The sequence below is a fragment of the Nothobranchius furzeri genome, chromosome 7, assembly GCF_043380555.1.
Source record: "Nothobranchius furzeri strain GRZ-AD chromosome 7, NfurGRZ-RIMD1, whole genome shotgun sequence".
NCBI classification, from domain to species: domain Eukaryota; kingdom Metazoa; phylum Chordata; class Actinopteri; order Cyprinodontiformes; family Nothobranchiidae; genus Nothobranchius; species Nothobranchius furzeri.
The window spans coordinates 40,204,307-40,276,395 of record NC_091747.1 but is presented as its reverse complement, the minus strand read 5'-3'; the positions used below and the strand labels follow the sequence as shown (position 1 = coordinate 40,276,395).

The window sequence follows — 72,089 nt, the reverse complement described above, 5'->3', positions numbered from 1 at the left end:
GCATCCAATATGGCGTTGCCCAGAGACTTAGACCAACTCCCATGCATCTTACACCAGATTTTTATGGTTATATGTTAAGAAGCCGGCAATATTGTTCAACAACTGAGAATCATTTAATTCATTTTCAACATCATTTAGATGGATATTTACAGAGATTAACCAAAAAACACTACACGTTGTCCCTTTAACACTCCCACTGTCCTAATGGGTTAGACCCCGCAGGGAAAGTTGACCACTGAGCAGGGCTGATGGATTATCCATTGGGTCCATGTGGCAGGGGTAAGGAGTGAGCACCACCTCACCCCGACCTCGTGGACCGCTTTCCTCGCGAGGTCACCCATAAAGAAAGTGGGAGTGTTAAGTTTTTATTCTCCTTGGTATAATTTTGCAAATATGAATATTCAAGTACAAAGTTACGTGGATAATTGTCTCTCATCCCTACTCAGTATACTGCCAGCACCAAGCTGTTTTACCCAAATAGACGTTCATCTGAATTTGTTTCCTAAAACTGTACTAGAGCCACTCAGACAGAAAAGGGTGAGGAAATGTTGTTATTGAAGCTAAGGATATTTTTTAGCTTAAAGCGGAAATTAAAAATTGAACAGGCACTGGAGTGATAAGCTACGATACCCATGCTCCATTAGTCCTTGTGTCATTGAGCAAGACACTTCACCCTGCTTGCCTGCTGGTGGAGGTCAGAGGGACTGATGGTGCCAGTGCTGTGCAGCCCCGCCTCGGTCAGTGCCCCAGAGCAGCTGTGGCTACACTGCAACTTATCACCAGTGTGTTTAACTGGGTGAATGACTGCAGTGTGAAGCACTTTGGAGTCCACTGAATAGTGCTATACAAATACAGGTGAAGTCAAGGTGACTTCATTCATGCAATTAGGTTTAATAAAGAGAAAGCTGTCTAAAAACTCGGTTAGAACATTAATAAAATCAGACATTTAATCTTTTTCCTCAATGCAAAGGCGTCAGTTTGTTTTCAGAATTGCTGGGGACAATAACCATACACTTGAGTGGGGTTTAAAAATTGCTGGGGACAATAAAGGCAGGCTTTTTTGAAAGTGGGGGGACACAGCTGCCAATCACAAATTTTGCCGGGGACATGTCCCCGGCGTCCCCGGTTAAAATGACGCCTATGCCTCAACGTTAAAATCTGAATCAGTGTTTTAACTTTCTCCTTATGTATTGTTTTAATTATGTTACAGTTTTTCTCAAATGCTAAAACACAAAAGCCAATCATCGAAACCAAATGAACAGTTGTCTAAACACATTTACTAAATCTAGCCATCATTTTCCAACATCATAAGCACATTTCACATGAAGACACAATTCACAAAACACAATCCTCCGTTCTCATAAATCTATTTTTTCCTTGCTAAAACACAAGTTACAAAAGAACTCTGCTCATATTCTCAAATGAAAGCTCATGTGATGCCAAAAGCTTACCACAGTCAGCACTAATTGAACACAATGAACACATCTGTTGTCATTCATTACACACAACCACTCAAAATTGAAGACACTTGTTGCTAATGCTGTGACCACATGTATAAAAGCAAGTTCAGAGTGCACAGTTTGCTGAAGATTCCAAACAAACACAATAGATGAAGGCAGAATCAGGGGAAGAGGAATTCGAGTCAGAGGAGGGAGAAGAGCTGGCCATGGAAGAAGAGGAGCTGGCCATGGAAGAAGAGGAGCTGGCCATGGAAGAAGAGGAGCTGGCCATGGAAGAAGAGGAGCTGGCCATGGAAGAAGAGGAGCTGGCCAATGAGGAAGAGGAGCAGGCCAATGAGGAAGAGGAGCAGGCCAACGAGGAAGAGGAGTTCAAATCAGAGGAGGAAGAGGAGGAGGCCAACAAGGGAGAGGACAAGGTCCAGGAGGGAGAGCAAGACAACCTCGCACCATAATTACGGAAGAGATGCAAGCAACAGCCATTGACCATGTCATTGTCCATGGCATGACATTGGCTGAAGCAGGACTTAGAGTCCATCCAAACCTGAGTGGGTTCACCGTGGCCACCATTCAGACAACACAACAGGTATTGCACTCTATTGCTTTCTTTGTCACAATACAGTTTTACAAGCCTGTAAAAGTAGTATATTGGTTTCAAATCAGTTGTTGTTGTAAAACATGTCAATTGACAACACGTTTCTTTCTTTGTGTGGCCATGGGTTCGGAGGGGCTTGTCCACCGGCATGCTGTCCTTGGGTCTTACAACACCCAACATCTCCTCGCCTTCCTAGAGGAGCTAAAAGACATCCTCCTGGACCGCCAACAACACCATCCTGGGCCCGCACATCCCATTTATGTGATCATTTGGGACAATGTCCGCTTCCACGGAACTAACCAAATCAGAGAGTGGTTCACCACCAACACTAACCACTTTTTAAACGTCTGTCTGCTACCCTACTCCCCTTTCCTAAAGCCTATAGAGGAGTTCTTCTCGACGTGAAGATGGAAGGTTTATGATAGACAACCATACAGTAGAGAGAACCTCCTAAGGGCAATGGAGCTCGCCTGTGGTGACATCCCAGTGCAGACCTTACAAGGATGGATTCGCCATTCCAGGGTGTTTTTCCCGCGGTGCCTGGCAAGAGATAATATAGCCTTCGATGAGGTGATGTGGCCCGATGCAGCTCAGCGACATGATGCCGCGCAGTGATTGTGGGGTGTGTTGTGAATAAAGTAAATTAAAAAATTTCACACCCTGCTCATGTTTTCAAGAGTACTGTTGTGTGCAATAGATTCAGTTTTTGCATTGAGTTGTGTTACAGTAGTGTACATGCAGAATTTTCTATAGATTTATACTCTTCATATGAAACTCACAAATCTAAATGCCTAATCCTCTGCAGAGATCTAAGAAGATCCGTAACTGTAAAGTTTCTAAAAATGGGCAAATTGGCAGTTATGAAACAAAGAACCTTCTCACAAACTGAGCATTGTTTTCAATTGTTTTGCTGTATTATGTAATGTGTATAGTGTTTACATTTTTGAAAGCTTCGAGCTGCTCTTTTGGTGTGAAAGTTTGAGTTTTGAAATGAGAAGGTGTGGTGTTTCTGTAGTTTTAGAAAAGGGTGTTGTGTTTAGACATTGAGGAACATGGAGGAAAAGTTTGTGAAATGTGTTTTAGCATTTGAGAAAAACTGTAATATTCTTGGAGGCTCCATTGTACCACTGTCGTAAGTACTCTGCTACTGATGCCATGTGCTACTTCAGTTCTCATATAGATTTCACTCAGCTGGAGCCTTACCTGTTATCCAACCAACATCTTATGTGATGCACTCAACTGCACAGATAGTCTTGTTATTTGGTTGGTGTTTCAGACCTCTGGGTTATCTGACCTCCCTTTAACACCTCAAAAGGCAAAAAAGTGAGAAAAAATCCCTTTACAGCTCTCAGGACAAGGTGATCAGATCCAGATAATAAAAAGACCTTTTATTCTGTCATGCCCTCTCCCTGGGCTGCCACGTTACCGTGGTGGAGGGGTTTGAGTGTCTCAATGATCCTAGGAACTAACTTGTCTGAGGCTTTCTGCCACTGGCAGTGTCACCCATGGCAAACAGGTCCTAGGTGAGGGATCACACAAAGAGCTGCCCGAAGACCTCTTATGAGTTATATAAATGGAAACCGTGTTCCCTCGCCCGAACGTGGGTCACCGGGGCCCCCCTCTGGAGCCAGGCCTAGAGGTGGGGCATGTTGGTGAGCACCTGGTGGCCGGGCTTTCACACATGGAGCCCAGCTGGGCACAGCCCGAAGAGGAAACATGGGTCCCCCTTCCCATGGGCTCACCACTCGTGGGAGGGGCCAAAGGGGTCGGGTGCAGTGTCTGATCCTCGGCTACAGAAGCTGGCTCTTGGCACATGGAATGTCACCTCTCTGGTGGGGAAGGAGTCCGAGTTGGTGTGTGAGGTTGAGAGGTTCCGACTAGATATAGTTGGACTCTCCTCAACGCATGGCTCTGGCTCTGGAACCAGTTTCCTTGAGAGGGGTTGGACTTTCTATCACTCTGGAGTTGCTCCCACTGAGAGGCGCCAAGCAGGAGTGGGCATACTAGTTGCTCCCATCTTGGTGCCTGTACGTTGAGGTTTACCCCAGTGAATGCGAGGGTAGTCCCCCTCCGCCTACGTGTGGGGGGATGGGTTCTGACTGTGGTCTGTGCTACCCACCCTTTTCGGAGACCTTGGAGGGGGTGCTGGAAAGCGCTCCTTCCAGTGACTAACTCGTTCTGCTGGGGGACTTGAACGCTCACGTGGGCAACGACAGTGAGACCTGGAGAGGTGCAGCTGGGAGGAACGGCCCCCCGATCTGAATTCGAGTGGTGTTTTTTTATTGGACTTCTGTGCCAGTCATGGATTGTTCATAATGAACACCATGTTCAGACATAAAGTGCCCATATATGCTCTTGGCACCAGGATACCTTAGGCCACAGCTCGATGATTGACTTTGTTGTTGTTTCATCTGACCTGCGGCTGCAAGTCTTGGACACTCGAGTGAAGAGAGGGGCAGAGCTGTCAACTGACCACCACCTGGTGGTGAGTTGGCTCAGATGGTTGGGGAGGATGCCAGTCAGACCAGGCAGGCCCAAACGTATTGCGAGGGTCTGCTGGGAATGTCTGGCAGAGTCTCCTGTCAGAAGGAGCTTCAATTCCCACCTTTGACAGAACTTCCAAAATGTTCCGGGGGAGGCGGAGGACATTGAGTCTGAATGGACCCTGTTCCGTGCTTCCATTGTTGAGGCGACCAACTGGAGCTGTGGTCGCAGGATCGTCTGTGCCTGTCATTGGTGGCAACCCCTGAACCTGCTGGTGGACCCCGGAGGTGAGGGATGCTATCAAGCTGAAGAAAGAGTCCTATCAGGTCTTTTTGGCCTGTGGGACTCCAGAGGCACCTGACGGGTACCGGCAGTCCAAGCAGAACGCAGCTCGGGTGGTCGCCAAGGCAAACACATGGAGGAGTTCGGTGAGACCATGGAGCAAGACTTCAGTATGGCTTTGAGGAGATTCTGGTCCACCATCCGGCGCCTCAGGGGGGAAAAGCAGTGCGCTACCAACACTATCTATAGTGGGGATGGTGTGCTGCTGACCTCTTCTCAGGATGTTGTGGCTCGGTGGGCAGAATACTTCGAAGACCTCCTAAATCCCATTGACACGTCTTCCAGTGAGGAAGCAGAGTCTGGGGACTTTGGGTTGGCCTCTCAAATCTGTGGTGCTGAGGTCACTGAGGTGGTTAAAAGGCTCCTCTGTGGCAAGGCTCCGGGGGTGGATGATATCCGCCCAGGGTTCCTTAAGGCTCTGGATATTTGTGGGGCTGGGTTGGCTGTCACGGCTCTGCAATATCGCGTGGACATTGGGGGCAGTCTCACTGGACTGGCAGACCGGGGTGGTGGTCCCCTTATGTAAAAAGGGGGACCGCCGGGTGTGTTCCAACTACAGGGGGATCACACTCCTGAGCTTTCCTGGTAAGATCTATTCAGGGGTTCTGGAGAGGAGGGTCCATTGGATTGTTGAAACTCAGATTCAGGAGAAGCAATGTGGTTTTTGTTCTGGCCGTGTAACACTGGACCAGCTCTATACCCTTAGGGGGATCCTGGAGGGTGCGTGGGAATTTGCCCAACCAGTCTACATGTGCTTTGTGGATTTGGAGAAGGCGTTTGACCGCGTCTCTCGGGGGGACCCTGTGGGGGGGACTCCGGGAGTATGGGGTACCAGGCCCTCTGATACGGGCAGTTAAGTCCCTGTACGACCAGTGTCAGAGCTTGGTCCGCATTACCGGCAGTAAGTCAGGCTCGTTCTCATTGAGAGTTGGGCTCCGCCAAGGCTGCCCTTTGTCACCGATTCTGTTCATAACCTTTATGGACAGGATTTCTAGGCGCAGCCAAGGTGTGGAGGGCATCTGTTTTGGTGGCCTGAGGATTAGGTCTCTGCTTTTTGCAGATGATGTGGTCCTGTTGGCTTCATCAGAATGTGATCTTCAGCTTTCGCTGGAGCAGTTCACAGCCGAGTGTGAAGCAGCTGGGATGAGAATCAGCTCCTCTAAATCTGAGACCATGGTCTTAATTCGAAAAAGGGTAGAATGCCTTCTCCAGGTCAGGGATGAGGTCCTGCCCCAAGTGGAGGAGTTTAAGTATCTCTTGGTCTTGTTCACGTGTGAGGGAAAACTGGAGTGTGAGATCGATAGGCAGATTGGTGTTGCATCTGCAGTGATGCGGGTGTTGTACCAGTCTGTCGTGGTGAAGAGAGAGCTGAGTCAGAAGGCGAGGCTCTCAATTTACCAGTCGATCTACGTTCCTGCCCTCACCTATGGTCATGAGCTTTGGGTAGTGACCAAAAGAACAAGATTGCGGATACAAGCAGCCGAAATGAATTTTCTCCGAAGAGTGGCTATAGGCTCTCCCTTAGAGATAGGGTGAGAAGCTCGGTCATTCGGTAGGGGCTCGGAGTAGACCCGCTGCTCCTCCACATCGAGAGGAGCCAGTTGAGGTGGCTCGGGCATCTGGTCAGGATGCATCCTGGACGCCTCCCTGGTGAGGTTTTCCGGGCACGTCCAACCGAGAGGAGACCTAAAGGTAAACCCAGGACATGGTGGCGGGACTATGTCTCTCACCTGGCCAGGGAATGCCTTGGGATTCCCCCGGAGGAGCTGGCCCTAGTGGCTGGGGAGAGGGAAGTCTGGGCCTCTCGCCTTAGTCTACTGCCCCGCGATCTGACTCTGGATAAGCAGATGAAAATGGATGGATGGATTAGAAGCTATAGGAAACATTTAGAGGCTGTTTTTCCTGCAAAAGGAGGATCTATTAAATATTAAGTTCATATCCTTTTGCGGTGCCCAAATTTATGCACCGGCCTAATTTTGTTTAAATAATTATTGCACACTTTCTGTAAATCCTATAAACTTTGCATCACTTCTCAAATATAACTCTGTTATATTGTCACAACCAATGATTTATACAGGAAAAAACCCAAACAGTCGCACCCCACAGTCCAACATTCTGACATTCTGAAAATAATTTTAAAACTTAAACTACTGTTTAACTCAAAGCTGGATTTCTACATGAAATCAAATACATTCACGAACCCAAAAAGAGAGCAGACTGTGAAACAGTAAAAGATCACTGAGGCATACACATCAGCAATTACATGATCATAATTTAAATAATAAAGACGAGGAGGGTAAAATTAGACTTTTGATGGAATCCTGATCAGCAAAACAAGATGAGAACATGCCACCATGTGCTGCCCTGCAGGAAACCAAATAATCAAGACCTCAGCTGACTACGACTCTTTGCACTGCACATCACGGCCTTTGGATTATATTTTTCAAACAGGCTGCATTGTCACAGTAGCCTACACCAGCATCTCATCTCCCCACTGCTGTTCCACTGATGAATAGTTTCATGAATATCTCAGACATGAGATATTCATGAAACTATATAAATGTAACCACAGAGCAGCAGAGAAACCAACTGTGTAACTAAAGAATCCTCAGCTGTCATAAACAAGCAGGAAGCAATTCCTCGACTGTCATATAAGGGAACATATTGTATGTCTTATTTATTGTGTTTTGTTGTGGCTGATCCACTTTAGATTGTGATTTAGTTCACGTCTATTGTAATTACACAGTAACACATTAAAACATTTTCTTTTTATTTTATTTTATTTCTGTGTAAAATTTATAAATAGCATACATATATTTTACATGTTCTGAGCTGACAGATCCACACGCCAAATGTCCACAGTGGTTCATTCACTATTATTTTACAAATCTTTGCTCAACCCTCCATCTCATTACATCAATATATGTGGTTGAATATAATTATAAATGTCACCACAAGCTAAATGCAGCCCACCAGCTGCATCCAAAGGATTAAGTCCACCAGGAATGTCTTAATATTTCTACCAAAGTATTACTGTAATGTAATACCAAAAACACAAATTCACACTCAGGACTATTAGATAGCTGCTACATCATCAGATCTGTTGGCTGTAAACTGTTCACAAGATCCAATAAGAGGCAGTGCAGGAAGCTATTTATGGGTTGATTGGCAATCATCTTTCCTAAAAATACATTTCAATATGTCTGAAACTGTTGAGTTTTGTGTTTTAAACAACACCAGGAGATATTGCTAACCCTAACAACAACAACAACAACAATATTATTATTATTATTATAATGACTGAGTTAGTCTATATTAAGTAAATTACAGACTTATTTAGACTTTTAGCACCTACATTTTCTTTCCTGGTCACTTCTGTAATGAATTAGATTACGTGTTATTTAATGAACCATAAGGCGTGGGATTCCGTAGGAAATATGAAATCCACCTTACGGATCTTTGAGTTTTTTAAACCAGAAGATTGGATCTTTTTATTGCAGGGATTAGATAACTGCTTCATATTCACTCAGAGACAAAAGAAGAGAGGGAGTCAAGTTCAAAAGTTAAGAATTGTATTACTAACAAATTTAACTAGACTGACTTTAAAACTAAATGTATGGTGTAACTAAAGTGGATGAGATGGTGGATGGATGACGTGTGATGTTAAATCAGAACTAGCAAATCCGAAGAAGTGATTGGTTCTGACGAGAACTGAAGGTGTTGTCTTCACATTAAGCTTTGGTTAGGAGGTCCATAAACACATGATACACCATTTGCCAGTCTACATACCCTGAGCGGAAGTCCCCTTCAAGATCGGGAGGTGTAAAGGTCGAGTTTGACCTTATGGAGCCGTAGCATGTAGAAGAAGCCACGGCAACCGACCACCCGTTTTGAGATACTTCCGGGTCATGACAATTTGTTGGCGTCTGGTGAGACCTAAGCCTGGGTATTGATGGTTCAGCTTTTGTTATGAAAGGAACTGTTGCCGCTGTTGGAATAGCGATGAATTTTTCAGCTTGTCGTTGGTTCTTTTTGGTTAAAGAGTTTTAGATCAGGATTGGTCACTCTGTCACTTTCACTGAGCCGACGTGGCATAGCTTTATACTTCAGATGTTATGGTCTACTGTCGAATGAAAAGTTACCAAACACCATCAAAACCACGCTTCCGTCAGATCTGTAAGACCCTGTCTGGATCAGTTAAAGCAAAATCACACAGATTAAATATTAGGCTTTATAAAGCAAATCATGGAAATCTCATAAATATTAGAACAAATTCAACTCAGCAGAAAATTAGAAAAATTAAATGTGGGTTATTGAACAGTAGATCTATTTTTTCTAAGACTTTGTTAGTTAATGACTTGATTTGTGATAATCAGATTTCTTTGCTCCCTCTCACAGAATCCTGGCTGCAGCAAGAGGACTATGTTAGTTTAAACGAGTCGACTCCTTTTAATTATTTAAATCATCATATTGCTCAAAGTACAGGGCGAGGAGGAGGAGTTGCAACCATTTTTCATTTGGGCTTATTAATTAACCCCTTACCAGTTAATAGCTACAGTTCGTTCGAACATCTTATTCTTAGTTTTCCTAATCCAGATTGCAAAACTGTAAAACCACTCTTCTTTGTAGTTTTATATTGTCCACCAGGCCCTTACTCTGAGTTTTTGGATCAGATCTCTGATTTTTTATCTGATTTGGTGCTAAATACTGATGAGGTCATTGTAGTGGGGGATTTTAATATTCATGTGGACATTGAAAATGATAGTGTAACGTGAGGAAATATGGGGTTTCTGTCACAATGGTGGTGTTGGACGCAGCTGGGTCAAAGCTGGGTCATTGAGAACTTTCACCCACAGATTAAGACCTGAACGCCAGCGAGTCTGGGAGGAAACCATAACATCAGCCACCTGCAGTCTACCAGAAGATGTGTTTCCATGAGTTGTACCCAGACCAAGTCAAAACATAAAGTTTAAACTTCTTTTTCTTGATTTTAATGTTAAAGTAACCATTATCATTTTGCTCATTATAAATGTGTTTAATCAAATGAATGGTTCTTATGCTTTGGGGTAATTATAATGGATTAATGAATCCACACTTAAGTAGATAATGTTGAATGTTTGGTACTGACCTTCACACACACTCAAGCACACAAACATTCACACACACCCACACACATCTTCCCACAGTAAACCCCAGACACATTTGATGACGCACACGTTTGCTTTGAGAAGAGAAAGGTTTTTGGTAAGTTTCAGTCTTATGATTCCAGTTCGTGCTTGACAACGAAAGAGAGTGGACCTGAAAACCAAAGGGGGGGCAGAGCCGGCTGGCTCGTTTCTCCCCCCTTTCACGCTGTTCCTGCCAAGCCAGGCAGAATAGCTGAATCGCAACTTCTAACGCAGACTCATTACCGAGTCTTTTGATTTCTGAGTGAACTTAACTTAATAAAGCGCATCGACAAAACGCTTTACCATCAACGTGTACCGAGGGCAACTCTGGACCGGTTCGCGGCGCATTTTTGTCTTCTTTGCCAGCCAAGGTGCCCTGGATGAAACATCCTAAGGTGACGTCCCGGGTCCAACAGAGGGTCCGATTTTCGGTGAGGCAAAACACGACAGATAGCGTTTTGATGCATCTTTTCCAACTAAACCTAAGTTTATTCAAACCATCACTTTTCACTCAGACACCTGTTTCTTCCTGAAGCAAAATCAGATGCACACACGCATCCATCTCACCTCATCTCTCTACACTTTGCACCCACACGCATCCATAATCACATCATATCACTCTCACAACTCACAACATTCTCAATCTTCATAAATTCACCAGAAGGTCTATTTGAGCAAGAACAGCATATCAGCTGTTAAAGATTGTCCCACAAAGTTACCAATGTTGATTGTATTTCCTGTTTGTCAATTTTCAAAATCATTAGTTTAATTTGAAGAATTAAAACTTTTAATTGTCAAACTGGTTTTCTCATTGAACTGAAACACAGACACTCAGATATTATCGTCAGTTTATCGATGAAAACAACCTTTGAGTCTTCTTAACAATAAAAATGAGTAAAGACAGCTTCTCCTTACAATATGACCAGCCAGCCAGTTTTACAATATGGCTGAGCAACCAAGTTTTTCTTTACAATAGCCTCAATGTAGCCTTTAGTAATATCCTAGACTCAATTGGTTTTACTCAAAGAATACATAGCTCCACCCACTCCTGCCATCATACATTGGACCTTGTGCTGACTTATGGCATAGAGTGTGAGGAAATAATCTTTCCACATAATCTAGTCCTCTCGGACCACTTTCTGATAACCTTTGAGTTTTTTATAACTGAGTTCTCGAGACATGAAAGTAAATTTCACTATAATCGGTCTCTATCTGACAATGCTGTTGCATCTTTTAAATCAACTGTTCCATCTTTACTGTCCTCTGCATCTCAGAGGAACGTAGCAGAGAGCAATATTTTCATTTCTAGCCCCTCACAAATTGATGCCTTAGTTCATAATGTTACTTCCTCTTTACATGTGGCATTAGATGATGTTGCCCCTTTAAAAAAGAAGGTAATTAGGGACAGGACGTTGGCTCCCTGGTTTAATTCTCATTTATGAGCTTTAAAACAAAACTCTGGAAAAGTGGAGAGAACATGGCACTCTATGCACCATGAGGAGGCCTACCTATCCTGGAAAAATGGTCTTGTGCTTTATAAAAATAAGCTTCGACAAACTAGAACTGCTTATGTATCAGCGTTAATTGAGGAGAATAAGAATAATCCTAAATTTATTTTCAGTACAGTTGCCAAACTTACACAGAATCATAGCTCTGAACCATCTATTCCCTCAGCGCTCAGCAGTAATGACTTTATGGGATTTTTCACAAGTAAAATTAATTCTATTAGAAACAAAATCTTTAGCATCCTCCCTAATGGAATTTCTTCTTCCTTAGTAAGTGAGGCAGCATCAGAGGTAACTGTAGAACCTCATCTGTGTTTGAACCGTTTTGATCCAGTTGAGCTTTCAGAGTTATCAAAATTATTAGATTCATCTAAACCTTCCACTTGCATTTTAGATCCAATCCCAACCAAATTATTTGAAGATGCATTTCCTTTGGTTACTGCCCCCATTCTAGATATAATCAATCTATCCTTAGTAAATGGATATGTACCACAGGATTTTAAGGTTGCTGTAATCAAACCTTCACTTAAGAAGCCTTCTCTGGATCCAGATGACCCAATGAATTATAGACCAATATCTAACATTCCATTTTTATCAAAGTCTTGGAGAAAATAGTGGCCATCCAAGTATGTGAGCATTTAAACACTAATGATCTGTTTGAGGGATTTCAGTCTGGTTTTAGAGAGCATCACAGCACTGAAACTGCATTAGTGAGAGTTACAAATGATATTCTCATGGCCTCAGAAAAGAATCTTGTGTCTGTTCTAGTCTTGTTAGATCTCAGTGCTGCCTTTGACACAGTTGATCACAATGTTCTTGTAGAAAGGCTTGAACATGTTGTAGGGATCAAAGGAACAGCACTAGGCTGGTTTAAATCCTAACTGTCTGATAGATTTCATTTTGTAAATTTACATGATAAGTCTTCTTCATACTCCAGGATTACTTGCGGAGTACCACAGGGTTAGTGCTTGGACCAATTCTTTTAACTATATATATGTTCCCAATTGGTAAAATCATTAGACAGCATGGGATAAACTTTCACTGTTATGCTGACAATACTCAGTTATATTTATCCATTAACCCTGAAGAACCTAATCAGTTAGGTAGATTACAGGCTTGTCTTCAGGACATAAAAAATTGGATGACTCTAAACTTTTTGCTTTTAAATCAAGACAAGATGGAAGTCATCATCTTTGGACCAGAAATCCAGAAAAGGAAATTGCTTAGTCAATCACCTGACCTGAATGGCATTAAATTAGTCTGCGAGAACAAAGTAAGGAACCTAGGTGTTATTTTTGACCAGGACACGTCATTCAAATCCCAGGTTAATCAGGTTGGTAGGATTTCCTTTTTCCACCTTCGGAGTATTGCTAAGATTAGAAGCATCCTTTCCAGGAGTGGTGCTGAAAAACTAATTCATGCATTTATTACATCAAGACTGGATTACTGTAATTCATTACTCTCAGGAAGTCCACGGACTGTAGTTAAAATCTTCAGCTTGTCCAAAATGCTGCAGCTAGAGTTCCGATGAGAATTAAAAAGAGAGATCATATCTCTCCTGTCTTAGCTTCCCTACATTGGCTACCTGTTAAATTCAGAATAGATTTTAAGATCCTTCTTCTCACATATAAAGCTCTTAATAATCAAGCTCCATCATATATCAGTGATCTGATTGTTCCATACGTTCCTAACTGAGCACTTCGCTCTCAGACTGCAGGTTTACTGGTGGTTCCCAGAATATCTAAAATTAGGATGGGAGGCAGATCTTTTAGTTATCAGGCTCCTCTCCTGTGGAACCAGCTCCCAGTCTTAGTCCGTGAGGCAGACACCTTGTCTACTTTTAGGAATAGGCTAAAAAAAATTTTATTTGATAGGGCTTATGGTTAAATTCTGATGTTAGCGTAGATCTGGACAAGTGGGGGAGTAGAGGGTGGTGGAGTGTACAGTCGGTAAAGATGGCTCTCCCTTGCCCTGCCTCCAACATGCCTCCATCTAAAAAGGCTAGGTTATCCAGAGTTATATCTGTAGTTATGCTGCTATAGGCTTAGACTGCTGGAGGATACACTGACCACTTTTCACACTCTACTACTTTCTTCTACAATCTGCTCTTTAACTGTATTATTTCCTGCTACTTCAGCTTTTTTCTCTAAGTGTTTTTCTCCCCAGAGGAAGCTATGGTGATGTTCTGCTGAGCTGTGGTGGCCTCATGGAGGGGGCCATCATCTAGCACACTGCTGCTAACTACTTAAACTTTCTCCCTCTCCTGATAATAACTTTTTGTTTCCTTGACACTGAATGTGCTACTGCTAGTTTACACGTTTAACAATAGATTCACTAGGATAAATACAATAAAGTTTATCTCTCGCCAAATAGAATATTTACTAAGCAATCATGGTGTAACCATGGATACATTGCTTGGTGTGTGTGTGTGTGTGTGTGTGTGTGTGTGTGTGTGTGTGTGTGTGTGTGTGTGTGTGTGTGTGTGTGTGTGTGTGTGTGTGTGTGTGTGTGTGTGTGTGTGTGTGTGTGTGTGTGTGTGTGTGTGTGTGTGCTCTGTCTTCTCGATCCCCAGTGAGTCGTGGAGGATGGCTGCTTATACTGAGCCAGGATTCTCTGGAGGTTTCTTCCTGTTTAAAGGGAGTTTTCCTCTCCACTGTCGCTATATGCTTGCTTAGTATGAGGATTGCTGTAAAGTCACTGTTTTCCTGACACTAGTCAGTGACTTGATGCAATTTGCTGGGATCCTTATATAGGAAACATTTTTTTTCTGATTATGTGAAGTGCCTTGAGATGACTCTTGTTGTGATTTGGCGCTATATAAATAAAATTGAATTGAATTGAATTGAATATGCCGTGTCTTCTAACACTACCTGAAATGAGTCCTGCTGGAACACCTAAAGTCATATTACTTATTAAATTCTATAGGATCATAATAAGGCAATTAACATTTTGATTGCACAGATCGGTCACATCCCATTTACCGACCAACACTTTGATGTATTAGCTTTATTAAAATAGAGTTCTTTGTTCAATCAAAAGAAAAGAGTTTATCCTTCATTCTTCTGTTGAGCTGAAAATAAGCAGGTTAGACGGACTGCATGTGACCTTGAGATCATAGAGTGCGTTTACATGCAGCCAGTAACCCTTTTAAAACCCGAATATTCACAATAACCCAGTTCCGCACGGCCATGTAAACACAGCCAAAAACCAGGATATGCTCATAACCGGGTTTTTAAAAACCCGGTTACTACACCTGGGGTAACCCTTTTCTAACCCAAATTTTTGGTCATGTAAACGCATATCGGGATATCCCCATCAAAGCGTGTGTTCTGCACATGCTCTGTTCGCAAGGAATCTTGGTCTTTTGAGTAGTGAGACGTCTTGTATGCGCCAGAACTCCGGAAGTAAACAACAAGTTGGAGCAACATGGCGAGTCGCAGCACAGCACCACACTTTTGGAGTGACGAGGAAACTAAAGCGCAAACAAACGCAGTCGCTATCTCTTCTGAACTGGGAAAGGTGTTGTTGTTTTCACAGATACCGGAACAAGAAGAACCGGAAATGACGCATATTGCGTCTGGACGTAGTCCATACGTCCTGACGCTACCCCAACATCCACATTTAAATCGGGTTATGCAAATTAGGGGTAACTCTTTCTATTTATGCTTGTAAACGGGTTATTCTGATCAACTCAGAAACCCGAATACTGACCTTAACCTGATCATAACCTGGATATTGGATGCATGTAAACGTAGTCATAGCTCATGCAGACTAGTCTTGAGCAAAGAAGGGAAAATAACAGACATTCTGTTCCGTTACACTTCTTAGACTGAAAAAAAATGTGTTAAGTGAGAAGATGAGAGGCGTGGGTACTGACACAAATCTGGTCCTCATACCTGAGTGACATCAATGGACTGATTGGTGGTTTGAATTCAAGTTTTTGTGAATGTTTCACCCACGCTGATAACAGATCCTTGTGTTTTTATAGAAAAATGTCACATTTTGAAAGCAGACTAAATATATAGCTTTGGTTTTGTTTCCTGAATGAAAAATACTGATTAATCTCCATAAAGAGAAAACAGCCATCTACTTGGGACAGACAGACAGACAGACAAACAGACAGATGATAGATAGATGATAGATAGATAGATAGATAGATAGATAGATAGATAGATAGATAGATAGATAGATAGATAGATAGATAGATAGATAGATAGATAGATAGATAGATGATAGATAGATAGATAGATAGATAGATAGATAGATAGATGATAGATAGATAGATAGATAGATAGATAGATAGATAGATAGATAGATAGATAGATAGATAGATAGATAGATGATAGATAGATAGATAGATATGCCCTCCTGCAAAAGCTGTAAACCTGTGTCACCGCCCACCCTCCAACTTTCCTCCCCCCTGCTCGTTGCCTCCGCACGGTGCTCCGGGGAGTGGTGGGTGTGATGCCGCGGTGCCGCCGTCAGAGCGCTCTCTCTGTGGTTCCACAGCCATAAGAAGACGCGGCGAGACAGGAGCTCCGCGGTAACGGAGCGGAAAGTGTCAGCCCGGAGCTCAGTCAGGATGCGGGTCCCTTTGAGCATCCTGTATCCGGTCGTTTCCCTCATCATCTTTGGATTATATCCCTCTATGGTGAGTTGGCGTTTTCCCTTTTAAATTTCCAGTATTTTTTTTTCTCCTGTCCCACTCTTTTTATTTTAGAGCGACGTGAATCTGTAAACCCATCACCACCAGTTACCGCACCGAGCCTGGAGTTTATCTTTGTTTAGTCATCGCAAAGATGCTGTTCTTGATGCAGCTGCGCCAAACTCAACACGAAAGTCTGTTGTTGTTTATGTGGATTTAAAATCATCATCTAATTAAAGTTTCAGCTAAAAATCCTTAAAATGTTTTAAATGTTTTAAAATAAGAAGAATTTGCAGGAATGTCCTGAGTGGTTTTTTTTTCACAGTTTTCCTGGACAGCGCTGTGTCTGCACTCTGCTGAGACATGACGTATTTATCCTCATTTCTTTTGGCCACTTGTTGGATTTTCTGAGATGTAAATTATAATGCACGGGCGAGAGCGAGCCAATTCGTTAGAAGCAGAAAAACAAAATCAATTAGCAGTTTCCAGTCATGCTTAAGCCTCAGCAGCATGCATTCAACTATGTGTTTATGAAACATTGTTGTGTATCATTACGTCAACATCCTGCTGCTTTTAAGTCTTTCCTGTCAGGATCTTGGTTCATGTGGAGTTTATGCCAAAGAAAAAACAGAATAGCCACAAATAGCGGCTCGTCAGCAGTCATTTATGATGAATGGGTCAATCTGTGTCTTAGGCTCGTGGTCTTCTGGTGAGGATGACAGGGAGCTCTCCGGTGTCTGGTGCTGAAACGTCCTAGAAAAGCTTCATTCTGTTTAGTTTTGGAAGCTTTTCTGCCCGTTGATGTAGAGGACAGTTAATGCTATGATGCTTTACAATGAGATCATTGATTTATGTAGCAGTGAGGTGATTAATCAATTAGTGCAGCACTGACAGAATAAGTCCACAGCAGTTTTCCTAATCAGCACATCCTTTACACCTTTGTTAAAGGAAATAACACTTTGTTATCTGTCTGTGCCTTTTTCTGTTATTTCTAATTGTGATTTTATTATAATTTAAAGATTTATGAAGTAGTTAGTACACCAAATACAAATTTGGTACGCTGTTGTGGATTAAAAAAACAGGTGCTGTGTGCAGATGTTCTGCTTTTGTCTTTCACCTGCTTTGTGATCATCAGCCAGGCGATACAGATATTTCTTCAGGATATTTCAGCAGGATGAAAATTACTTTCAGCCTCTGTTTTCGAATTATCTGTGAAGCCTTTTATGGCAGACCGAGCTGAAAATGATTAAGCCGTCACTCTGGGGCTGTGAGACCCCGCACAGGAGGCTTTGTTCAGGGTGACACTCATTACCTCTTGGCATTTAAATGTATGTGTTGGTGCTGCCTCCGCGTTATCCCCCAGAGAACAATCACATGATTCGTTTTGTGTCAATAAGGTAACATTGTAACAACTGGGGGACAGTGGGTAAAGATAAAACTGACGGGTTTTCCTGTGCTGAGGCGTAGCGTGGTTTGGCAGGTATCACCATTGCAGTGTGCATCAGAAACCCTCTAAGAGGATTCTAGAGGAAAATGGAATAATTGCTTCCAGGAGGTTTTATTTCCGTCACACAGCGACTGCAGATGACACTGTTACTCTCATTATTATGACAGAAATTTGTTTCATTACAACAAATAATCTTCACCTGGAAGACATTTGGAAAGAAGTGGAGAACCTTTATCAACTTCGGAAGTACAATGTCAGAAAATGGTCAGTTTTCAAAAGGCTGCTTAAACTAATCTCCTCAGCTAAATTTATTATTTTAGTTTATCACACACTGCCAAAAAGAAAAGCATTGAAGTCATTCTTATTCAGAATGGCTGCCTCAGCTAATCAACATCAGCAAACACAAATAACATGACAGTTCACTCAGTTTTGCAGACATTAAGCTCAAACTTAGTGTGGTAGTCTTAAAACCTCATTGATTATGCAAACTGAGCACTAACTGACTAATTTTGCTATTTAATCAATCATTGTTTTATTGGAGTCATCACTGACTACCAGCAAATATCATATGAACTACTGAACAATAGATACAGTTTTGGAGAAAATCAAATTAAAGATGGCTGCCAAAGTGGTATTGCGTGATGTTGCACGAGCTTTTAAATGAAGATATTTACATTATATACATAAACTATTAGCTTTACTCTAATGTGAATGGTTGTGCAAAATGCTTTTTTAAAGGAATTTTAGGACTTTATTATTTTTCATGACAGCAGGTTTAACAGATCTGTTTTTGCCATTAGTTCTACATATACAGCATCTCTGCTGTGATGCTAGATGTGAAGCATCAGTAAGTGTACGCTCTTGTTCAGTCACCTCCCTAATTTATTAGAGATCTAGGAAAGGAAAAAACAACTTTGCAGAATTTGTTGTTAATGGTTCCATCAGCTCCAGCGAATCGTCCAGATGCTGATGCAGTAAAAAGCAACCACAGTAAGCAACACATTCTCACACCCGAAGCGGCTAAAACTGACGAAGGGGAGGCAATGCACTGGCACAGCCCACGGTAAAACGGACATTTCATCGACATTTAATCTATAACTAGTGATTTAACCTCCCCCCTCCCCCATCCTAACCTTAACCCAGTTCCTGGTTCTAAATTTCCAGTTTACCGTGTTTGAGAGGAACGATACAACTAGAAACAAAGTTTTGCATTGGCAAGTAGATTGGTTGTGAGGGGAAGGTTAAATTGCAAGAGGGTAAAGGCCCCAATTCGGTGAAATCTCAGTTTTTGTGAGAATGTGTTGCAGCAACATGTTCTGACTCCCTACTCGTTATAATGACAGCCTAAGTCACGCCCATCTACTTCCAGACTATCTTTGTTCCAAAGTCAAGGCACCTTGCCTACGAGGACACTGTCCTTCCTTGGTCAAAGAAAACGGTTAAATGGAACAGACTTGCATTACATGACTGCTGCTTCTACAGCATGTGGTATGCCTACACACATAAATGTTTAGAAAGGAACATTTGGATGTTTTTGTTTGGGGAGTTTCTTATTCTGCTTTTGTACTGAACCGACTCAAACTTTCAGCCATTGAAGGTCTGTGCTGCTTGTTGTGTTTTTTTCATTACAATTGTAGTTTTATTTCAGGTCATTTAAAAATCTTCAGACATATGCATTTTATTTTTCCTAATGTTATTTGGAAAGTGTTAAACCAAAAATGGCACACAGGCTTTTCATCTTTCTGTGGTTAAATATATTTAATATGTAAATAAGTCATCCTATCAGAGTTCTTTGTCTAGCTGATGCAGACAGTGGAACCATCGTTCTTAACAGGCTAGGATCATTTAAAAACAAGTAAAATAAAGTAGGTATGTTTGCATACTATCTCATCATTTAGAGCTAAACTGTGGACCAGTGGGAACGTTTGTGAGCAGTTTATTTGAAGGATTTTGTTAGAGCACCTGTGAGATGGAGCTTTTGTGTAGGCACTTGCCCTTTTTGTTAGCCAGGTAGGTGGCAGGCAAGCACACAGTCAAACCCACATGAACTCACTCAAACACAAAAGCTTGTTTGTGAAGGCTTTGGCAGGTTAGACACTTTACAAAGGTGCGTTTGGAGTTCCGGCTAAATATTTCCTAGTTGGTGTGGTGATAAAACAGTTTATGAAAATTTCCATAAATGCCTTTTTTTATATTAACATTCATTATTGATTAATAGTTCTCTCTGTTTTAATGTCAGGTTTCTACCAAGTGTTGGAGATTGTTTGGGGTGTTACCTTAATCAAGTGGTCTTTTTTACTTTTTACTAAGTACTTTTTAGAATACCAGGATAGGAAGGATGGTGTAGGTTTACATTTATTAGATTGATACATAAATATTACCAACAAGAAAGTGCACGTTGCTGTGTGTCAAAAACAGCGTAAGGCTTAATGTCTTTTCCACAAAAACCAGGTGATGGGCCGGTCTCCAGTCAAAATGCCCGGGCTGAATTTTTGTCCCAGTCCAGCCCTGAAAAGAACTACAGCATACAGCATCCTGTTGCCTGGCATGCAGAGGAAACCTGCAAAGTGCTACCAATGTTTTTTTCTATAGAGGTCGCTTACCTTGAGCTCATTTAATTTCTACAATTTTTATGGGATTTCCTTTTTTTATTATTTGAATTTATCTGCAGAAAAGGCACAAAGATTTATTTTTTTTACGATTCACGACATGGTAAAAGATAAAAGGGTGCTCATGTAAACTATTAATGGTAAAATGCAAAATGTTTCATATTTCATGTATTAAAAACAGATACAGGAATAGAAGCAGTGAAAGTATCGATAATTATAAAACACTGCTCCTTTACAATGCGTGTGGCTGTTATGACAGTTTGAACATTTTTTATCTATCTTATACCCTCCTGAATAAATGTAGCTCAACTAAAAATGTCTACCTGTAATGAGTGTTGAGACATGATGTTTAAAACCACCAAGGGCACAGTTACAGCTCTCCCTCTTTCCCCTTATAATTACTGTAATTACAGCTCAAGAAGTCTCCTTATCAGATACCTACTGGATCAGATGATGATAGCTGAAAGGTTTGAGATGAGAGGAAGGCCTTGGAGGTTCTCATAAATCCATAGAGTACCAGGCAAATGGAGACATTTCAATTTGTTACAAACCCAGAGAAAATAAGTGATTATGTGGCTGCGAACCCACGCTGGCTGATTAATGCAGAAGCGGAAAGTGGATTAGTTCTTGAGTTTTAGTTATGCATACCAAAAAGGAAAAAACTAAACTTTAGTTTCAAAATGCCCAAATATTCGTTTGCTAAACAGAATCCAACTTGGCTGCAGTAGGTGAGCTGTACAGTCCGTGTCCTGTTAGGAAATACACTCACTGACTAAAAATGTTGGGCACCCAGAAGGAATAATGTGATTAGGATGTAACGTGGGGTTGCAAAGCAAGCCTAGTCCTAATCCCAACTGGAATCAGTGAGTTTAGGTCTTTAGTGGAGGGATGGTGTTATCAGGCCTGGGCATCTGGTGCAGATGTGGCCTGATGTTGGAACAGCTGGGTACATGAGAGGACCCAAATAAATTATGAAGGCTTTGGTAGTCCAAGACAGAAAAAAAAACGTTTTGTGAGCAGATCATTACAGAAACACTTTCATACACCCTGTTCCGTGTCAGACTGGTGTAGCGTTATGGATTTATGCTCTTTTATTAAAGAGAAACCATGCTACGTATTAATTCGGAATATTAATTTTAATAAATCAATAACCAAATTTTATATTGTTCAGAAGACTCAAAGGTTGTTTTCATCCATAAACTGCCGATAATATCTGAGTGTCTGTGTTTCAGTTCAATGAGGAAACAAGTTTGAAGGATTAAAAGTTTTAATTCTTCAAATTAAACTAATGATTTTGAAAATTGACAAACAGGAAATAACAATCACATTGGCAACTTTGTGGGACAATCCTTTAACAGTTTATATGCTGTTCTTGCTCAAATAGACCTTCTGATGAATTTATGAAGATTGAGAATGTTGTGACATGAATGCGTGTGTGAGTCTGATTTTGCTTCAAGAAGAAACAGGTGTCTGAGTGAAGTGATGGTTTGGATAAACTTAGGTCTTATCAGAGAACTGCATCAAACGCTAAAAACCGTGCTCTGTCTCACCGAACTCTTGTGGACCCTCTTTCGGATCCGGGCCGTGGAGGATGTTGTGGTTCATCCAGATGACACCGGCGGCTGACAGGAGACATAGGTGTCGAACGGAACCGGTCCAGAGTTGCCCTCGGTACACGTGGATGGTAGAGCGTTTTATCGATGCGCTTTCTTAAGTTAATTCACTCAGAAATCAAAAGACTCGGTAATGAGTCTTCGTTAGAAGTCACGATTCAGCTATTCTGTCTGGCTTGGCAGAAACAGCGTGAAAGGGGGGAAGAACGAGCCAACAGGCTCTGCCCCCCCTTTGGTTTTCAGGTCTGTTCTCTCTCGTTGTCCAACACGAACTGCCTCAAAAGACTGAAAACTTACCAAAAACCTTTCTCTTCTCAAAGCAAAACATGTGCGTCATCAAATGTGTCTGGAGTTTACTGTGGGCAAGATGTGTGTGGGTGTGTGTGAATGTTTGTGTGCTTGAGTGTGAAGGTCAGTACCACACATTCAACATTATCTACTTAAGTGTGGATTCATTAATCCATTATAATTACCCCAAAGCATAATAGTCATTCATTTGATTAAACACTTTTATAATGAGCAAAATGATAATGGTTATTTTAACATTAAAATCAAGAAAAAGAAGTTTAAACTTTATGTTTTGACTTGGTCTGGGTACAACTCATGTAAACACATCTTCTGGTAGACTGCAGGTGGCAGATGTTATGGTTTCCTCCCAGACTCGCTGGCGTTCAGGTCTTAATCTGTGGGTGAAAGTTCTCAGCGACCCAGCTTTGACACAGCTGAGTCCAACACCACCATTGTGACAGAAAACCCATATTTCCTCACGTTACACTGGCATCAGCAAGACCACAGGTTGTGTGAAGCGAAGGGTGCCATGAACTGCATAACATAAACAAGCAAGCAACTCTTGTGTAACAAAAATTATAAGAAAATTGCACGAGTCATTTCTTAGATTCACCTTCATTGAGTTTTGGGAATTTTTAGTTTTCCCAAATATTGATGAACTTGAGCTATAAGGACATCCGATGCGAGGTTCGGGCTTTTATCAGAGCCAGTGTGTGCTTACATTTACAGTACATTTGTGTTCAAGGAGGAGTATTTCAATATGTCCGCTTGTATTTTCACTGAGTAGTTCTAAAACATTTTGAAAAGCTGAAGCAAAATGGTTTCATTAGGAAATCTCATTTTTTCTAAAAACCTGACCAACATCAGCAATAAACCTGAATCAAGTTTGTCATTTTTGATCTGGACCGGTGGTGCCAGTGTTTGGCAATGACATGCAATGCAGTCAATTCATACTCTGGTTTTATGGGTGTTTCTGTTTGCAGCTGTTCTTCATTAATAATAATAAATATATGATCACATATTTAGAGTAGCGGAAACACATAATTTTAAAGTAGTTTTTACAGCTGAAATGTGTTGAGTTAGTTCAACTTTGTCTTTGTTTTAAGTACATAGAAGCCAAACACTTAAATTAATCTTAGTTTATTTTTGTGAGCATAACTTAAATAAATTAAGAAATACCAACTTCACTCAAATGAGAAATATGTAACAGAAAAATTTATTTATTATTTAATGTTTCTGTATTTTTTTCTATTAATCTTTTTGTCAACTTAAAGTGTGTCTGATAAACAGACATATATTTATATACATACATATATAAATACACACACACACACACACACACACACACACACACACACACACACACACACACACACACACACACACACACACACACACACACACACACAGATATATATGTCTGTTTATCAGACACACTTTAAGTTGACATGAAGATGAATAGAATAATATAAAAACATAAAATAATAAATTAAAAGTTTTTTTTTAGTTAATATTACTCATCTGAGACCATGGCCTTGATTCGGAAAAGGGTAGAATGCCTTTTCTGGGTGAGGGGTGAGATCCTGCCCCAAGTGGAGGAGTTTAAGTATCTTGGGGTCTTGTTCACGAGTGAGGGAATGCTGGAGTGAGAGATCGATAGGCGGATTGGTGCTGCATCTGCAGTGATGCGGGTGTTGTATCGGTCTGTCGTGATGAAAAGAGAGCTGAGTTCGAAGGCGAAGCTCTTGATTTAGCAGTCGATCTATGTTCCCACCCTCACCTATGGTCATGAGCTTTGGGTAGTGACCGAAAGAACAAGATCACAGATAGAAGCGGCCAAAATGAGTTTTCTCTGTAGAGTGGCTGGGCTCTCCCTTAGAGATAGGCTGAGCAACTCGGTCATCCGGGAGAGGATCGGACTAGATTCGCTGCTCCTCCACATCGAGAGTAGCCTGTTGAGGTGGCTCGGGCATCTGGTCAGTATGCCTCCTGGACGCCTCCCTGGTGAGGTTTTCCAGGCACATCCAACCGGGAGGAGGCCTAAAGGTAAACCTAAGACACATTGGAGGGACTATGTCTCTCACCTGGCCAGGGAACGCCTTGAGATTTCCCCGGAGGAGCTGGCCCAAGTGGCTGGGGAGAGGGAAGTCTGGGCCTCTCGATTTAGGCTACTGCCCCCATGACCCGACTCTGGATAAGCAGATGAAAATGAATGGATGGAATATTATTCATTCAAGTTAAGTTGTTCTTTATTTATTTATCTTAACTCATTCACTGCCAGCCGTTTCCTGATCAGAAAAGCCCTTCGCTGCTGGCGTTTCTCCATCAATTTCATTGTTTTTTTAAGAGTCATAGAAAGTTGAGCTCAATGAGGATGTCAACGCCAAAACTACCAAAACAAAGAGTAGACTGACCTCTTACATCAAGAAGAATCCGCACGTTTCGAGGGTTATCCGTTCTTTCACAATTCGTTGTCGAATTGTGATCGTCAGAAGCTTTTCTGGTTCACGCCTCACTTATTTTACAGCAGCGGCCCAAAATGATCTCCTAAGACATGGATTTTCTGCTTCCTGGTCACGTGACGTGCGACGTACAAGGATGAAGATAAGCTTTAGAGCTGGGATGTTTGATCTCACAGTGCTGGGGCTCGAGCCGACACCCACACAGTAAAAAAATGCAAATGACTACTTTACACGTCATTGGCAGTGAACGGTTGGATTTAAAATGACGACTTTTGTCGTCAATGGCAGTTATTTTGTTAAGTTACGCCCACACAAAAAATTGTTTTTTTTTTCCAGATTAATTAAAAAGTTTTAGTTATATGTTCTTAAAACAAGGAAAAGGTTGAACTAACTCAACACATTTGAGTTCTAAAACCTTTTTTAAATTAATTAGTTTCACCTACTCACTATATTTGATTATTTCAACATTTACAGAATGAGTTTACAAAGAGTTTGCAAAATTGCATGTAAAAATTAAATGAATAGGTCTAGAAAACATGAATAAGCCATAATACTGTTGGCTTGCTGTTACAACAATTTAATTTTAAACCCAAAGTTTATTTTTCTAAATTAATTAGCATTTTTTCACAGTTTTGCTTACTGTTGTAATAATACCCATAGCACAATGTATCCAATATTAGAAAGGGCGTTTGACCAGTTTCCTCACCAGGAAGCTCAGCATAAGCCTCTGATATTATGGAAGACTCCACACTAATTAGCCAGCTGTGCTGTGAATTCACTCCACCTCTCATCCACAGATATTTTCCTTTTATTTGAAGCACCAACTTAATACATTTCCTCAGTGAGGACATTTCAAAGAGGTGCTCATTTCACCTAAATGTTAGAAATGAAAGTAGTTAAAGCAAAACGATTGCTGTAGAACTTCAAAAGATCTCTTGAAATGCACTGATCAAATTACTGTGGTGATATTTATTAGTTAAAAGCAGTGTTTAAAGCACCCGCACACTGCCATGCATTCAGCTCTACAAAGAAATCTAGTCTAAAGACTTTGGTGCTGCATTAGCATTTCATCTTACTGACACTGCAGTAGAATGTAATAAAAAAGTAAAAAAAAAATGAATCAAAGGACATTAAAGAGCAAGAACTAATCAGGTGAACGACCTTTGCTGCAGCATTTTTAAATGTGATCATGATTTTTTCCCGTCGTACTTTGGTATGGCATTAACAAGCTAGTTTCTGCTTTCCTAACAGTTGTATGTATGCTGCACACATAGATTTGACTTGTGGGTCAATGAAAGTTTTTTTTATTAGTTATGGTTCTTTTATGTTTATTTAAGTTTGTGTAGAGTTTATCTTTGTTTATAAATATATTTGTGTAGAAGTTAATGCTGATCCACTAACAGTTTTGTTAAAACGGTAAAATCACAAGTTTTACCAGAATCACTCACTGATTTAGCAAAGATTTGAACTTAACTCATTAACTTCATGATCAACAAGCGTGATCAACGCTTCACTGACATCCGGTACATTTCCCACCTCTCTCAAGCGTACTCAGGTTAAACCGCTGCTAAAAAACCCATCTCTTCCTCCAAATCATGTGGAGAACTACCGACCTATCTCTCTCCTACCTTTTCTGTCCCAAATCATTGAAAGGGTGGCTTTCAAGCAGATCACAGAATACCTCTCACAAAACTGTCTGCTTGACCCTTACCAATCTGGGTTCAAAAAGGGCCACTCCACTGAAACTGCTCTGTTAGCAGTGACGGAATCCTTAAAAGAAGCTAGAGCGACAGGCAAATCCTCAGTCCTTATCCTGCTTGACTTATCGGCTGCATTCGACACTGTCAACCATGGCTTCCTTTTGTCCACACTCTCTAGCATGGGCATCACAGAGAAAGCACATGCCTGGTTTTAATCGTACCTCACAGGACGATCATTCAGTGTATCTTGGCTTGGACAATCCTCTACCGTGCACCATCTTGTCACAGGAGTCCCCTAGGGCTCTGTACTAGGACCTCTTCTCTATGCCATATACACCACCTCACTGGGTGAGATCATTCGATCACATGGCTTCTCCTACCACTGCTATGCAGATGACACCCAGCTCTATCTGTCATTTCCACCGGACAACCACACTGTCTCTGCATGAATATCAAACTGTCTCCCCGACGTATCAAACTGGATGAAATCCCACCATCTCCAACTCAACCTCTCTAAAACTGAACTACTTGTTATCCCAGCAAAACCATCCATACAGCACAGTATCTCAATCCAAAATGACTTCCTATCTCTGGCTCCTTCAAAGGCAGTCCGAAATCTGGGTGTTGTGATTTATGAACACCTGACCTTTAAAGATCATATGTTGCCTCTGTTGCTCGTTCATGCCGCTTAACGCTGTATAACATACGAAAGATCAGACCACACCTAACACAACATACCACCCAGCTCCTGGTGCAATCTACTGTCATCTCCCGCCTCGATTACTGCAATGCCCTTCTAACTGGTCTTCCAGGCTGTACTGTGAGACATCTTCAAATGGTCCAGAACGCAGCGGCGCGTCTGGTCTTCAATCAGCCAAAAAGAGCACACGTCACCCCTCTGTTCATTGAGTTCCACTGGCTACTTCTAGCAGCACGCATCAAATTCAAATTGCTAACACTAGCATGCAAAGTCCGAGATGGCACGGCTCCCATCTACCTGAGTCCTCTTGCGAAGGCTTACGTCTCGGCCCGGCCACTCCGGTCATCACAGGATCGTCAGCTAGCAGTGCCTACACCATGCTCAGGACAATCCAGACTCTTCTCATGCATCGTTCCACAAATGTGGAATGACTTTCCAAGAACTACCAGAACAGGGGCTTCCTTTTCAATTTTCAAGAAACTCCTGAAGACCCTGCTCTTCAGAGAGCATCTTCTAAACTAGCACCCTCCCTGCACCCGTCCCCCTCTCTACTGTCCACTCCTTGTTCCCTCCTCTCCATGGTTGATGTCAATTTGTTGTTATTGTTGTTGTTAGCCTCAAGGGCGACATGCCGATTATCACTTGGACAAAAGTGTCTGCTAAATAAAGTTGTGGTCGGAAGTTTACATACACTTGTAAAAAATATAATATAATGGCTCTACTGAGCGTCCCGTTATTTCTAAAACTCTGATTTTTCTCTGATAGAGTGATTGGAACAGATACTTCTTTGTCACAAAAAACATTCATGAAGTTTGGTTCTTTAATGTCTTTATTATGGGTTAGAGAAAAGTGATCACATTTGCTGGGTCACAAATATACATACAGCAGTGCTAATATTTGGTTACATGTCCCTTAGCCATTTTCACTTCAATCAGGCGCTTTTGGTAGCCATCCACAAGCTTCTGGCAAGCTTCTGGTTGAATCTTTGACCACTCCTCTTGACAGAATTGGTGAAGTTCAGTTAAATTTGATGGCTTTCTGACATGGACTTGTTTCTTCAGCACTGTCCACATGTTTTCAATGGGGTTTAAGTCAGGACTTTGGGAAGGCCATTCTAAAACCCTTATTCTAGCCTGATTTAGCCATTCCTTTACCACTTTTGATGTGTGTTTGGGGTCATTGTCCTGTTGGAACACCCAACTGCGCCCAAGACCCAACCTTCGTACTGATGATTTTAGGTTATGTTGAAGAATGTGAAGGTAATCCTCCTTCTTCATTATCCCATTTACTCTCTGTAAAGCACCAGTTCCATTGGCAGCAAAACAGCCCCACAGCATAATATTCCCACCACCATGCTTGACTGTAGGCATGGTGTTCTTGGGGTTAAAGGCCTCACCTTTTCTCCTCCAAACATATTGCTGGGCATTGTGGCCAAAAAGCTCGATTTTTGTTTCATCTGACCACAGAACTTTCCTCCAGAAGGTCATATCTTTGTCCATGTGATCAGCAGCAAACTTCAGTCGAGCCTTAAGGTGCCGCTTTTGGAGCAAGGGCTTCCTTCTTGCACGGCAGCCTCTCAGTCCATGGAGATGCAAAACACGTTTGACTGTGGACAATGACACCTGTGTTCCAGCAGCTTCTAATTCTTGGCAGATCTGCTTTTTGGTGATTCTTGGTTCACTGTTTACCCTCCTGACCAATTTTCTCTCAGCAGCAGGTGATAGCTTGCGTTTTCTTCCTGATCTTGGCAGTGATGAAACAGTGCCATGCACCTTATACTTACAAACAATTGTTTGCACTGTTGCTCTTGGGACCTGCAGCTGCTTTGAAATGGCCCCAAGTGACTTTCCTGACTTGTTCAAGTCAATAATTCGCTTTTTCAGATCCATGCTGAGCTCCTTTGACTTTCCCATTGTAGCGTTTGTGGGCGTTTGTATCCAATGAGCCCTATTTACCCGGCCTAAGAGAAGTCACCCGCTGTAGTCACTCATAATCACTCACAAGAAGTTAAGAGGCCATGCTATGAAGCTCAGTTCACTGACACGTTTCTAAGTCACCAAAATTGCTAGATCATGTTGCTGTATGTATATTTGTGACCCAGCAAATGTGATCACTTTTCTCTGTTAACCCATAATAAAGACATTAAAGAACCAAACTTCATGAATGTTTTTTGTGACAAAGAAGTATCTGTTCCAATCACTCTATCAGAGAAAAATCAGAGTTTTAGAAATAACGGGACACTCAGTAGAGCCATTATATTATATTTTTTACAAGTGTATGTAAACTTCTGACCACAACTGTACATAAACATAAACTACCAGCCGTTTCCTGATCAGAAAAGCCCTTTGCTGCCAACATTTTTCAGCGTTTTCACTGTTTTTGAAGAGTCACAGAACGTTGCGCGTTATGATAATGTCAATGTCAAAACTACCAAAACAAAGAATAGACTCACCTCTTCCATCAGGAAGAATCTGCTTGTTTTGAGCGTTATCCATTCTTTCGTAATCCGTTGTCGAATTTTGACCGGGAGAAGCTTTTCTGGTTCGCTCCTCACTTTTTTTACAGCAGCGGCCCAAAACAATCTCTTAACACATGGATTTTCTGCTTCCTGATCACGTGACGTGATGCACGCGGTTAAAGATCAGATTTAAAGCTGGGATGTTTGTTCTCACTGTGCGGGGGCTCGTGAAAACTTCCTACGAACACTCCCTAACTTTATGCTCAAATTGCTAACACTAGCATACAAAGTCCGAGATGGTACGGCTCCCATCTACCTGAATCCTCTTGCAAAGGTGTACGTCCCGGCCCAGCCGCTCCGGTCATCACAAGATCATCGGCTAGCAGTGCCTACACCATGCTCAGGACAATCCAGGCTCTTGTCATGCATCATTCCACAAATGTGGAATGACCTACCAAGCACTACCAGAACAGGGGCTTCCTTTTCAATTTTCAAGAAACTCCTGAAGACCGTGCTCTTCAGAGAGCATCTTCTAAACTAGCACCCTCCCTGCACCCACCCCCCCTCTCTACTGTCCACTTGTTTCCTCCTCTCCCAAGATTGATGTCAAGTTGTTGTTGTTACTGTTGTTGTTAGCCTCAAGGGCAACATGCCGATTATCACTTGTAAGTCGCTTTGGACAAAAGCGTCTGCTAAATACATAAACATAAACATTTATGGATGGGCTTCCCACTAGAGCTGGGACTGGTACAACTGCAAAGAGTGAAAAAATACACCTTACAGATAAATATCAGATGTCGTTCAAATTTGTGCACGTGCAAAGGCGCATAGCTAAAACCAAATAACTTAGTTAAAAACACAGAAAGACAACAGCTGATTCGTATCCTACTTGTGTCACGTTCCGTGACCTTGTCTCCCGTTTTTTCCCTGATGTCTCCCCCGTTTTCTCCATGTTTGCTCCAGGCATTTCTGCCCTCCTTTGTAGTCTCATCATATGTAGTTAGCCCCCAGCTCTCCAGTGTTTTTGATAGTTTTATAGTTAATTTGTTTATTTATCTTCAGTTCTCAAACTTAATTCCAACCCCTCCAGTTTATGTAAAATTAGTGTTTTACATGTTTTATCAGGTCTAGTTAGTTGCCTCCCTGGCTTTCTGTTATGCTTCCTCACTCAGTTACCTGTCTCCCATCACTCCCTACACACCTGCTCCTTGTTCCCTTGATCACTTTCCTTGTGTATTTAAACCCTGGTCTTATCCCTCTTGTTCCTGGTCCTGAGCTCAAATTTAATAATTATTTGTGCTTTTGAACCCTACCTGGCTGTTTTTTGGATTTCTGCCTCACTTCACAGCTTTTTTGGGTCTCTCTACAACATCCACCATGATATGACAGCTTGATTATAAAACATGAACAAACAGGGCTGCTAAAGGAAGAGAAGAGCTGCTTTAGAAACTTGGAGGTTCACAGATAAAATGGACACTACGTATATTTGTGCTTATTAACTGAACCTAAGACAATGGTGAGCTCATTTTTAAAACAGTTGCATTTTCATATGCAAATCAAAAAATGTTGCCACTATGTTTTGCCCTCTTTCTGCCATCTTTATCCACACAGACAGCTTCAGAAGTGGTGGAAGTTTGTTTCATTTAGAAAGAACAATGATAAGAGTGTATTTGCATAGCTGAATGTCACAAAAATGTTACTTTATTTATGAAAGACATAGTTTTTGTGATTGTCTGGAGCAGAGTCTAAAACTGAAACACAATTTCAGCTGCTTTGCACTTTCCTTGTGCTTCCTTCTTTTCTCCGTGACCTCCATTTGTCCACTGGTTTTACATCACTGATAACCTCTGATGACTGTTTCATTATCATCCTGCACAGTGCTTATGACTGACACATCATCATGTTTGAGCCTGAAGCTCACTGCAGCACACTCTGGAGAAGAAGCGCAGGACGGTGAAACGGATAATCCTCCAGCTCATTCAGAGCCTGTCTGGGGCAGAATGTGCCATACTCCTGCAGAATTATCTATTCAATCATCTTTTTGCTGGGGTCAGAAAAGGCAAGAAGGTGGCACGCCTCTAGGAAATTAATCTCCCTACACGCCTTTCACCACAACCATATCTGACACCGAAGATGGCTTTTTCTCTTGCTGCCTCATTGTCGGCATCTTGCTGAAACTGTTTTTGGGCCGTGAGATTATTGCTGCCAGGACTGCTTTGCCTTTGGGTGATACCATTTGTCACTGCTGTCTCAGATGTCTGCATCATCCTGGTTACAGAGCCAGCCGCACGTGCAAGTTCATCTCCCCCTCCCATTAGAGCTAAACTTGTTTAAGCCGTATGGTCAACAGTTACAGTTGTGGCATGCGTATTGCTCTTCACTTGCCTCTAATACCCTGCTGGCTTTTTGTCTGGACAGGGTGAGAGATGACTTGAGATATAGCATCTGTTTAGATCTGTCTTCAAGCGGGCAGAAGGGTGGTGCTGCTGTGGTCTATCTGCCATCTAGATTCTCTCAAAATCTAAAAGCTCTGGCCCGATTTCACATTTTATGCAAAATTGTGGTAAATTAATCTACTTGTGATTGGGCAAGGCATTTAGGATTTTAGCCAGTCAGAAGCTGATATGAGCAGGTCAGTTGGTGGGAAATGAAATGTAAATACATAGGCGTGTTTCCACTACATGAAGTTCAGGGTAGAACCTCCCAACATGTGCGTCTCCACCTGACCGGGCCATCTGAACGGCCGTTTTTTGGGTCATTTTGTGGAACCTTTTGAGTACCTGCTCTGGAGTAGGTACTCCGAACGCCCGGTGGAGTAGCTGAGCGGAACCTCTGGTTAACTTCCGCTGACTAGTTGTAACTCAGTAGGAAATGACATCAGCAGACGTCCAAAACAGTTGGCAGCAGTAAAATTAGAAGAATAGCTGGTGAAGCAGAATGGAAGCCAAAAAATACAGATATTAAAATGCACCGATCACAATTAAAATCTTAACTCCACACACCGGAATACTCAGTGGAATTCCCCCACAGCTGTTGGAAAAAATGGGAAATTTCCCCACAGACTTAGTTAATGGGGCTTGTCTCACAAAACTCAGAGCTGCTCTTGTCCTCTGAATGGATTAAATTATGGTATACTTTTATAAAATAAATGCTTTTAACATTATTAATGTTACTTTGAGCGCTTTTTGGGGCTGATCAGTGACATCACTCACTGACAAAGCAGTTGTGATAGGCTGACGTCTGCAACTTCTGAAAGGGCTGAATTTGAATGGAGACACAATAGCTGAAAGGACTGGGACTTCCTATCTCCTGGTCAAGTTCTCCATCCCAGGAAGTACCCTGCGCTGAGAAAAGTCATTTTTGAGAGAGGTATATATGATCTATAAAAACCATATAAAATGTACTCAATTATTGCACTTATCCAAGGAATTGTGAAGTAATGGGTAAATTTTACCTATGCTACCCATTGTCTAACAGTAACAACCATTACATAGAAAACTACGGTAAAATACACCCCAAAACACTGAGTCCTGTGCTCCAAATTGCGCATGCGCCAGACCACGGTTTTTGTGCGGAACGAGCAGGACGGGGAATTCTCCAGCAGCCGTCAAACTGCAGAAGTAAAGGTAAGCTATGGTGTTGTTTTTTATCAAGAATGTGAATGGTAATTTCTGAATTGATGAGATATCACACTCCGTTTGTATTATGCGTGCATCTGTGTAGCATGCTCTTGAATTAAAAAGTTTTAATCTGTCACTGGCGCCACCGTGGCTGGACAGCAGTTAAGTTGCAAAGAAATGTGTTCGTGGCCTGTGCTGTATTAGTTCTATTTTTTTTACAAAATTAGTTTGTGTGCATGACCAGGCCCGCAGTGTCATTCGTAATGGATGAGATTGTGTTAATTTAAAATGTTCAGAGTTTTTAGAGTTAAAAAACTGCCTCCGAGGACGAGAGGAGGAGACGAGCGCAGAACAGCACGCAGAGGGTGAATATTGGGATAACGTAGCTACAATTGTGGCAGGTCTAGTTATTGTTGACTTTTTTCTTTGACTGTAAATGTCTTATTAAGATTCTGAGGAACAATAATGACTTGTGAAAAAATATTTACAGCCTCTCTGACTCAACTTTCCTGGTTCTTTTAGATTTCAGCAGGTGCTACAAAAGTGGAAAGAGATGCTACAGCAACAGTTTTGAGGATCATTTAGTGTATTTTTGTTATGCTTACACGTTCAAAGTCTATTCGCTCTCTCGAGAGATCTTCATCTCAAAGGTCCACAGCTGAGTGTCTCGCACTTCTTCGGCCTCTGGATGCACCGCGGCCTCTGGATGCACCACGGCTTTGAGATGATGGTGGGCATCTCCTTTTTGCACCACGTCTTGAGGATGAAATAGGAGGTTCAAACTCTTCCTCAGAGGATTCCTCAATCACCGAACTCTAATTTGCATGAGAATTAAAAAAAATTATACTAATATAAAAAGTACTCTTGCATATTAACAAATTTTGACGCGGATCAGGTTTGCATCTAGTCAAAATTTGGGCTAAACCAACAATAAACAGAAACCCTATGAAAACAACCATGATTATAGGAGGACTACACAGAATGCAGTGTTTATTCATGATTTCCACATAAATTATATGCTTTGATATATTCATCTCATCTTGAATGGCAAAGCAATTAAAAATAAGCTAATTACTCGTAATAAAATGCTAACAATTTGATAGGATTAATTTTATTTACAATATAGATTGTCAACTGTTACTGGTATTTTAAAATATAAATATATTTATAGATATTCTTTATAAAATGCCTTTTGTAAACAGTAAGTGTTTAATGTGCTGGTTAAAAACAACTTTCTTACCTCAGATAACTCCATTGCTAACACTAGCTCAGCTCTATTACGAGGAAGCAACACTCCGATGTTGACTCGGCTTTTCCTGCGCGTGCACATTAGGAGGTGTGGCTTTCGGCTCTTTCAGGAAGGGCGGGGGAGTGAGCAACAGCCGTTCGAATTAAAAAATCTCCTCCTCCTCACCCTGACGGTGTCATCTTATGGACCGTGCCTTTAATAACACCAGATGTTTCTCAGACAAAATCATATTTACCACGTTAAATGTGAGTAAGGTTAATGAACTCTGTTTGAAAAAACGATCTTTTTACCCAACACTGATGATGTCTTAATATGCTAATTTGAGTATGGAATAAACTGGACTGCAGATACCACTTTGATAAGAGGAGCACAGAAAACACTATGCAGAATATTAACCCTGTTAAATTACTACCTTCATTAAAGAGCCTCTTCACAAGTATGCGGTGGTGCTCACTCCTCACCCCTGCAACATGGACCTCAAGAAATAAACCATCAACCCTGCTCAATGGTCAACTTTCCTGGTGGGGTCATCCATGAGGACATTGGGAGGGTTAAACGTAGCACAGGTACAACATCTTTGAATTACTATTTTCACCAGAACTTTATTGAACAAAAGTAAGTTACGTGTAAGAAAAATGCTTTTTACTGGCGCACAGTGTGGTAATCTGGATGCAGTGGAGGGAAATAAAGGAACCAGCAAAGGCAGAACCGGTCCAAAGTTTGGGATCAAAAGTGCAGCTACACGCAGATTGGCGAATGCTAAAGCTAACGAGTAGCAGTCTCATGATCAAGTGACGCGCAGAAAAATGTATGATGACCGTAAAACTCAGAAAGACTAAACTCTACAAGTGGATGAAAAGTCCCCACCATCCTGTTTATTCTGCATCCTGCAGCACTCTGGATCAGAACCGCTGCAGATACGAGTCACATTAGAAGAAGAAGAAGAAAATATCCTTTCTATAGTGTCTCTAAAGATGAAAATCACGAGGCGCTTCACAAAAACAAAAAATGTTAAAATATAAAAAATTATTTAGAAAATGGTTAAAAATATATTTAAAATGAGCAAAAAAATATACACTTGTGATTAAAAAACAAAATGTTAAGAAAGAGAGATAGTCAGTGGATCCTGAGGAAGGTGGAATAGGTGGCGAGAGCAGAATAAAGAGAATTACTGCTACAAGTCTTCAGCAAGCCATTGTAGTATATAATTCACAAACGCTTCTATCTTTGAACATAATTTGAACTGGATTATTGCCAACCCATACATAATAGACATGCCAAGCAGAAATTAAATGTTATTACCATTGCCAACATAAATGCATGTTAATGAAATGCATTTTATTTTGATATATTTATGTGTTATTTTGACAAAGATGGGTGTTATTAATACAAGCCTAAAAAGTTACTGAAATGTAGGTTAAATATTTAAAAATATTTTTATTATAAATATCAGATGGGAAAAAGGGTACTAAACACCAATCTAATACATTTTATTAAGCCTTTTATAATAAGAGTCTGTTATTTCAGCCTGATCATTTTGTTGTTTATGTCATATTTTTTAGCAGCAAACTAGTTTTGTTTTTGAAACATTGTCAAATGGAATGTTAATTTAATCAACAGAAGCTTAGATTAGAACACTTAACGAAAAAATATGTTGCCTTTAAGAAAGTGAGGCAGTTGAATGCACAGAGTATGCATGTGCTCACGCACGGTCAGGATGGTACCACTTCAGCCTCAATTGGAGCCAGGAAAAACCCGGATTAAATGTATTGGAAAAAGTATCTTAAATAATATAAAACATGTAAATGCTTCTTGTTTTTTCTTTTTCACACGTAGGAATGTGAGAAATACACAGACAAAACGATGAAGGTGATAGTGATGCACAACGTTATGGCTGAGGAGGATCCATCACATGTGTCTATTGTGATAGAGGGAAATCAAGTGATGGAAGAATGTGCAAGCCAAACAAAGGCATGTGTGCTGCTGATGCAGCTGCTATATGCCCTCAAGCTTAAACATCCAAAGCAGCTGAAGAACACATTTGAAGCTTTTCAAAAACTTTTTTGGAACTTGACGGGACAAACTACTGTAAAAGGTACACAGCCTCAAAAATAAGCTTATGCAATTAACTCACATTCCACCCCATCTTCCAGGTGAATCTTTTGACAGAGTTGTAATGTAGTGTAGTTTTTTTTATTTTATTCCTCCTCCATCCTCCGCTACAGACACAAAATCAACCTTGTAGACTTTTTGTGTGTGCTTTTTGCCTTAGAAAAGATAAGTGACATCTTATGTTTTGTTTGCATTAGTCAGATATCCAGAAACATTAGAAGCTGTAAATGATGTTAGTGACTTATTAAACAGGTCTATTCATTGAAATGCCGTCTGAAAGTGTTGCACTGCACTTTATTCTGTTTTCTTTGAGAATTTGGGGCAACACTGCTGCAAGGCTGTTCAAGTATTTGTTGTAAAAATGCACCTGCACTGCAGATATTTTGAGTCACTGTTAAGGAAAGCTTACACAAGTAAGATTTTAGAGAACGTCTTTATGTGATTGGACATTCCTTCCATTATTTTTTTCTAAATCAGGTGTTTGCACCAATAAAATTGGTTCATTAGACGATGTTGGGATACGATTTTTCATTATAAAATATTTAAATGTATTAATGTTTATTGCCTATTATTTATTAAATACCGTAAGTCTTAGTGAAATTGAATGGGTAGGGTTTCATCGGTCTGGATTAGTAGAAGGATGTTCTTACTAGCTGAATGAATTAATGGAACATCGTTCAGCTAAAGGTAACAAATTCTAACTAATTTGGTTAAAAAATAACTTTTTGACCAACTTTTCAGGTGTCTGCAAAAAATATATTTCTGTGATAAAAAAGTGTAAAGAAAACATTTACTGTCATTTATTTCCAAGCTGTGATGGCTGGCCTTAAGTGCTGAGCACAGAGGGAGTGGAGGTGTGACTCCAGAGACTTCAAGAGGTCACAGTTTCATATTTTACCCTGACGTGACAAAAAGTAGACGATGCCGTATCAAAGTGAATCGATTTAAGGCCACTCTGCAACTTGTTGCCCTGCTGGTGGAACGTTCCTGTCAGGATTTATCAGTCTTTCCCACAACAGATTGATTCATTTCAAGGCCATTTTTTTAATTCTAATTCTTCACTGGTGGCGATCTTCTGAGAATATCCACACATTTCCAGACTGATCCTGCTGCAGCACAGCGAATCGAATCACTCATCATGACATTACTTATAGCAGGGTGGAGATTTGTTCAGAGCTGCTAGCCTTCCTCAGAATCCTGCTCATTTTCAGACTTAGATTCATTCATATGCTTGATTTCCATCTAGAAAGGAAGAGAAAAGCTGCCTTTGCCCGTTTTTTAAAGATCAGATTTGAGTTTTCTCATTTATCAAGCATGCAAAAGCCAGCAAGCAAAGCAAACTATTAATTCTCCTTTTTGAATAAAGTTTTTTAAAACTTTCATTTTAAATTTCACCCAACTAGTGAGGAGAAGGAAAGTGGTTCTGAATTGATGCATTGAATTGCTTGAATTACCTTATGTGTTCCATTTCATTCCCTCATCAGCCTCCTCGTCATTCCCAGGCTTAGAAGTGAACATTTAAAGTAAAGCTGCAGCGCTGAAGCTGCCATCGGCACATGACATTAGCTGAAGTGTGTAATCGGCAGAACACTTGTGTGCTGTGAAGAGCAAAACTGATTTCATCCACATGGATGAACATTGTTCACGCCTTGTAGGAGCTTAGTTGATTTGCATGATTTTATTGAGTCATTCACGATTCAGAGTCAAATCTGTTTGTTCTGCATGTCAGCTGAGAGCAAACAAAAGAGAATAACACAGAACCATGATGACTGATGTCGCTGATGAGACCCTGACAACCATAAGTACAGGGAACATCACTGATTTACTCAGTCCTGTAGTAGAGCTGATGTCCAAACAACAGTATGCTAATAGGGGAAAAATCTAAATGTTTTCAAACTCAAAGAAGTAAATAGTCTGATTACTTCATTTTTACATTTTTATTCACATTATATTAAATATTCAAAACTAAATTACTAAAACCAAAATGAAAAGGGGACAGAAGGAAGAAAAACATATGTTAGCTGCCCCCTAAAATAACATTAATACAAATGAAACAACAGTATAATTATAAATTTACTTTGAACAAAATTATTTCTAGACTGGTTGGCTACCACAACTTCAATTTATAATTAAATTATATTAATAATAAAATATAACAAAATAACACAGAAAAAAGAACAAGAATACATGCTTTATATGGCTAAATATAAACTCACATTAGCCATGCCATCAGTTGTTTAAATGATCGTGTGTCATTTTCAGGATATACTTTTCAACTTTACCAGCTCAATCTTTATTTACTTGCCCACATTTTAAGACAGATTGTATCCTGTTTCCCTCAGTTTTTTATAATTAAATGAAAATATAGTCTGCAGGCCAGCTCACTACAGAAATATGAATGGATCAGCCTTTAAAAAAACAGTTGGTAAACACTAAGATCAACATCAGAGGAGTGTGTGTGTGTGTGTGTGTGTGTGTGTGTGTGTGTGTGTGTGTGTGTGTGTGTGTGTGTGTGTGTGTGTGTGTGTGTGTGTGTGTGTGTGTGTGTGTGTGTGTGTGTGTGTGTGTGTGTGTGTGTGAGACCTCTCGTGCAGCTGTGTTTGTCTGATGTGCTCAGTGTAAAGCTGTGCTGGGCGACTAGGGGGAAGCTTTGAGCTGCTGGATGCTGTTTTGTGAGGATGATTAATGACCAGACGTTGGCGAGGAGCTTTGTGAAGCTACTGTAGCCTTGGAGCTGGATCGTCTTCCATTTACTGACAGAAAATCCTGAAAAAAGAGTCAGACACACGGGCTTTGCTTATGATGACAAATGTTATGTCACAGATCTCTACAGAGTACAGCGAGTGTTGTTCATTGAAAGGGCCTGTTGTAATCAGATATAAAGTGTTAAACAATTATCAGATTGGTGATTTTCAAAAACAATTTCAGTTTATCAATATTTATTAATCTTTAGGTAAGAAACTGTCTGGCTTATCTGATTTCTGCTCCATTTTTCACTTTGCCACATAGTTTATTCCTCAGCTCACTCTTTTTTCTGCTGCTTTTGTGTTTCTCTCTACCTCTTTGTCAGCACTGTCCTATTTTTATGGTTTATTTCAGCGGCTTTTTACTACAGTAATCACCCATTCAGACATTCTTGTCTTGCAAATTCACGTTTCCCTTTTTAGACGTTGCTGTGATGATCTAACTCTTAAACCAACCCCACCTCACCTACAGATATCCACATAAAGAACTGAAGGTCTATGAGCTCTGTAGTTGTTGTTGTGATGTGTAATGTGATCCAAGCTGTTTTCATGGATGGTAAACAACTTCGTCATGCTTGCACCAGTGTGTTCTGTTGTTTTGTGATTGACGGGTCTGAGAGAAACATGCCAGGATGATGCCCAGGACATGGTGTGATTGGGAGCAAATACAGTGAGGTGCAAACATTTTATTTTCCTATCCCTGTCACTTACCATGAGAAGAAAACTCCTTTTGGCCATTTTTATTCATGATCTTGCATTTTTGGTCTTTACTCAAATCTTACAACTGTATGTGAGGATTTGAGCAAAGCTTCCCTTTTGGCTTAGCTCATTCTTCAGCTTGCTGCCCTGATCCACCAGTTATGATCCTAATATCAGGTTAACATTTGGATATTTGTTGATGATGGGAACATAAGATGTTTGTTTTTGTCTAAGTGGAGATCTTTGTGAAAGTTTGTCTTTGTTGCTTTGTTAAGGAACAGATAAAAATGCAGAGTGCGACTTTATAAAGCATAAAGTGTCAGTACAAACTCAAGAGTGTTTTTGAATCTGTTTGTTCTTGCAGACGATTGGCCCAAAGGAAGGCTGGCAGGTGTACAGCTCAGCCCAGGATGCTGACGGGCGCTGCATCTGCACAGTGGTAGCACCAGAACAGAGCCTGTGCTCCAGAGATGCAAAGAGCAGGCAGCTCCGCCAACTACTGGAAAAGGTGAGCAGATGTAAACACAGCATGCTCCACTCTCTGCTGAAGACTCACACTTCAGCAAAATAGGAGTCCATCATTACCAGGGCATGAACTGGCACCAGTCTAGGGGGGAAATGCATCTATATTTAATAAATTCACAGCAGAGTGTTTTATTTAGAAATGTTACCAGAATTATTTGTATTACCGTGTGACAGAATTGGAAATATATATATATATATATATATATATATATATATATATATATATATATATATATATATATATATGTTTATATATATATGTTTATATATATATATATATATATATATATATATATTTATATATATATATATATTTTGCATTAGTGTTACATGTGTATTGATGTGTTTTTCACTTTATTTTATTTATTTATTTATTTTGCACTTTTGTTTTATGTTTTTGAATCTTTGTCTTACATAAAACAGTCTGTGATAGAGGAAAGGATGGAGACATTAAACCAGGGATTTTTATCCTGAGTCTGCTTTATGTGCATATATATATATATATATATATATATATATATATATATATATTCTTTTTTTTTTTTGTTTTGTTTTGTTATTTTTATCATCACTAATGATATATTTATTCTTTTTTTGGTCTTAAATTGCATCAGTATTACATCATTTGCATGCCTTTTACTTTAATTGATCAATCTAACTAATTTCCTCCCTTGTCTCTCTCTCTCTCTTTTATCTGATCTTCTCCAAGTGCTTTAGCGTTTCAGCTTACATCAGCCATGGTCATGTTAAACAGTAGGGTCCAAATATATCACTGTCACAAAGATGGAGTTTAATCGCACCTGTCTTCTGTTTAAGGTGCAGAACATGTCTCAGTCCATTGAGGTGCTGAACCTGCGGACTCAGAGGGATTTTCAGTACGTCATGAAAATGGAGAACCAGATGAAAGGTTTGAGGACCAAGTTCAGGCAGATCGAAGACGACAGAAAATCCATTATTGCTAAGAATTATCAGGTATAATGAATTCAATCATAATTAAGTCTTTGCTGGATATTATTTTCTTTACTACATTTTACCTCGATAGCAGTTGTTCAGCACTGATTTCATGACACGTATTTTACACTCTAATAGAGAAGAGATGCCCTGGAGATTCTGGGCTAAAAATACTCTGGAAATTAATAAGTTATAAAAGATAAAAGAAAAGCAGGTTTCAGCCCTAAATGAATGCATTGGCCATTATAATAACATTATTGTGAAATAAAAATTGAATGGACAGATAATAGTGACAAACAAATGTCAAACGAGTTGGAAATATACCTACATAGAAATAACAGTAACAGTAATATTCTGAAAAGATTAACAGACACATGATTAGCACTTTTTTCTTCTTCTTCCTGGCACTCGCGGAGTACAGAAGCTTCTCTTTTCGCTCCCTTATCTTTTTTCCCAAGGTTCTTTGTCCTGTCTGCCCACAGAGCGCTTCTCTGTATTTCTTCTGAAAAACCCTATTTTTTACCATGGATTTGATGAATTGGTCATTCAACGCAATTGATAAGATTTATTCAACTATGAGAACGGAGCAGGGGGCTCCCACATGTCCACAGGGGACACACTTGGTGGGATACATGCTGGATTCCTGGAAGGAGTGTAAGATCATATACCTCTTCCAGCTGTCCATTGAGGACATCGAAGACGCGTGGATATTTGGTCTGATGATCACTGGATTTCTCCTGATTGGAGTGGGAGGATATCTGGTTTTCTGGAAATTTGGGAAGACGGGAGCGATTGGAGGGCGACCCGCACCCACGGAAAGCACCGTCCGTGTGGAGACTTCACAGACTGGGACGTTACTCGAGGTGAATCGTAAGCTGGACAATGTTCTAGCTGCGATACCGGTATTAGTGCGCAAAATGGATGTCATCTCATAGAGAGAGTCACTGGACGGTATAGACAAGTTTAAAAACCCAAAATTGGCTTCAATGAAGGACTGGAATGATCAGTTTAAAGACTGAAGGCAGAGGGGAAAATGATCTCAGCCTGACCCAAACAAATTCTTGTTATCCGAATCTGACGCCCTGGTAGCCTTGAGCGGCAACAAACCCCCATGAAGGAATGCAGACAGATGCTGTGAAAACCCGACCTACCCTTCCTTCGGATTGTGGACTTCAGCCTGGCGAGGTCGTCAACCTGATCTTCCTTCACAAGTCCAGCGTTGGTGGTGTGAAAGCTGCCAATTTGCCACATCGCCATGCCGCCATGGCGCTTTCATTAAACACACTATGGCAGCAGTATCACGCTGTATTGCCAGCATCTTGTGAAAATAGCTAAAGAAATGCACATGTTTAAATTTTCCAAAGTTGATGCCAAAACCATTTCAAACGAGCGCCATTCCTGATGCCATCTTGGTAGTTTTGCAGCTCTGGTGCTAAGCCTGCCCAGCGTCTCTCTACAAATAAAGAGCACTGTGATTGGTCTGACCTAAGACTGTTTGGGCCAATGGTAAACCTCCTGAGTCTACAATGAAGCAAGGCTAGACTGACTGGCAGAGCTAAATCTTTTTGCTACCTCTGTGTTTTTGTTCTTTGGACATCAAGGATAAATGATAACTTACCCGCACTTGTATAGCACCTCTCAGAGTAAGGACTCCAAAGCGCTTTACACCACAATGTATCATTCATTCATTCACACACACACACATGCACACACTGATGGTGATGAGCTACGATGTAGCCACAGCTGCCCTGGGGCGCACTGACAGAGACGAGGCTGCTACCGGTCCCTCCGACCACCACCAGCAGGCAAGGTGGGTTAAGTATCTTGCCCAAGGACACAACAGCAGAATTCTCTGTCTGGAGCAAGGATCGAACCTGCAACCTTCCGATTACTGGACAACCTGCTCAACCTGTTGAGATACTGCTGCCCATCAAGTCTCAGATTCTGTAACACTGGAAAAACTTTTGACTATTGGGGAATGAAAAGCAACACTTCTTTAGATTATCATGTCCAGGTAAGGAAAATGTTAGTTTTCAAACATGACAACATAACCTATTTAGAATAACTGTTTCAAAAGATGAATAACCAGGTTTGGTGTTGCCTTACCTTTAATTTTGCAAACAACTTTATTTTTAGGATTAACCAGACGTCCGGAATCTTAAATTCCTCCAGGCTTTACTCCGAGTGTTTTATGGGCAGATTTTAATGTCCACGCTCCACGGACTCTTTAAAGGTTCCACAGATCCCCGTAGAGACCAGCAGCCTTTAGGATGCTCTCCACTTGTTATGCGTGTTATACGCCTACAACATGCTAAAAGTTTGATTCCTCAGGCAGAACCAAGGATCCTTTTCTCTAGAGCTCTGACTGACGGGTACCACAAACAGTCAAGGTGCTTCACAGACACAACTTCACTCATTTCACCATCTTAAAACGGAAAATGTGTGATTTAGAGCAGCTTGTTGGAAACTAAGAGGCACTGTTGCTGGATTTAGTTTTTTTGTTTCAGTGCTTTGATTCACATTTTACTCTCTGGTCATGTTTTGACTTATATTTGAATTAGTCATGTTTTCTGATGTTTTCTTGGTTTTTCCAGTTTAGGACACAATAAGACATACTTGATGACATTGTTTTAGCTCTTAAGCGTTTGCCATTAGTCCCCTTGGTACTGTTGCATTCTGCTAGGTTTTCTTTGCTCTCAGATCAGTTACCCACTCTAGTTTTGTTACAGTCTTAGTAATTCTTAGTAATTATATTTATTTATTTATTTATTTATTTATTTTTTAAATGTTATGGAGTTGGTGCAACAAATATTCAATTTCAACAAGTGGTTATCTCCTAAACTCTGTCCTTTTAGCCTCCATCCAACCAGATCCCTTATCTCAAACCTTTTACCTTAATCTGTCTCTCTTTTTCCCGTTTCTGTTGCCTCTACAGGAGCTTAAGGAAAAGATGGACGAGCTGAAGCCACTGATCCCTGTTCTGGAGCAGTACAAGATGGATGCTGCACTCATCTCCCAGTTCAAGGAGGAGATCAGGAACCTGTCTGTGGTGCTGACAAGCATCCAGGAGGAGCTAGGGGCCTACGACTACGATGAGCTCTATCAGCGAGTCCTGCGACTGGACAGCCGGCTCCGCAGCTGTATGGGGAAGCTGAGTGAGTAGGGTTTTTAATAAAAAAAGTTAAAATGTCATTAAAAGGTGCATATATTATAGAACCTGCATGTGCCAAGCTGCTTCTATAGTTCTGGAAAAGGTTGCTGGTTTTGTATTGGCCCATGAAATGTTACATGAAGTGAAACATTGTCACTGACATACCCCTTTTTTACTTTGTGCTTCTCGCTAACACACAAATAAATAATCATGTCCAAAGGGGATAAATAAGAAGTAGTCCTTGTACATATGAGTAATAAGTGAGTGGTTTTTATATAATCTGGGATCCTTCCAGCTCAATAATGGGTTTTCAAAGAGCATCGCATCCTGAATCTAAATTTCTTCTTCTTTTTAAAAAATTGTGGTTAATGGATCCATGCTTTCTTAGTTTTTCTTGCAGTCAAGCAAACTAAGACTGATTTATTCGTGTTGTTGGTTGTTAGATGAATTGGCGGCTTTTAACAGCAGAATCTTCCAAAACGGAAGCTCAGAGTAACCTGTCCTCTTTATTTGCATCCTAATGAGCAAGAATGGAGGCTGCTTGTAGCCTTAAAGTCTACAGTTACAGCACAGTTTGGGTATTAAAGTTTGAGTCACTAATGTCAGTTTCCAGAGGCTTAACGTCATCTTTTACGAGTGACTGTGAGAATGAGAGTGCTTTTGTTTTAGACACCAAAAATTCCCACAAGAAAACTAGAAATGTGCTGCTTTACCTACACACAGCCGTTACACAATTATGCTCCGAGTTAGATGAAGCACCTTGCAGCCTGTGCTGTCTTAGTATGCACAGAGGACCAGCTCTCTGCTGGCAGAAGCATGAAATTGGCTTGAGAAATCTAGTTGGAGACAAAAACCAGCCCAGCACATCTTATCGCTGCTTTTTTTTTTATTAACAGCGTGTGGGAAATTAATGAAAATCACTGGACCTGTTACAATAAAGACATCTGGAACCCGGTTTGGGGCGTGGATGACTGATCCGTTAGCGGTGAGCAGAAACAACCGGGTGAGTTACTGAAGCTCTGGGGGTGTTTTCGGTGGGGGAGCAGTTTGTAAAGTCTGTGTTGCTTTTTTCAGAAATAACTGTTTACAAAAGAAGGCAATAGAGCTCTGGGAGGTGACGTCACACGATCCCATCATAAACCACGGTGCTCCATATTGGCAGGAAACAAATTGTAAACAAGCCAACTAGCCGAAAGTTTTCCAGCTTTCAGATAATGGTTGACTCGTGTTGTGCTCCTGGTTGCGCAAACCACCGAGGTCAGGTTCAAGACCGAGCCTTTTATCGCATTCCGAAAGACCCAGCTCGGAGGGAAAGATGGATTTCTGCGATCAAACGAGCTCGAAGCGCGATGAAGAAAACCGAGCGTTGGAACCCGTCGCACAATGGATTCCGCTTGTGCAGTGACCATTTCAGGTAACTTCACATAATTTGAAGTCAAGTTTTAAAAATAGTAGTTCTAGTTAATGTAATCAAAACATGAGTCCATGGGGTTAATGATAACGGCCAACGAATGCTGAAAAATGATCTGTGGCAGTGTAAACAAAAGGCTTAACAGTAAACGGAATTTGTCTTATATTACTCAAAAGTAATAGCTACCATTTTTTTCTGTCTAAAAATATTGTCTAAAGTTCGTACCAGTAAAGGCCTTTGTGTTTTGTTGTAATCCTCCTGACTTCTGTTTGTTCCTTTTGTCCTAGGGAAAAAGAGTGACAATCCGCTTTCACCCGACTATGTTCCATCAGTTTTCAAGCATGTGCCCTCTCCAGTAAAGAAGAAGGGAGAGTTGCTTATAGAACAATTTAATAGAAGACAGGCAGCTAAAAAAAGAAGATTACAGCAAGATTTCACAGAAGCAGCCACACAAGCAGCCATGGGATCATATATTTCTGCTGGTGAAGCCCCCTCCATCAGGGACTACACTGAACCAGAAAATGACTCCCAGCCTTCTGCAGGACCATCCACTGTCACAGGTTGCACAGAACCCAAACATAACTGCCAGCCTTTGGAGGAAGATAGTAACACTGGACCTTCATGTGAAAATGAAAACTGTAAAACAATAATCTATTCACTCAAATTGGAGGTTCAAGCCTTAAGGGCTGAAAATCAGCTACTAAAGGAGAGCTTGTCTAAAACTGAACTAAATGAATCTGCTCTGCAAAACAGTGATACAACAGTTCTGTTGACTGGATTACCCACATTTTCAAGTCTGATGGCTCTTTTCAATGTTGTTTTCCCATTTCTTAAAATGAAAGCCTCCTTAACATTATTTCAGCAGTTTGTGTTGACCTTAAGTTACGGATGAATTTAAGCTTTGATTTTTGGCTTTTTATTTTGGAGTTGATTCCACCACAATTTCAAAACTTTTCAAGCACTGTATTAGTATGATGTACTGTAGATTAGTTCCAAGTCTTATCGTTTGGCCTGAAAGAGATATTTTAAGACAAACTCTACCACATGCATTTCGTGACAAGCACTTTGAGAAAACTGTCTGTATTATTGACTGCTTTGAAATATTCATTGAAAAGCCAAGTAATCTTTTAGCCAGTGCGCAGTACAAATCACATCACGCAATGAAATATCTGATTGCTGTTAGCCCACAGGGATCTATTTATTTTATTCCAGTGGGTGGGGAGGCCGCACAAGTGACAAGTTCATCACAGAAAATAGTAATTTTTTATCACACTTGCTTCCAGGAGATCTAGTTTTGGCAGACAGAGGCTTTAACGTGAGACAGTCTGTACAATCTTTTCAAGATGACAGAAAGATTCAAGCTTTAGCCCATGGTAAAAACAATTAGATCCCGTTGACCTTGAAAGCACCCGATGCTTAGCATCACTCAGGATACACATTGAAAGGGTCATAGGAGTTGTTCGTCAGGAATGCACTTTATTGCAAAGCACCGTACCCATCACATTTACTAACATTGACAAAGAAAATGATGTGATGCATCTGGATAAAATTGTGCAGGTGTGTTGTGCTCTCACAAATGTATGTGAATCAGTTGTACCCACCCAGTAGGCTACAAGTAGTGTGATTACAATTTGATTTGCATTAATTTTTCAATACAGAAGCCTAAAAAATAAACTGTTAAAGAAATGTGATATTTGTACAGATTCTGGAACATTGAAGTTGTCCATCAAATAAACACTGTTGGACTAGCTGTTCTTTTGTGATTTGATTGTTCTACAGGTGGGACAAATCCACTGTTTAGGTGCCCTTTTGATTCCCAGACAGGTTTGATGAAACCTCTTTGCAGAGCAAAATCCAGACACACAAACCAACATGCTATCAGACTCTGACTCTCGACAATAGCACCACTGTGGACCACTAGCACACTCGAGTTTAGGTGCAGAGAAAACCTTGGCTACTAACTCAGGAAGGACACATGTTTTATGGAATTCTTTAGCAATCAGTAGTTCTTTTTTAAAAAAAAAACTGTCATCTGGCAAGATCCGTTCAACAAAAGGTGACGTAGAATCCTTATCAGTCCAAACGATGAAGTCACAATATGATTCGCCAGTCACGAACATTTGCATCTGAACTTGATAAAAGTGACTATGGTCATGTTTCAGTCTCATGTTTCCTCTTTGGTCTTTTTCAAGACGGAAACTTTATTTTTTATCGCATCAGCAACAGTTAAATCTTTGGCACAAAAGGGACACTTGATTTCTATTACACCAGTACCACAGCAGCTGCAAGACACAGAGCCGGCGTCCGGTGATGCTCCAATAAATGGATGAGTGGTTGAGATTGTGAACCCAGTCTTTTTGACCAGAATGTGTGAGACGATGTTGGTTTTCATAGTGTGGTCGTGCTGCAGCTTCATGTTTACAGCCCCATCTGCAGATAGGAAAAAAAGAGATGTTAAATATCAGATAAACATTAATTTCAAAAAATAAAAAAGCCTACACAAACCACAACCTTGTGTAAGACAGGAAACACATTGTTGCTTCACTTGAAAAACTGCAAGACTGTGGCTAACAAATATTTTTTATAAGAGATACTGAAGCTTTCCTGATGTCTGTTTTACCTGCTGCTCTGAATGTGGATGCAGTAATTCTGCCAGCTCTCTGTTCAAACCTTATTTTGGACTTTTGCTGATCTCGCGTCTGCTTCTCCACCACTTCACTCCGCAAATGCAATAAAAATTACTACATATATCAAATATGACTAACCTTATGAAGACAGAGAGTTCAGCTGATACGTTACCTGTTCTTTACTCACTGACAACTGTTCAAACAAAGCTTCTGCTCTTTTCTGCAGCTCATCTTGACTCACTTCGCCCTGGTCTGCTTTTTGGATTTTTGTGTGTGGTTAAACACAATATCCTTCCCCTGCAGATATTCCACCCTTTTCATAGCAATATCACTTGGTCTGTCCCATTTGCATTTTTTTATGTTGCTGTTACCTCATCTTCCCTTCCTTGGTTATGCTGCCATAATCTAAACAGCATAGCAGACACATGAGAGCAACACTCTCCCTACCAGCTGTGCAATTACAATAAGCTCCTAGCACAACACTATATCTTCTAACCACTGCCCATGTTTTGTTTTTTGTTTTTTTGTTGTTGTTTTTTTGGTGGTGGTGGTGGTGGTGGTGTGTGTGTGTGTGTGTGTGGGGGGGGGGGGTGTCATTTAGTCTTTGTGAGTGATTTACCTGTAAAAAAAAATCAAACATAAAATAACGTTCTGCTATTTGCTTCCTGGCTAACGTATCATAGCATATGCTGGCATACCACCGGCATTATGTTTGGTAACTTACCTTTGTAGTGACGACAAAACAATCCCTTTGTTGTAAACTCTACAGCTGAATCTCAGCCACGAATCCCGATTGAATCCATTTATGTCCCTCCAGACTTTTGTAGGCTTTCAGCGAATCTCCAGTGTAGTGTGAAGGAAAGTTGATGAGATCATTTTATATGTCGGGATACTGTAACTTTGAGAGTCCCGCGACGCATGCCACCTGATCTGTTGGTTTAAAAAGTAAGCCAGGAGCTAAATAGGGATCACTAATCTGTAGTCTCTGAAGTTTAGTGGTGTATCGCTCTTGATCACTTTCAAAAAGTTGCCTGCAACCATCCATTGTATTCGCCGTTGTTCATCTATTTTCCCTGTTTGCGTTCTTGCCAATATGGCGTCGTAAACAAACCTTGTCACATGACGCCCGGAGCTCTGTACAAACAAGTTGGAAAATATTGTAAAAAGATGTAGGTAAAAACATGCATAAAAGAAATTGACAAAACCAATAAAAAGAACAGAAATTAATTAAATCACACAACAGGTAAATGGATCTGTAATAATATTTGGCAAGTTTGACTTATTCTAGTCAGTTATTCAGTAGGTTCAATAGTATCCTTTTTACTAAGCTGCAGGGTAAAAGAAAATGTTGACTGATTTCTTTTGAAATTTAAAGTTTGGTTCAGATTTTTTTTTTACATTATGGGTTTTCCATGCAAGAACAATATGTAATAAATGTATTGAAAGATAAAACATAGGTAATCTTCCAAATGAGGTAAAGAATATCCTCTTTGCTTAATAGAAAAAAGGAAAATTAGAGTAAATCCAGTAGTGGAGAGCTTCCAAAAATCATCATCAAATTTAGAAAACAGTGTTCAATGTGAGACATCTCTTCACCATGTGTATGCCTCCATGACATCCACAGCACTGAGAATATGTCACATTTGTGTCACATCACGTGATGCCACTGACACACATAGTTCATTTATTTTTGTATGATTTGATTTGATAATAAGTGGGTTTTGTCTTAACCTTAGCATACATTGTTGTTGGAGCAGAAATAGAGGTCTAAAATAGAAAATTTTCACATTTTAAACCGTGGCTCCAAACCTTTTTTCGCGAGGACGCCCTTTCCTGTGTCCCAGAAAAGCCAGGGACCCCCAAACACCAACTCCTACGTGCATGCACACAAACAAAATATGTGCTAAAATGACCCTTTACAGGGTTAATGAAAGGCCACCCAGCCCTTATCGCCCCCTGTGATCAGAATATTCCACTTGCAACTTCAGACTGGCGGGTCGCTCTGTTGGGACTTACGGAAAATGGAGCTGACATACTTGGTGCTGCAGTCTGCTTCCAGCATGTTTCCTGCATGTTTTAGATCATGAACACAGCTGATTTGATTAATTTAGAGATGAATCACTCCTGTAGACATTAATGAAGGCTGGGAGACTTTTCACCTGTTAGATTGAGGTGTTAAAAAGACGAATGCACAGCGAGGAGATAGGTTTTGGTTTCAGTTCTACAAACAGACAGTAGGGGGTGCTGAAAACAAACCAAAACGGTCTAGTCCCCCTTTAAAAGTGAATAATTACAAACGTTATACAGACATACAACGTTATGCCTCTTAAATAGAGTTTTGATTGTACTATTGTGTGTTTTCTTGATGTTACAAATGTAGTTTTTACAACTACAGTATAATCTCACAACATCAGCACACACAAAATTGTGGTGATCCCCTGCAACCTTCTGGGGACCCCAGATTGGGAACCACTGTGGACTAATCAGACTTAAATGTATTTCAAACATTGCTTTTGTAAAGTAGCGAATAATTGCATCAGGAGCCTTTAGGTCCAAAAATGGAGTAGGTGGGTGTGCATAACACCACTTAAGAGTAAAACAGTGTTGAGATTTATCAATGATGTCGATGTAAAAGACAGCCAGCTGGTCGGGTCAAACCCTGCCTGTGATGTCATGCCTAAGAGAAAACGGGATTGGTTATTAAAAACCAATAAAGTTGACTTCTAATCTACATAAATGTTATATTATTATGATGATGATTTTTCTATTTTGGGGCTTATTGTGACACTTCCATTTCCTCTCTGATGTAGGTTTGGTACATGGACAGCTATACCAACAGTAAGATTGTTCGCGAGTACAAGACCATGGATGACTTTGTTACAGGTGTGGTTTCTCGAACCTACAGCCTCCCATTTAAATGGGAGGGAACCAATCACATCGTCTACAATGGGTCCCTTTACTACAACAAGTACCAGAGCAACATCATTGTGAAGTACAGCTTTGAGACGGGCACCGTGCTCGCCCAGAGAGCTTTGGAGTTTGCCGGGTTCCACAACATGTACCCGTACACCTGGGGAGGATACTCCGACATTGATGTCATGGCTGATGAACTGGGAATGTGGGTTGTGTATGCAACCAATCAAAATGCCGGGAACGTTGTGATCTCTCAGATAGACCCTGACACCCTGCAGGTTCTGAGGACCTGGAACACAGAGTACTCCAAAAGGAATGCGGGTGAATCGTTTATGATTTGTGGAACACTTTACATCACCAACTCTCACCTGTCAGGAGCAAAGGTTTACTATGCGTACTCCACTAAGACATCCACTTATGAGTACATAGACATCCCCTTCCACAACCAGTACTTTCACATCTCCATGTTCGACTACAACGCCAGAGAACGAGCTCTTTATGCCTGGAATAATGGGCACCAGGTGATCTTTAACGTCACCCTGTTTCATGTCATAAAAACTGACGATGACTCTTAAACTCCATGCTTTACCAACCACATGCATTTGTGCCGCAAGGATCCTCTAATTATGCACATTTCCTCCCATTAAATGCAGACTGATATGTTTATGTGAACTTTTTTGAGATGACATCTCTGTATTCTTTGCAGAGGTGACCATGGACATGACTTTACAAAAAAAAAAAGTTAAATATACTTTAATATTTTCCATTGCTGCTCAACAGACTTTTATGCCTTATCTGCAAAGGGTTGGGTTTCTCAGACAGACGGCCTCAAAGAAGCTTTTGCATGAATGTCAACATTTCTGCTGTAAGCTGATATAATATAGCTATTTTCTTGCAAATTAGTCATTTGCTTACAGTGGTTGCTTTATTTGTTCATTTAATAAAGTGCTTTAAGTCTGTATTTGATGTTTGAAACTTATTTGCCGATGTAACTGATCATTACCGGCTTCAATTTTGTGGAAAATTGCCATGTAAAATATCAATGTTATGATATCGCTGTGAAAAAGGAACATTTGTATTTTTATAAACTAAACCATGAAAAAGTGTCTGTGATGTCTGATTCATTAAAATAGTTTTAATTGCTAAAAAAAATAATAATTATTGTAATGATGAAAGATTTGCATTCAAATGACATGATGACTTAAATAGGTCAGACATGTTAATGAAATTGTGTTTAGATTAAAATTAATGATGGTGGAAGAACTGTCAGATCATTAGAATAATTGGAAAGTGATACGAAAGGATTATATGGCTTTTTTTTTAACTCTTGTTTCAGTTTCAGATCTTTATGGTTTTGCATTTGGTCCTTCCCAAATGTACTTTAACTGAACTTGACTTAAGTGGTCTCATTTTCTCTGCATCCAACAGTTGGATGATTTTTTGTTTTGTTTCTTCTCAGTGGCCCAGTGGAACTGTGTATTTTTTGAGGGATTTTCCAATAGATCTCAACGTTTTCCACTCAGAATTTTTCTATTCTGCAGCAAGGAGGTTGCTGGTTTCAATCCGCCCTGTGCAACCTTTCTGTGTGGAGGTAGCCCGCCCTCCCCATGAATGCATAGGTTTTCTCTGGGTACATTCTCCCTCGTACCATTAACCAAAACTTACATATCAGGTAGATTGGAGACTAAATTCCCTATGAATGCAGGCAGCAGGTACCAATGGTAACAGTAAGGGTGCAGTGAAAATGAAAATGGGATCCAATCAACAACTTATTAAATAGGGAGGGTCATAACCAAGAACCGTATTTATTTAAACTCTAATTTTTTCCTTAAAAAAATATAAAATAAAGCTGTTTTACACAGACTTTTTTTGGTGTTTTCTCTAAATGCAAAGTCAGCTCAGACAACCAGACCATGTTCAGAAATAATAAATCCCCTCACCATGTTTGTGAAAACAGATCACTGAACCTCTGCCATAAGACTGTAAGCATCAGATGTTTTTTTTTAGCTTTCTGGACACTCCTTGTAAAAAGTTAACAACAAGCCTAATATAAAGCCCTATAGAGATCAAATCCACTGAGGAAACAGCATGCAGTTCTTTTTGTGCACATCTCTACTCGGCAGGCTTGTCAAAGGGACCCCTTTCAGAAACCAACAGAGTGTCTGACCTGTGGTGGGTACTCAGAATGACCTGGTCATGTCAATGAGCGGAGCATTCGTTTAACTGGTACTTATTGGTTGTGACTCAGAAATGACATCGGCAGATGTAGCTAAAAAACTGCATTTTAAAATTGGACAAGTCGCTGGTGAAGCAGAATGAAAGGAAAACAAAAAGAACCACAATTAACAAAGTTTCAAAATTGTTTCTAAACATCCAGCACCAACAAATGAGGCAGACCCCCCCCCCCCCCCCCCCCCCCCGAACATAATTGGAGATAGAAATATAAAAAAAAAGATTTAAATATACAATAAAAATTTTGAGAACAAAGGAAAATTTTTGATTAAAAAATGTGAAGAAAATTTTTAATTAAAAATATTTAAATTGTCACATTTTGATTTTTTATTGTACAAATGTGCAAAATGAAAATTATTTTAAAAAAAATTTAAACAAAAATAATCGTATTCTTTCAACTTCTAATTAATTAGCAAATACATCAGTTGCATGACTGATGATAAGTGACAAATAACAGAAAACCCATTTTTTGTAAATTGATGTGCAGTATCTAAATTTACCACGTGTCCATGTATTTTGGTTTCCAGGAACTCTTCTTTTTGCTTTCCGTCATTTATTGATTCCCAAACAGGAATGCGGGCTACATGTGCCACTTAGTAAAAGAATCACACAAATCACTATTGTATCCTGATTTTTTCACTAACAAAAAAGATTTCATCAGTGGAGCTTAATTGAATCACAATGGCCAATGCAGTTAGCATCGATCTTCCCACTTTCCGTCTGTGAGCGCAGCATGTAGCTGTTTGGGTTGCTGACTGCCTCTTCCTTAAAGATTAAAGCAGAAAAGCAAATCTTTATATATTATTGATAAAATACACAATTGTCTGTATTCAGCAGCTGGTCACAATACAGGCTGAATGCTGTTCTGAGGCTCCCAAAGCTGACTGTAACAAGGCCTTTAAGCTGACTGACCAAAGAAATGCTTTGATTCTTCAGCCAAACGGAAACCAGGACATATTGAATTCATAATAAGTTCTTAACAAAATTAAACTTTTGCTTTATATGAACAAAAAATAATCTACTAAAAGCAGTTACGCAGGTTTAAATTACCCTTTTTAGAAGATACACCATGCCAACAAATCAGCGTAACAATGCCACAGTGTGTCTTTTGAATGTGCCGTGGCGGCATGACGTTGCGGGAAATTTGCAGCATTCGTGTCGCCACACTTGGTAGTAATAATGCCGCAGCACCGGACTTGAATGCATATTGCACCTTGGTGCAATAGAGGGAGGTGTCATGCTCATGTGAGGAGTTTCTGTCGAGCTCCGGGTGGCAACTATATTGAAAATGAAAGTAAACGTGGCAGTAGGTTTCTCTTTTGTAAACAGAACCAGCTGAGATGATAAACTGAAGCGATGCAGAGCTCCAGGAACTTCTCTCCATTACAGCTGGAGCTCAGATCACCAGAGACTGCACAGGGACTGTGAAGGACAGACGTCTTTAGGAACGGCTTGTTAAAAAAAATGTAACGATTGCGGCTTTGATCGCAATAATAGCAAGTTACATCCAAGGTAAATGGAAATCCACGGCAGCACAGAGACCGCCCTTATAACCCTTTCATACCACCATTGGGTCATGTTTTGTAAAAAGGACACAATTGCGAGACATCACCATCATGCTCTGACCACTTATAAATGACCTAAGGCACCCTGGTTCCACCACGGCATTGCAGCAAATTGGCAGCGTTCTTTTTTAAGAGTCTAAGTAAACAGTAGCGTGTACTTTGTTTTAGTTATGTTAGTGATACAAATAACTATTTCTGGTGGTAACAGCTAGTCCAAAAGCAAACTATTTAACACAGCTGAAGCAAAAATAAAGCATGACTTGTGTCTTATAGGGATCATATTGTTCAAAAATCACCTTTGCATCCTTCTGTGCTGCCATGTGTGTCTCCAACATCTTTATAAACACTCTAATTGTAAAAAAAACGTGTCAATTCATTTTCCATTTGCATTTTTTTAGGAATTATGTGCCTATAACAAGCTGTTTCAAAAATTCCCCATTTGTGACATCACAATTAGGGAGAGTAGAATAGAACCACCTTTCACATGCAAGAGAGAGCTGCTGCTGGAGGAGCAGCGGCACTTCTCCAAGCCCCTCCCAGAAATCAGAGCTTCTCAGCTTACAGCAGCCTGAGTAGGGGTGGGTGGTTGCTGCCAGCTCCAGCTTGTTTCCTTAATGTGACAGAGTTCTGAAACGGCTCCTTTTAGAAGGTATACGTATAGAAAATGTTAAGAATAAAACTGCAGAAACTGCTTTACGTGAGAGAGATATAGTTCACAGAAATTCATGAATTTATTTGGTATCGACCGTAGAACTACTCTAACGTATGAAAAAGTCATGATAGGTCTCCTTTAAGATGCACCAACGAACCAAACGTGTAACATGTCTACTTTTTCAGTATTTATTCTTAGCTAAAATTATAACAACAAAACCAAAGCTTGATTAATCATTAAGCAGCTGTTCAACTTTCACAGTGCTTACAATCCAGAAAAAAGTATTCCCATATGTTCTGCATTAATAAAGTTTGGAGATGTTACCTGTTAAAATCTAACAATAGAAACAAAGAAAGGTAAACAGAATGAGTGCTTTGTTTTTCCAAAGTTCTGATCTGATACACCCCCAAAGAATCCTGGTTAGTAACCTTTATTTCTGTGATAAGGACACTGTCTCTATCTGGGCCTCAGAGTCATAATTTGCTGGATGTAACTTAATGTAATATAACTACATTTTATTCAGGAGGACTGGCCCAGTGTTTTATAAACCTATAATCAGTGACATCAGTTTAGAAATAATGTGCTACATCTGCTTAACCTTTACAGAGATCCTTCAATAATCTGGTCATGGCTGAGGATCTGTGTCCATTTTTCACATTCCCAGCGTGGATAGAGTATCTTTGTTCATTACATGTGGTTCCCTTACAGCTGCATAAAAACCTACTCTCATTTTTTACATAATTGTAGTTTATTCAAGCTAAGAGCATGTTTTAAATATTTTCCCAGTGATTGGATCCTGTCTCTGGGCCTAATGCACACAGCTCTGGTTCAACTGAATGAATGCTCCAGCTAAAAGTCGTTTGGTTCCCCTGCAGTATCGATTAAAGGCATGCGTCAATAATCTAATTGGGCCTATTATTTCATTTAAAATATACCCCATGTTGATTTAGGCCTGAAAACCAAGTGCCTTGAAAATTAACTGTATATTTTATGCATACTTTTTCTAATATAGACTTCTATGGCTTGTGATGCAGTTTGAGTTGAGGGTTAGGGTAAGAGTTGCTATATGTTTCTTAAAGTTTGGAATTGTTCCATATTTGAGAAAAACATGATGCATCCCATTTAGAATCCATTTGTGCCTATGCTTGTCCCGTTGTTCCCAGTTGTGTTGGTTTGTTGTGGTGTAAAGCCACAAGTCATGGACAAGTCATGCAGGATCTGTACCAATCGGAGGTAGAAGTCTGTTGATTGAGAGTTGAGGAGAAACATGATTAAGGAACATTATTTGTGTTTATGTTTTGGTAGAAAATAGCTAATCTAATATGTTTATTACTCAACAAAACAGGTTATAACTCAAATGTTTTGTATTTTTTTAAGTGTAGAGGCAATAAAGCACTTTAGATGAGTTTAAACTGTATTTTTTTCTTGAGAAACTAAGTTAAGTCACAATTTACCCCCAGAGTTGGATGACATGGTTTGTTACAGTAGTTAGGGTGAGCTGTAGACCTTGGTAATCTGACTTGGTTGAAAACAAGAGGAAGACAGAAAGAAACAAATGCTAAGACTAGTTTGGGTTCAGAAAACACAACACCTCTATTTGAGCTGGCATATGAACACCAGAGACTCTCTTTGATAACTTCTAATAGCGTTGGGAAATCACAGCCCTCACCTCGCCACGCTCTGATCTAATATAGGTTTTATGAGCGATATCCAGCTGCCATTGCAGTAAAGTGAGCGTTTTGGTGTCGTGGGGCGGCTGGAATCAAATGCTAATTCTGATCTTGATTTCACTCATTCCTTTATTCTGCCCATCTCTCACTTCGGTTCTCACTCCCAAAGTGTGTAGGTTTCGTCTCCTGGAACAGAGCTTGGAAAATTACCAGCTGTGGGAGTGACGACCTCACAACGTTGCTGGGCGCTGTGGTAGATAATTATCATGTCACTAGAGTGCAAGTTGTGCTGCTTCACAATTCGCACTTTGACGTGCCGAGATGGAGCGGGACTATTAACTGTCATCACACGCATGACGAAAGGAGCAGGTAATACTGTGAATCACACTGATGAATTACACCTTTTGCTGGACATCGTACTTTGATTTACATCCATAATGTTTGAAATATCTTTTCACTAACTTCTACTATTTTTTACTGGTAATAAATCATGTTAGTGGCAGAAATTTGTCATCGTTTTGAGTCCATTCATTTTTTTACCAATCAAATCTTGAGCCGACTTTTCATCCATATCACCAAGTCAAGAAATCCAGACACACTGTAGCAGTAGCAAAAGATGTAGCTCTGCAGGTTAGTCTAGCCATGCTCCATTGTAGCCTCAGCAGGTCTACCATTGGACCAAACAATTCTTGATTGGGCCAATCACAACACGTTGTATTTGTTGAGAGGTGGGCCTAGCACCAAAGCTGCAACAGCATTAACTTGGGACCATTGACACTTTATCTTTTCTTTGACACATGAGCAGTACTTAAGTCAATTCATTCAAAAATAATGTATTTGCTTCTTGTTCTTCTTCTTCTTCTTCATGCATGGTGGTCTGCTCCTTTGAATGATTTCCATAAGTGATGAATACACCATGTTGTTCTTTGCTCTCATGCTGTCCAGTTGCATGTAGAGACAGTTTGAGAGACAACAGTAAATAAGACTCACGGGTTGTGTCTATGGGTCATGGCCAGACTACGTATCACCAACCTTGCACAAACTCTCAAGAGCAAATCCTTCATTCTCATCTCTTCTAACCCTTTTCAGTCCATTTCAAGTTTTTTGTACAATGCACAACACAGCTGAAGACATAATTCCGAGTTAGGTAGAGTTTGAAGGTTGAGTCTCACAGAGACAGTAACCCCCCACCAGCTGCTTCTGGAGACTCCCCAGATGAGACTCAACCTTCACACCCTCGCTAACTCTGAATAAACCCATAAACTCAGTTTGCTGATGTGTGTCCCTGCTCAAACGGCCATGCTCCACTGTGTTACTATTACCATCATGTTTGCAACCTTGTGTTTATTCAGTTCTTATTCTGGAAATGTGCAGAGCCTGTTGACAAGGTGGGAAGATATATTAACCAAAACAAAGCTTTAATCAAGAAAGCGGCAGTCTTGTAAATTTGCTCTCTAATAAAAGTCAAAGCTTGTGATCTGATGTATTGAGTTAAATATTTGTCCTAATATATAGCTGCAGAGGGAAATTCACTTGTCTTTCATTTTACTTTTGTGTTGCTCTAAAGAATAAATGAACAATGTGGTTTTGAACCTCGGGTTAAGCTCAGAGTCGTAAATCTCCAAAGCACATTTGGTTCTGGATGCCAAGTGTCATTTAACATGTTCACTCCCACAAAACACTAACTTCCATTTTCTGTTTCTTTCTTCTTATAATAAAAAAAAACTAGCCTTGAAAATGTTTAAGGGAGAAATGAAAGAGGCGACATCTATTTGAAGGCATTGTGGCGTAGGTCCTTTTGCTACAACACAGATGAAGACATAAAGCAACAGTGTAGGCCGTGTTTCTACATTTCTTGTTTTTTTGTTTTTCCTTTTTTAAAGAAATAAACCTAAAGAAATGTAGCCTACTGCCTCTGATCAGCACCAAGGTTATGTTTTCATTGAAGCTCTGTGCTAATTTCCATACAAAAGACAGAAAAATGCTATGCAGACATGTGGACTCCTCTGTGTCCCGCCTGGCACTTTCATGTAGCTCCAGGATTCAGCTTAAACATGCAAGCAGTTGTTCCTGCTGCTGGCAGCAATAGTGGTTCACGTTTGTTAAAAAGCACAAGGACGACCCAATAAAATTGACTGAGACAGTGCTGTACACTAACTTTGGCAATGTGATGAAAAATGCTGCCGTGTTCTGCTCGCCTCTCTTCTGGCTCACTTCTAGTTTCTTTAACAGGAGCACCAGAGCTCCCCCCCCCCACCCACCCACCCACCACCCACCCACAAAGATTGACTCACAAGGCATCCATTCATTCATACTAGAGACTACTGTAGATGTGTTTAAAACAACAACATAACTTCTTAATTATTGCAGATTTATATTGTTTATTGCAACAAAGTTTGTTGTCTGCTTTTATGATGACAATTCGCACAATTTATGAAACGTGCAGGATGAAATGTAGTTAACTGAGAAGTTTGTCACGGTTCCTACCTCCCAGCTCACCACCAATCTCCCCCAGCATTCTGTCACTGGCGTACTCATTCACTTCGTGGAGCGTCACTCAGTCATCGTTCATTACTAACCTTGGTCAGAGTCCTCAGGCTTCCAAGCCAGTCAATCGTCCGTCCAGCACAGCCTACGAAAAGTAAGTCAGCCTTTTTCTTTTTTCAGAACAGCAGCCAGGTCTCATTTTATGGGGAGAAAAAAGTCTCAAAAGATTTGTGTGTGTGTCGAGATTTGTGCGTGTGTATCTAGATTTGTGTGTGCATAACTAAAGATGTGTATATGTGTAACTCTTGATTTGTAACTTGTGTTTACATTTTTGTGTGCAACGTAACTCCAGTTCTTACACATACAAATCATTGAATACACACACACAAATCACCAGGTACACACGAACAAAACTACATTACACACAGAACAGTTTAGAAGACGAAAATCCTTTTGAGATTCTTTTCACACCTGACTGATTTGTGCGTACATGGCGCGTTTGAATGCTGGGTTGAAGCTGTGAAATCCAAATTTCCTATGGATGTAGTCTAAACTTGTGTTGACAGGACAAAGATGTTTTTCTGTGAAAAAATATAGTATCTCAGGATCCAGTTGGTATAAAAGATAGAACAACATAAAAATTTTATCATCTAAAATTGTTAATTTAGATATATATGTGTTTATAGCCATGAAAGAATAGTGAAAGGGTTATAACAAATGACTAATAAATAGCAGAGTGGTTCTCTGACTGGAAAAAAGCAGGGTTCAAAAGGAGAGAAGGCACAAGAAGATGGCAAGGCGTCATAGGGTGCCTAAGTCACACCCATCTACTTCCGGATCATGGGTCCCCAGAAGAGTGAAAAAATGAATGCAATGCTGCTTAGCATTGTGGTTTTGCTTGGTTGGCTTACAGCCTATTTAAAATCCACCTAATAACAATGGTTTTAAATAATTTAGAAACTTCATTGCACAACTCTATTGACATGCCTGTCAAAATGTAGTTGGTGTGGTTTTGAATGTATCATAAACTATGATGGACAAAAAATTCACTGAACAAATTAGACCACAACTCCCAGTTTCCTACAAACAAGCAAGATTCCTGATTCTCACAGATCTGAAGGCTCCTTGTCCTCCATGTGTGACCTGTATTAATGGCACCAGTTGGAACTAATTATCAGTATACTGACGCTTACACATTAGCGTCGGCACGGTTGGGTTGGATGCCGTGAGTTCGGTCTCGAATGGGTGGTGTAGTGTTAAGAAAATCCGAGAGATCCCCGAGCCTGTGGGTGGCGCTTAATACACGCGGGAAAGTCAGCTCCATAAGGTAAACAAAAGGCGGACATGAGCTGTGGAGGTGGGATCAGAGCAGCAGGGGCCGGCTGGGAGACGGCTGGGCCTTGGACGCAGCTGCTGGCTGAGGTGTTGGCAGCCGGTAAACCTGAGCAGCGTGACCTTATTTATTGGCGCTTTTGTCGGTTTGGGTTGGCCGGGAGGGGTGTCCGGGGATCAGCCGATGGCCTGTACGGGTCCGGTTCTTCGGTTTTCTGACTCTGCTCCCGTCCAATCTCTTTCAGTTGTTATGGGATGAAAGTCCGGCAGTGGCGCCGGGACTGCTATGCAGGTGGAGAGCTGTCGTGCCGCAAAGAGGGACCATGGGGATTTGTCACCGAATGGCGTAGTGTCGGATGGCACTGCTAAGCAGCTGAGGACCAGTGGTTTCTCTTCCTCCAGTCCTCTTTGGGTGTCTAAGGAGTTACAGGACAAGGTTGGTGATGTGGTGAACGCCACAGTACTGCCTGGTGGTGTGTTGCCTGTTGTGTGTCGTTCGGTGGAGCAACGGGATAAGGCACTTCAGCTTGAGCAGTTTTTGGCCGTGGATGTTGCTGTTTCTGTGCCAAGTGTCGAGGTCGGGTTAAGTGGGTGGTATACAAATGAATGAATGATAAATGACCCGCACTTGTATAGCGCCTCTCAGAGTAAGGACTCCAAAGCGCTTTACACTACAGTGTATCATTCATCCATTCACACACACATTCACACACTGATGGTGATGAGCTACCATGTAGCCACAGCTGCCCTGGGGCACACTGACAGAGGCGAGGCTGCCGAGCACAAACGCCACCAGTCCCTCCTACCACCACCAGCAGGCAAGGTGGGTTAAGTTTCTTGCCCAAGGACACAGCAGCAGAATTCTCTGTCCGGAGCCGGGATCGAACCTGCAACCTTCCGATTACTGGACAACCCGCTCAACCTGTTGTGCTACTGCTGCCCACAACATTCCGAATGGTATCTCCGAGTCAGAGTTGTTGCATGATTTGAAAGGGGGCTCGGTTGTGGCTGTGCGGTGGTTAGGCTTTGATGCTAGCGGAACAACTCTCTCACTGGTGACATATGGCGGGTCGGCATTGCCTGATCGAGTTTTGCTGGGGGTTTTGTGCTATGCTGTCAGGGCTTTTGTGAGGGCCCCAGTTTGGTCACGTGGCCGGTGTCTGCAAAGCGGGCCAGCAGTGTGGAGGCAATCATGATGGCCTCCAGTATATGGAGACTTTTCGGTGCCTCAATTGTGGTGGTGCTCCACTTTTACGGGTTGTGCCTTTTGCAGGGAAGCCGTGGCTGTGGAGGACTTTCGATCTCATCACAGGATCTCTTATGCTGAGGCTGTTCGACGACGGGCGGGTGAGAGTAGGCTGGAGTTGCCTGTTGCGGGTTTGCGTGGTGTGGCTTGGTCTGGTGGGGGTGGGGTGGCTTCAGAGGGGTTGTGGGATTGCTGTGGCGGATCGGAAGATATTCTTGGCTTTTCTTGTGGAGGCGATGTGGAGGGTGAAAATGGTGGCGAAGAGTAAGTCAGATGCTGCGCGGGAAGTGGCTTGTTGCTGAGCGGCTCCTGGGCTTTCAGGTGTGGATCCTGGAGAGGTGAGGGGGGTTACTTGTTTGAGGGAGGAAGCAAACAAGTCATTTATTTCTAGGGAAAACACCACGAACAGACTCATAATGTTTTTTTTTTTTTTTTTTTGTTATTGTGCAAAGGTTCATTTATTTCAGTAATTTTACTTAAAGGCAATACTAAAATATGAGATCCACTTATTACATGCAAAGCCAGATATTTCAAGTGCTTATCTGTTATTATTGTGATGATGATGATGATGGCTTACAGGTTATGAAGACCCCAAATTCAAAATCTCAAACAACTAGAATATTGTAAAAGGGGTCAATATTCCAGGCTCAACATTTCACACTCTAATCAGATATGTAATCCAAAAGATTTTAAAAAGTCTCAGTCTAAGTTTGATTACTGGAATAAATGGAATAGTAATCTTATTTTCCAGTTTCATCTGTATGTTTGGGTTGTTTCTCAGCTGTTTGTAATGTAGGCTCACACATTCATGGGTTAAAAACAATATCTTAATATCCTCACAATGTCCTCGCAACCGTTTGGTGAAGAAAGAGATATTTTCCTGCATGATGGAGCTCGTATTCAGAAGAAAGAAGCCAGAACTAAATTGCTCAGAAAACACTACATTAAAACTTTGGGTCGATGATGTCCAGGAAGCTTCTAAAACCGTAATCCCTCTGAGAACTTGTGGTCAGTCATCAAGAAGATATAACCAAATAAATACAAATATAACCCTGAAATCATGACAAACTACAGGCCTTAATGCTGATGAATGGACTGCTATCTGTCAGGATTTGGTTCAGACAGTCTGCAGGTCAACTGCAAACATCTTGAAAAAAGCATCAACCTAATACAAATGTTAAGGAAACAATGAGACGCTCCTTTCTGGGAAAGCTGTAAACTGGTTAGTCCTGCACCTGCTAAGTATTCATCGATTCAGCATAGCTCTGTGACCCCGCCCAGGCAGGCTTCGGACAAGCAGAAGCTTCTCTTTCGAGATCCTAGATAGAGTGGGTCAATCATTCTTCCTGTTGAGTCTGGGAGATCTTCCCACACTGGTATCTGGATACTAAATACAGTAGCTGTTCTGTTCCACTCCTGTAATCCTGGAGGTCTCAGCTATTCTGACAACAGAATAATCCCTGTCAACAGGGCTGTGCTTCCTAGGCACTGTTAGGTACAGCTGGAGCCCCGAGCTCCTACAAGGAAAGGTTTGTAGTTATGTTAAACTTAAGTCCTCCTTATGAGAAAGGGGCTTGGTTGCTTAAATAAAAAAAAAGTGCTATATCACTCTCAGGAGATGCTGCTCTTTTAGGGAGTCTTAATGGACACCCTTTACTTAACACACAAGGATCTCAAAGCTGCAATTAAGTAAGTGATAGAGAATAAAAATAAATGTTCCATACGTTTTTGTTTTTAAGTTTTAAAGTAAAGCAGTTTAAAGCATTAAAATAAAGCATTAAGAAATCAAAATATAACGCAGTTTGAGTGTGTGGTTCTCTGGTTCTTTGGATTTAACAAGACTCAAAGAATTAGACAAGTTTGTCCGTCAAACAGCGCGTGCCTTTATTTTTACAGTTTTATACAACCAAGTTGTCTGGGACAGCAAGATGCTGAGCCTTCGGCAGCACCTCCTCGTAAAAGCCTTTCCTCACATCAAAATGAGAGACCATTTGTACACTTTGCTGGTGTCAGACTTACATACCTCAGGAAACGATTATTTTACATAGACATGAATTTAAACTGTTTGGGAGTCTTCCTGCTTCCCAGCAAAACCCACAAAACAGGATACATCTGCTGCTCGTGACATTCAGATAAATATTCTTACTGGAACTGGCGTAAGACTCTTTAGCTGGACAGCAGCATGTATCACATCACGTACAACTGTGGTTCGCACAAACACTGCTTCGCTCCTACAAGTATAATTCTGATTTAAAGCAGTCAAGCCTTTTTTCCTATTCTGAGACAGCGGTCTGACTAATGACAAGCTCTCTCTAGAAAGCTGTCTGCATCACCTGGCGTATCTTTTTATTGGGTTCTTTTCCTCAGAGGACAGCTAGGCTTTTGCCTCTCGTAAAAGCCTGCTTGATGCCCTCCTAATGTTGAGGCATGCCTGTAAGGATGAGGAAAATTGCTATTTTTTTGTCTGCAAAGAGCCATACATGGTGAGATCTTATAAACGGTATCTTTTACCCCCCATAGGCAGACACAGGAACGCTCTGTCCATTTGGCTCCCCTATCTAATAGGAGGCATCGATATGTGTGTCTCTCCTCTTTTTATACTCTCCTAGATAGGAAATAATGGCAGCCTGTACTTGGATTCTCTCTGAATTACAATTTCCTGTACCCGGACTCCGCTTCATGCATTGCAAAAAGGCAGAGCTGAATATCGGCAGAACGTCATACATATCATCACCTAAACGCATCCAGCTTTTCTGTCTTCTTTTACACGTTAAAAAGGTGAACAACAGTACAAATGTAGGGTCACCCAGAAGGTCTCATACATCAGAAGTGTGTGTGAGAAGTGAGTCCAAAGTTCCATGTTGATTTCCTTCTTTCTCGTGGTCGCCTCTTCACCTGAAAGGGCCGAGGTGCAAACGGGTTTGTCCACAAATGGCAATAAAAGTTTTTGAGTTTGAAATGCCTGTAATGATGGTTCACCATATCTGACATGAAGATGTGAAATACAAAAATTCTCCAACCCGTTTTTATATAATCAGTTAAAAAGATAAAAAGACGTAAATGCATGTAGATCCTAAAAAAAGGTAAATGTATGTCCTTTAAAATAGAACTAAGCCCTCATAGTTCAGTTCCCAGGGTAACTTCAGATACTTCACCCTCCTTGTATCACTTGCTCAATCTGCGATATTTCCCTCTGGAATACAGATTTACAAATGTCCACACCTCTTATGTCCTGTGCCATCCCAACCCCCCTCTCCCTATCAGAGTGATGTGTTTATTAGCTGTTTTGATCACTTGATCAGGTGATGGACGACCTCCATATCAGTTTATTGGCACGGCAGTAAATAATACAGCTGGTGGGACGTGCATCAATCTTGATGGAGGTGGGGGGGGGGGGGGGGGATTAATTAACAAAAACAACCATGTATACAAATCACAGAGAGAACATGCTGTCATCGTGGTCTCAAATTTATTTTCTTTGGTTATTTTTTACAGACGTATACTCTAATGCCAGTAAAGCCCGTCCCATAAGAGGAGCAGGAAGTGGCTTTATTGATTTCAATGACTGCTCTCCTCTGTCTAAGCAGAATTGTGTTGTTTTTGTAAAGCAGACACAGGTTTACTTTGTAGCACAAAGTCAGTTGCATTCAAACGGGAGAGCTGGGAGGTCTGCACAATCATTAATGTCCCAGCTTGAAAAAATTAATTAAAAGGAGGAAGAAGTTAATGAGATGTAGCCGTGGGGATTCAGCTGTGGGTGTGTTATTTTCCTATAACAATGAATGTCTTTCATAATCAACATTGATTTGTTCCCACGGGTGTGTATACATTTCAGAGCAGGTACGGTAAGTACATCACATCAATATTCTTTGCATAGAGACATCCACAATGGAGTTCTTCTCACTTTGCTGTCTCAGCTGCAGCGTTCTTGTTATGCTGGTTTCTGTCAGTTTTATGGTGGAATAATCCTTCAGTCAATGTCAGTCACTTACTGCAGCTTTAACTTTGTTACAAAGCTTCAACTTCATCTACAGAGCTGTTTTCAGACTGCAGGGGAATGGTAACAGTTAAGCTCTTCTGTGGACAGATTACGACCGACTGGTGTTTCGCCTGCAGACACCCCCAGATTGGAGGAACAGATATTAGTTCTGACTGGATCAACAAGTTCAGCTGATTCAAGCAGGCTCAAGAGCACATTGGATTACTTTTCATTTTAATTTATACAAATTACATATTTTTTAATATATTGTTGCATTACATTGTTATTCTGGCATACACAGAATGGCATTCCCTCCCATGCTTTTCCAGATGCACTATAGCTACCTGCTGCTACTGCTAATTTTAAATTTTCAAAAATCCATAGATTTCAATGCAGAGTTTAAATAATGATGTAAAACGTTGTAAGTTTGTGTCTCAATGAACTGCTATGACATTTTTGAGTTTACCATTGTTTTAAAATGGAAGCAAATCAGAATTGGAACCAACTCCTTCTCAAACTGGCCATTAGCCTATCAGTCATGATAAATGATAAATGACCCGCACTTGTATAGCGCCTCTCAGAGTAAGGACTCCAAAGTGCACACACTGATGGTGATGAGCTATAATGTAGCCACAGCTGCTCTGGGGCGCCCTGACAGGCGAGACTGCCAAACGTTGGCACTACCGGTCCCTCTGACCATGACCAGCAGACAAGGTGGGTTAAGTGTGTAATGTCAAGGAATGGTCATTTTTCGTCTACAGACTGACCTACATGCCATCGGTCGGCTGCAGACATGACTCTGCCTCTGTGCGTCTGTTAATCATCCAAGTTGCGGGAAAAGATTCGACACTGTGTGTTAACGCTCAGATTGGCAAGACTTCAACATCATGTTCAATTCAATTCAATTCAAAAATACTTTATTAATCCCAGAGGGAAATTGATTGCTGTAGTAGCTCAGAATAAAAAGAATAATCAAGTCATCAAAGAGTTATTGTATATTACAATGGCTGTTGGCAGGAAGGATCTCCAGTAGCGGTCAGTGTTGCAGCGAAACTGAAGAAGCCTCTGAATGAAGACACTCTTCCGTTTTCGGACAGTCTTGTGAAGAGAATGCTCAGGGTTGTCCATAATTTTCTTGATTCTCTAGAGAATTCATCTTTGCTTTATCTACTTCAGTGGTTCCACAGACGGCCCCAGAACAGAACCAGCCTTTTTTATTAGGCTGTTGAGCCTTTTCAGGTCCCTGCTTCTGATGCTACTACCCCAACAGACGATGGCTGAAGAGATTACACTCTCAACAACAGACTTGTAGAAGATGTGCAGCATCTCGCTACAGACATTGAAGGACCTAAGCATCCTCAAGAAGTGCAGTCTGCTGTGTCCCTTCTTGTAAATGGCTTCACTGTTCATTCTCCATTCCAGTCTGTTGTCCTGGTGAAATCTAAGGTATTTGTATTCCTCAACCACCTCCACTTCTTCTCCCATGATGGAAACAGTGTTTGACTCCATCCTGTTTCTTCTGAAGTCTAAAATCATCACCTTTGTTTTGTTCACGTTCAAGGTCAGATGATTGTTTCCACACCATGTCACAAAGCGCTCCACCAGCTCTCTGTACTCAGTTTCCTGTCCATCTCTGATTCACCCGACAACTGCTGAGTCATCTGAGTATTTCTGTAGATGACAGGTCTCTGATTTGTACTGGAAGTCTGACGTATACAGGGTGAAAAGGAATGGTGAGAGTACAGTCCCCTGTGGTGCTCCAATGTTTCTCATCACCTGGTTTGATGTGCAGTTCTTCAGCCTCACAAACTGTGGTCTGTTTGTCAGGCAGTCTTTAATCCATGCGATAGTTGAGGCCCCCACCTGTGTCTTCTGGAGTTTCTGGCAAAGTACATCAGGCTGAATTGTGTTAAATGCACTGGAGAAATCAAAGAAATGACCCTGACAGTGCTGCCTGCTTTGTCCAGATGACAGTGGATTGGTTGAAGCAGCTGGATGATGGCATCTTCAACTCCAACTCCATGGCGATAAGCAAACTGCAGCGGGTCCTGATATGTCCTAGTTTACTTTTTCAGGTGGACCAACAGGAGTCTCTCCAGGACCTTCATGATGTGGGATGTCAGGGAAACCGGTCTGTAGTCGTCATTGACTGATGGGCAAGTTTTCTTTGGAACTGGAACAAGGCAGGATGTCTTCCACAGGACTGGAACCTTGTCCTGGGCCAGGCTGAGGTTGAAGAGGTGCTGCAGAATCCCACAGAGCTGCTCTGCACAGGCCTTCAGTACTCTGGGGCTGACACCATCTGGACCTGCAACCTTGTTCCTGTTCAGTCTCTCCAGCTGCCTCTTCACCTGACTTCTAGAGACAGATGGGTGGGAGGGGGAGGTAATTGGGGCAGCAGCATCTCCTGACTTGGTTGAAGACAGATTTATAGAACCACAAGAGTCCATGACTGCGTTAGAGGACAAAAGAGCTGGCGTGTGACATAAAAATGTTGGATCAGAGGAGGATAGGATGTTTGATTGGCTGGGGACAGGCGAGGAGGATGCTGGGTTTGTTCCTGAACTGAACCTATTGAAGAACTTGTTCAGTTCATTGGCTGTGTCCAGGCTGCCATCTGTGCAATCCTTCCTCTGCTTGAAGCCTGTGATCTTCTTCATCCCTGACCAGACATCTCTGATATTGTTCCTCTGTAGTTTGTTCTCCAGCTTCTTCCTGTATGCCTCCTTACTGTCTCTGATTTAGATCTTCAGTTGCTTCTGTACACTCCTCAATAATTCCCTGTCTCCCTCCTTGAAGGCTCTTTTTTTCTCATTTAGCAGATTCTTCATTCACTGGTGATCCAGGGTTTGTTATTAGCAAAGCATCTCATTGTTCTTGTGGGTATGATGTTTTCCACAGAGAAGTTTATATAGTCAGTGACACATCCAGTCATGGCATTGATGTCCTCTTCATATCCTTGGCAGAGAGTCATCCAATCTGAGGTCTCAAAACAACCCTGCAGGGCTTCTTCAGCATCCTGTGACCATTTTCTCACAGTTCTTCTTGTCACAGGTTGCCTCTGAACAAGTGGTTTGTATTTTGAGCAGAGAAAAATGAGATTGTGATCTGATTGTCGCAGACGAGGTCTAGTTTTGGACAAGTATGCATTATTTACAGTTGCATAACACAAATCCAAAGTCTTGTTTTCTCTGGTGGAGCAGCTGACAAACTGGGCTGCAGTGACGACATTTCACTGAAAAATGACCTGGATGGCACCATCTGTTGTTCCCTTCTCAAGGTCCTTCTGTACCAAGCCTGTCTGCTTATCTAGGCTGGACTGGACTGTTATAAGAGTGACCATTTTCAGCTCATATGAGTTAATCATTCGTGAAATTGAATAATAATGTCTTCATTAATCTGTGCTTAAATTAATAAGGTTGATTGATCTGTGCTTGAATGACTGAAAGTTTGAAATGAATTATTACATTGAATGATTTATATATATATATATATATATATATATATATATATATATATATATGATAATCAGTAATATTTGATATGACAAGGCAATCATCACCTACACTCAGACACAAGGTTCATTAGACAGATACATTAAAGTTAAGTTAAACTCATGACACATAGATATTTCCTTACTCCAAATAAGAGCATCCAGTATCTGAAAGAAAGCGTGACGTTCTGAGGTTTTTGGTAATATCCCTTAACATGGCACGTTCCGATTGGACGAGAATTCATAATATGAGAATATTAAAACAGAGCTCACAAGACAGTGAGTCAGTTCTAGAGAAAGCTACGGAACCGCCGTCTGGAACGAAACCTCTTTAACCTAGAGCATTTTTGACAAGCTGTCAAAACCCCGCTAAAAGCTGCCTACTGCTGACACAGCAAACGGTTCCTGTAGAACAAAGCTGATACTGTTCCAACTCCCTAAGAGTCCTTCCAGACACAAACTTATCCATCCATCTGTTGTGACCTGGAAACATCTCTGGACTGGAGAGTCGGTGCTGCGGTTATTCTGCAAACCTCGGTGCCCCGAGGTCATCCAACCTTCCTGACCTCTGGATCCGCGAAGAGGGTCTTCCCAAAAGGATGAGATAGACACAACATGAATTGCCTCTGATGTGGCTTTGATAAGAATCAACTTCCTGGTTAACACAAACCAAATTCTTTCCTTTTTACACCCAGGACTCAAGTCATCTAGATACAAAGGTTCTGATAACCTCACATTCACATATAGTCACGTACATCACATTCCATCCACCTAGATCCATCTATCACAATATTATTAGTTAAATTGTCATGTTTTTAATTGCTTAGAAAATAAATTCTTACTTTTTATAAACCTGACTCTCTTCTTGAATCAATATGGAGTGTTCTACATTCCCTGAATAAACAAAGAATTCTAAATCTTCTGGTTAAACAATAAAGACCAATCAGACTGGATTTCCATGTTTATATGGAAATTCACATCACATTGGTCAAAGTGTAGAGTAGTATAGTAAGCTTTAAAAGCACCCAAAAACATACAATAATTACACCTCTACAAGTGTCTTGCCCAAGGACACAACAGCAGCCTTATCTGGCAGTAACCGGGATCAAACCAACAACCTTCCAATTACTGGACCACCCGCTCCCCCTCCTGAGCTGCTGCTGTCCCAGAGACAGAAAACTTTCAAATAAACTGTTTGGAAGTTCAACTCCAATGATGCACAAAAAAATCCTAATGTAATTATTATCCTTTTGACACCATGAATTACGTGAAACTCTACTTTCTTATTCATTTTTTCATTGTGGCGACAGTGGCTCAAGGGTTAGGTGTTTGCACTGTTAGAGTTAGGTTTACTCCCTAAACTACCTTGCAAGTCAATAAAAAAGAAACTGGAAGGAAAATCAGAGAAAAAAGAAATGATTGCAGGTAGAGTTGCTTGCAAAATTCACAAGAAAATGAAGGAACAGCTCAAGAGTCAGAAAATTGCTTTTATTGCATTTAAAATAGCTGAGAGACATAAATTATTCTGTGGTGTGAAGCACACCTAAAACTCAAAAATGTTAAAAGAAGATATTTACTCTATATGGAAGGTGACCGTGTGCAATATAAGAAAAAAACACATAATGTTGAAAAAATTTCACTAAATATGCTGACAGGTTGAACCCTGAAAGGTTGAAATCATAAATGCTGTTTGCAGTTCTTTGTTAAAAGCCACAGCTGAACATGGACCGGCACACAACAACATTACCAGAGAGCTGTGGTGGTGTGAAAACCAAATTAAATACAGTTGCTCACTTTTTTTAAAGCTCTTAATTAGCTACAAAAACACTTGAGGAAAGCAACAATTCTTCTGAGGGCTTCAGAGAAAGTGATAAGAGATAAACCGCTTCGTCAGCCTCCTGAGACACCTAATCAGTGAGGGTTCCAAAGATTTCCAGATTCGCTCCCAAACTTGTGTT

The 72,089-nt window shown here is 40.9% G+C and overlaps 1 protein-coding gene across 1 annotated transcript; it reads left to right on the top strand.

The window, feature by feature from the left end:
• The first annotated feature begins 15,985 nt into the window (after positions 1–15,985).
• olfm3a (olfactomedin 3a) lies at positions 15,986–53,811 on the top strand. The gene is made up of 6 exons (XM_015954910.3): positions 15,986–16,202; positions 40,262–40,405; positions 41,239–41,394; positions 44,309–44,528; positions 45,421–45,527; positions 51,373–53,811. Exons 1-6 carry the CDS (start codon positions 16,134–16,136, stop codon positions 52,048–52,050), a joined length of 1,374 nt encoding a protein of 457 aa, XP_015810396.3. The 5' UTR covers positions 15,986–16,133; the 3' UTR covers positions 52,051–53,811.
• Positions 53,812–72,089: the final 18,278 nt, after the last annotated feature.

Bases quoted from the DNA above. Each gene is read 5' to 3' on its own strand.
- olfm3a (XM_015954910.3), top strand. From the start codon at position 16,134: ATGCGGGTCCCTTTGAGCATCCTGTATCCGGTCGTTTCCCTCATCATC. The intron at 40,406-41,238 runs GTGAGCAGATGT...CTTCTGTTTAAG, and splicing joins TCCGCCAACTACTGGAAAAG to GTGCAGAACATGTCTCAGTC. The intron at 45,528-51,372 runs GTGAGTTACTGA...TCTCTGATGTAG, and splicing joins CGGTGAGCAGAAACAACCGG to GTTTGGTACATGGACAGCTA.